Source organism: Nyctibius grandis, chromosome 26 (genome assembly GCF_013368605.1).
Source record: "Nyctibius grandis isolate bNycGra1 chromosome 26, bNycGra1.pri, whole genome shotgun sequence".
Classification (NCBI taxonomy): Eukaryota; Metazoa; Chordata; class Aves; order Nyctibiiformes; family Nyctibiidae; genus Nyctibius; species Nyctibius grandis.
Genome location: NC_090683.1, coordinates 4,760,581 through 4,831,785, shown reverse-complemented (window position 1 = coordinate 4,831,785; position 71,205 = coordinate 4,760,581). Strand labels below are relative to the sequence as shown.

The window sequence follows — 71,205 nt, the reverse complement described above, 5'->3', positions numbered from 1 at the left end:
GGCAGCCACCACCCACGGCGCTGCCGTGAGCCCCTGCCCTCCCTCACTCCCAGTGATGTCCCCAAAACTTGAACACGTGTATTTGCATCACCCCAACATGTGGGACTGGCTCCTGGCATGGGGAGATTTGCATAACGTCGAGCAGAAAACCTCTGGCAGAGCAGGAACTCAAGATAGGTCTTCCAAATTCCTTCCCCAGCCTCCTGACCACTGGCTCCTCCATCCTGGCAGAGCCGCTGGCCTGGGAACTGCAAACAAACCGCTGAGTTTTGGCTCCGAAGCGCTGGTCGGGAGGACGATGCAGCACGGATCGCAGCGGGTCTCCGGAGGAGCCTGGCCTGGATCTGCAACGCAGCTGAGGACCCGACGTCCTGAGGAGCCCTGCCAGCTATGCTGGGGCTCAGCCGTCCCCACTCGCACCCGTGGCTCTGCCAGGGCCCTCCCTGGACCGCCAGGACACAGCGGGGCCGAGCGAGGCCAGCGGGGCTGGGGGGATGCTCAGCCAGCTCCCGCGCTCCATCCTGGCTGCCCAGGAGGTTTTTGGCCAGGCTGTAACTACACGATGCTGCAGTTGTTGCAGTCCGGGAGCTGTAGGTGCATCCTTATGCCAAGGCGTGGGGCAAACCCTCATTCTCAGCCCCTGCCTGGCTCCACACAGTGGAAACAACAAAAAAAAAAAAGGGGCAAAATGCCCCATTTCTGCTGCTAAGAGCTGGCACCAGGCTCGGACCGCTCCTACCTGAGGAAGGGAAGGGATCACAGGATCCCCTTTCATCAGAGACCCGACAACCCACTGAAAGGATGACTTTGTTCCCCAGAGATGCTCAGGATGTTCCCAAGAGATGCTCCAGCAAAGCCCGGGTGCCAGGGCGAGGAGGAAGGCGAAGCTGGAGGAGCTTCGTGCAGCACATCTGGATGTGGACAAGCACATCTGCCCCCAGCCCGGCTGCAAACCATCGAGCGTGCGCTGGCGGAACCACAAATCCCCCCGTTCGTGGGACAGCGTCTGATCCAGCGCAGAATTGAAAACAAATATTTTCACAAGATTCCCAGGAAGCACAAGTTGGGGGCGGGGGGGAGGGATCCCCACGGCCACCGGCGTGTCGGAAACGTTCACTTTTCCCCTCCCTTTTATATGCCTGTTAGTCAGAGGGTTTAATACACTTCTGGCCTGCTCTGTCATATTATAAGACTTAATACTTGACGCCGCGGGAATTGTTTAGTGTATTTAGTCAGGGAGAGCCTGAACCCCGTTTGCGTGCACGGAAAAGCACCGTTGCTGTAAAAACACATGGGAGCATTTTGTTCCTTCATAGGATGACAAAAATGCATTAATGGATTATTATTATTAAGCTGGGGAATGACAAATAATCCACCTCTGAAGAATGCCCTAGTGAGAAACAGCTGCGTAACGTTTAGTTATAGCGAATATTTCCGTGAGGACCAGCAGCTGGTTTGAACCGACCGGTCTTGGGAGCCTCGGGGGGCTAAACAAGGGGAAAAAAGTGTCTTATCAGGAAAATATTCCATCCATCAGGTGACTCAGTTTGCTCTTTGGCTAAATGAAAGGCACCAAAAATAGAAGGCATTCAAAGAGTTTGTGGTGAATAAATAGAAAAAGGGAAAAATAGGGTCTAATTCTGGCTTCCAGGCTGCAGGGAGGGCGGCGAGTGCAACAGCCCCTGCAGAAATCTGGTCTGAGTTTTGTGCTCATAACAAAGCTGAAACCTCAACGAGTTTCACATGGTTTTGTGTTTCTCCCGCAGCATTTTTCAACAGCCACAAAAGCAAGGACTTGAAAAACGACCTCAAATTTTTTATCTGAATTGAGAAATCTCTCCCTGACCCCCCTGACTCATCCCATCTATGAACAGCCGGAGGACAAAGCAGGAGCGAGGTTAACACATGTGCACCGAACGTGCGTGACACGACCCCTCTCCGGATGTAAATCCTTTCCAGACAGGGCCAGAGCTTTGCCCTGATTTCCTGGTGTCCACTGACATGTGTCTCTTTCCGTAAGAAATGGCTCAAGTGACAGAAATCCCCCTCCCCAAACCCTCTCCAACTGCCCAAGCCCCTGTTCCCAAACCCCCTCCAACTGCCCAAACCCCCATCCCCAAACTCTCTCCAACCGCCCAAACCCCCATCCCCAAACCCCCTACAACTGCCCAAATCCCCATCCCCAAACCCCCATCCCCAAACCCCCTCCAACCGCCCAAACCCCCCTCCCCAAACCCCCTCCAACTGCGTGTGGGGCCACGGCAGCGCAATGCTGCTGGGAGCAGCTGTGGGATGTGGTGGGGACCGCGATCCGGACCTGCTCCTTCATTTCTAGGGGTGGTGGGGAAGCGGTGGCTTGTTCCCAGTGCTGCCTCTTCTGTTCAGCGCCGAGAGGCAATTCTGTGATTTTTGTTGCGTGCTGGTTAATTAAAACATCTCCGGCTGCTCGATGGACACGATGGCACTGTGTCCCCGCGGGGTCTCACCATCGCGTGCAAAAAAGGGGCGATGCTGGGGCTGGGAAAGTGTCGGCGCTGCCTGAGCTGCGAGATGAAGTGTCTGGAAAGAGCTGAACGCCGGCTGCCCCCGGGACCCGAGGGCATCCGTAGCTCAGGCTGTCACTGCAGCTCACCGTCCTCGAAACGGTCAGTGCCTCGAAGGAGCTGGCAGGGCACGTGCTGCCGGCAGCATCCTCCGCCCCAGCCAGGCAGCGGGATCAGTCACCCTGTTTGCGAGGAGGGGAAGCAGACGGGAACGATTTAGCCCCAGATGTGGGGCTGCTCCAGGGGACGGAGCGGCCGGGGAGCAAAGCGTGATGCTCCGGGGCTGCAGCAAAGCATCGGCCGGCGGTTTGTCCCCGACAACCCCACACCACCGCTCCAATGAGCTAACACCATGTCACCCCACGTGCTTTCCCTGCCAGGCTGGCTTTGCCCCCAGCCTTTTGCCAAGTCCTGCTTTTTCTCTGGAGCAGGGAAGAGCCTGGGAACGTCCCCCTGCTCGACACCTTCGTGGCACCCCCAAAACTCGACGCTTCCCCCCAGATCCCTTCGCTTTCCAGGCAGAGCCACTGCCTGCAGACCCCAAGGAGATGGGATGAGCCTTGGCATCCCCAACCTTCCCCAAAACAGCACCTCCAAGAGCCTTAGCAGCTTAAATGGCAAAACGCAGCCCCAGCCCCAGCAGTGGGGTCTTATCCCAAGAAAACGCAACAGTGGGACCTCATTCCAAAGACATCGCTGCACTTGCAGAGCTCATGGAAGAGCTTCCTCCCCTCTTTGCTACCAGAAGCACCACAATAACAGGACCCAAATAACCAGCACCCTCTCACTTTGCACCATACCTGCCTGCATCTCCAGGGGCATCCCCAGGTCCTGCTCTCTCTTCTCCTGCTCCCACCAACCACGAGCTCTCTTCAGGTGTTTGGGGTGGGAGGAGGCTCGCCTGAACAAGCAGCAGGTTAAACCCATTACTGCCTCAATGCCACACTTCCCTAGGACGGAGGGGAAAGGAAAACAGCTTTATTACCCCTAATTGAAGTGAACTCAAAGACCTCTCCCTCCCCCCTGGATGCAGCGAGAACTTCCCGAAGAAACCGAGAAGGTTGTTTTCCCCCCAGAAAATATTCCCTTCACCTTCCAGCCTCCCCCACACCTCCCACATTAATTTAAAACAAATTAAACACAGGCTACACCTGCCCTGGCTGGACGGAGGGCTGCAGGGAGTCCCAGGGGGATGCAGGTGAGTGGGGCTGGGGCGGGAGGGAGGATACAGATCCATTAACCATCACCTGGGCGTTGCAAGGAGGGTGCCAGATCACCCGATCCCCAGCGTGGGATCCCCAGGGATCTGTGAATGGAGGGTGGGGTTTGGCAATGCGACCCTGGCTGGGTCTGCACGCGGTGTTGGACCGTGGGAATCGGGGCTTGGGATGGTATTTTGCAGGGAGGATGAAGCTACAAGGAGCTGGAAGGGCTTTTCTGCTCAGCTGGGATTTTTACCGGAAGGAAAATAACGTCTATGAGCTTTTCTGGGGGAAAAAAAAAAAACCCAACCGATGATGAAGACAAGACTGTTCAGTTTTACTGCTCCATAAATCAGCCCTCAGGCCCCCAGACTGGGGATCACCCCGGGTAAATCATCACCTCTGCTCAAACAAAGTCCAGCACCGGTACAAGCGGGAACAAGAGGAAACATTATCCCATTTTCCATCCCTGCTCCCCCTCCAGCTTCCCCTTGGGAGGAGGTTTTAGGTTTTCAGTGAAAGTCACCGCATATACTTATAATTCCAGTTTTTAGCAGCTGACACTTCCCCTCCTTTCCGTCAGCTGCAAACTCTCCAGTTCCCAGCGAAAGGAAGAAACAAATAAATAAAACTGCTCTAAAACCAGCCACATTCTGCGAAGATTTGGGGTGAAATGGAAACCCAGCTTCCTGTTTACCAAAAAAATAATTGAGAGGGGGAATGTTTTTTGATGACCTTTAAGCCAGTCCATCCTCCAACCCTGCCTTTGCACTGATGGCCTCGGGGTTTAGCTTTCCACCTCCTCTGTGCCCCTAGAGAGGGAAAATCTGGAGCAAGGGGGGAAAAAACTGAGCTGGGGACAAATGGTGCTGCCCGCTCGGGGCTTGGGGCAGGCAATCTCATGGGGGGTTCAGGCTGGCTTTGTGGGTGCTCACCTGCACAGATGCTCTTTGGAGGAGGTTGTGGTCACTCCAACCCCTCCCTCCGCTCCTGGGGACCCCTCGCTGCAGGCTGGGGGCTGCAGGGATGGGGCAGGGCTGCCATGACCCCCTCCCCAGCTCAGCCCACCGGGAAATGGCCTCATAGACACCCGCGGGGTGGCTGCAGGTCCCGTCTCCGCTGGAGCATCACTTGGCTCTCCTGACACTGCTGGTTTCTGCATCCAATTTAGTTTAGAGGGATGATCATCCCGTTTTCGGATACGCAGCTTGCTCGCTCGCTGTGTTCCCTGCAGCAAGGAGGCTCGGTCGGTGCTGAGGCTGTGGGAGCCTCTGGAAGGGCTGAGGCAGCTCAGAAAAGGAGCCGGGAGGTTTCCCCAACCCCAGCGAGTTGTGGGAAGGGTGGTTGGGGCTGCAGCCCAGCTGGGCTGTCTGGGCAGACATGGAGGAGGGCTGGAGGGGACCCAGAGGCAAAAATCTGCTGGAAAGAGCCTGTCCCAGTCCCCTCCACCCGCCCCTTGAGGAGCCCAGCTATGAAATCACTCCCATGACCCTGCAGAAATGCCTTCTCCCCGTGACATTAGCAAGGCATGGCAGGCAGCAGCTGGGACATCTCAGCTTTTACCTCTTACCTCCTGTTGCTCCCAATTTCAGGTCTGAGATCAGCCCGGCCCCTTTCCCCAGGCTGGGGTTTATGGTCACACATGTTTCTTGCTCGGCAGCAGCAGCGCGTGCGCTGGTGCCTCACTGGATGCGAAGCCTTCACCACGCATCAGCGTTTCTGCCCAAAAGTCACCTATAAAATCTGCCCAAGGAACAAAAAAAAACACTACTCCAGGAGCTCCTCGAGGCACAGTGACACGTTGGCCCTGGTCCCAGCAAAACCTTGGAGAAACCAGCTCTGTGGGTGCATTTTCCCAAGCATTTATGCCTCGGTCTGAGGGGACAGTGCAGCATCCCGTGAGCAAAGGGGGATGCAGTCGGACTAACACAGCATCCCGAAGGACTTGCTCGCACCAGGCACCAGCTCTGGGCTGCTGCAGGATCAGAAGTTATTCTGTGGATAAATGCTGCTGCCATGTCCCACCGGACCCCGCAGAGACTCGGTGGAAGACAAGAACCCAGCTTCTCTCCCAAATTTATCCCGCCAGCACCACCCCCAGCAGCAACATGGCCATTATCTGTATTTTCAGGCTTGTGGACCCATTTCCTACCATGGACAGGGTGTAGGAACCACTTGTCTTCTCCACGTTGAGCTCTTCCCTGGGCTCATCCTCAGCTGCCACCGTCCCCTTTCCCCAGCCCAGGGCAACTGCAGCTCCCCGTCCCCTTCACAGCATTTCCCGGGGATCTATATTGGATCAATACGCATCTAGTCGGGAGGTGAAAGGTGAATACATTAAAATACACTTAGTAAACACCATCTGCAGAGCTGGTGAGAAGGTGAAGGCAAGAAATCATTGTAAAATAACCCCTGGAAGACACATAACAGGAGAGAGCCGCATCTGAGAGCCGATAAATCTCCAGCCGTGGGTCTGAGCTCTGGAGGGAGCAGCTTTGGATCGAGCGGGGCAGGGTCTGAAAGCAGCGAATGTAATGGGATTCATTTGCTTTCCAGGAGGGATATTTCCCCAGATCCTCTCCCTGACCCAGTTAATTCGGAAAAGGCTTGTGTTCCGCAGCAGCAGGGTTGTGCTTGGGAGCCCTGGGAGATTTTTTGCACCCAAAAGCATCCCTGTTTTCGAAGTGGTTTAAAATGGGACCTTGGAGATGGCAGGAAACATCCCTGGGAAGCCTCAGCACCGGTTTGCAGCCCTTCAGACCCCAGTACAGTGGTTGGGGGGGGACACCAAACTCCCCAAACCTGCCTGTGGGATGGTGCAAAAAGCAGCAAGCAAAGCTAAAAGGTCTGGTGGGGGGTAGGACACATGGAAATGCCACAAAGGTACCAAAAAATGCTTCATTGCAGTCAGAGCTGGATCTGAGCTTGACAGATGCTTTGCATAAAGGAGATTTTTGCTGCATTTTACCTTCAATTGGAGAGTCAGGATGGAGGATGGACAAAGTCCTGGTGACAGACAGCATGTCATCCCTTGTGGCTGCCCCCAGCCCCTCTCCCCAAAAGACAGACTCCTTTTGCCACCAGCCACAGCGTGCTGGGGCCGAAGAGGCTACAGCAGCACTTGTACCCTATGGGTACCCAAATCTTGATTTAATCCTACTCATTAGATCATGGGGATCCCTGCCCAGGAAAACAGGGGTCCTCACTCGAACCAGGATTAACTGGGACAAGTGGGAAGTGTTGCAGATTCAATAAAACACCCCTCCGAGCCCTGCTTAGGGCAGCAGGATTTCCAGCCACTGCTAGTGGCATCCATCGAGCTGGGAAATTTATTCCCTAGAGACTTACAGGAAATGGTTTGAATCAATTTAGAGCCAATTATCACACCAGTCACCTAAGAGCAGGGTAAAGCGAAAGCTTTCATCCCTCCACCACAGCAGGAGGTGAAACACGGTAAAAATGGGTGTATTACCCCAGGCAGGACTCGCGGGGATCTTTAAAGATGCCCCAGTATTTCCAGCAAAGAGCTTAAGTCTTCAAACCCAATAAAACAACATCCCTGGGGAGCAGCCCAGGGTTTCCATTTGGAAACTTTGGCTTTGTCAGCAGGCAGGTTATTTTCCCAAACCCACGGAAACACCTCTGTGCCTGCATGAGAAGTAGCATCAAATACAACCCGTGTAACCAAGAGCTCCTGGAGGGAGGTTCAGGTTGGACATTAGGAAGCATTTCTTCTCAGAAAGGGTCATTAGACGTTGGAAGGGGCTGCCCAGGGAGGTGGTGGAGTCACCATCTCTGGAGGGGTTTAAGAAAAGCCTGGACATGGCACTTAGTGCCCTGGTCTAGTTGGCATGGTGGTGTCAGGGCAATGGCTGGACTCGATGATCCCAGAGGGCTCTTCCAACCTCATTCATTCTGTGAGATGTTGACACGGTGTTTGGCCCCAGCAGCGACATCGGCTCCTGGGGAGCAAACCAGAGCTGATCCGCTCCATCCACCCGTGCTCTCAGAGCGGTGGCCGCGGCTTGCTAACACGAATATCACCTTTCTTCTTGGCAGGAGCCCCAAACTGGGGGGTGGCAAGTAAATACGGGGACAGGACAGATGGGACAACAACGTGGGAAAGTCTGGTGTGTAAAGCACGGTGTACGTGTGCTGTACATCCTCGGAGGAGGAGCACGGCTGTCCAGCAACACGGACATCCCACCCAGCGTCACAATATGGCAAAACACTCAGCGCCGTCATCCGCTCACCTCCAAGCTCGGCCCAGAAGCATTTGTAAAGGCTGAAGCTCTGCAGACCCGGCTTGGGGCCAGCCACGCTGTTCCTGATGGCCAAGGGAAGAGTTAACACAGATGTGAGGAGGCAAAACCAGAGTATAGGATCAGCAATAAATCTGCCTGCCCCTGGAGGGGAGCAGAGCAATGAGAAAGATTAAAGGAAGCAACCCAGACCTCTGCCTCCATCGATAAACAAGGAAACAAGAGCAAAACAGCTCCATGCTGAACCTGGCAAAACGACCGCTGCCCTCACGGCTGCCGGGGGCGGGAGGCCGCCGAGCCACGCTTGCCCACATGTTCTGGACATGCCTGTTCACTTCAGCCTTCTGGAGCAACGCGACACAGAATCACAGAATCAATCAGGTTGGAAGAGCCCTCTGGGATCATCGAGTCCAGTCATTGCCCTGACACCACCATGGCAACTAGACCAGGGCACTAAGTGCCATGTCCAGTCTTCTCTTAAACCCCTCCAGAGATGGTGACTCCACCACCTCCCTGGGCAGCCCCTTCCAATGGCTAATGACCCTTGCTGAGAAGAAATGCTTCCTAATGTCCAACCTGACCCCCCCCGGCAAAGCTTGAGGCTCTGTCCTCTTGTCCTATCGCTAGTTGCCTGGGAGAAGAGGCCGACTCCCACTGCGCTACAACCTCCCTTCAGGTAGTTGTAGGCTGCAATAAGGTCACCTCTGAGCCTCCTCTTCTCCAGGCTAAAGACAATCAGACAACCAGAAGCAACTGTGGATCCCACGCAGCGATGGCAACCCCCGGAAAAATGAGAGTCCCTTTGGGATCGTTTGCTTCCACCGACCAACTGAAGATCTCTAGAAGATGTGAGAAAGAAATCTCTGTCATTGCAATTAGCTGCGGCGGTAACGGCTGCGATGGCAGAGCGGGAGGATTATGACTTCAAAAGGAAGAATGAGCAGGAGGAACAAAGAACATCCTTCTCCTTACACGAGGGATGCCCAAACGTGCGGGTAATGTTGCTAATTAAGGAACAGAAGGCGCTGGCAGCGCTCCCGGCCACAGATGCTGCAGTCTGCCGGGGGCTCAGGTCACCCCACCGACAGCCCCAGTTTCGGGCAAGGACCGTCCAAGTGCCGGGACCTCCAGGCATCCCTCGGGATGCCCGGCCAGTCTCTGGGCACGGCTTCACGCTGGATCCAACCACCAGCAGCTCTCACAGCCCTTCCCCAGCCCTGGTATTTACTTCTCCCTCCTGGTCCCAGCCTCCCGAAGGCGTTGGGCCTCCCATCCTCCCCCAGCCCATCACAAGTCAGGACACTCGGGGGACTTCAGAGGAGACCCGGGCATTTCGCCACCAACGTGGGTTATTCTTGGCCCCATCGGTGAAGGCAGGAGGGGAATCTGCCGCCCACAGAGAGCAAAGCGCAGAGGCCAGGCTGATGGCAGGAGCAGACGCTGGGAACCAAGCAGACTGAAATTACAGAACATCTGGCTGGGAGCAGCCACAGCCACCCGGGCACGGTGGCCAAATGCCAGCCCAGCTTGCCAGAGCGCTCCTGCAACACGCGCCGCTTCAGCGGGGCCGGAACAGGACCCCCTGCTCCTTCCCCTGCTCTGAAACCAAAACCCCTCCTACCTCTCCCATCTCACTGGGTTTCCTCCCCACGTCCCCACCACCCCACAGGGCAGCTCAGCACCAGTGCCGGGGTGCAGGCACAGCACTAGCCTTTGCTCTCCCATCGCCCTCCGAACAGTCCTGGTCGCTGCCAGGCTGCCGAGACGGAGCTGGGCTCCACTAGCAGAGCCCGGGGACGAGCGCGGTCTCCATCCACCCTTGTCCTGGCAGACACTCGGCTCCCATCAGGAATCACTCAGCAAGAAGGCAGGGCTCTCCCTGGGCGCTGTTCTTGGAAAATGGTATCAAGAGGAACCTCACGTCCGTTACCTCGTGGCGTGTTCAACCCTGTAAACACCAAGCGACCCCACTTTGGAAACCCTCCTTCTGCCAAACCCCCCCACCCCCTGGGGCGGTCCATGAAGCTGCAACAGCATCACCATGGGGAGGGACCCATCCCCACGTGGTCGGCAACACCCGAGTGGGCGATGCGGGAGCACTCGCGTTGGGGGGTATTTCCAGACCTGCCTATTCCCAAACACTCTAGGGAAGGGAAGAGTGGAAAGCACCTCTCCCTCTCCCCCTCATTCCCAGAAAGGCTTTCTCAGCTGGGAAGGAAATGGCTGCATATGCTCAGCCACAGCGGGAGCCAAGCCCTGATATTTGGCTCAGCAAGAAGGTCACGAGAGGCGACTCGCTAGCCTTCCTCCAACCAAGGGGGGCTGAAAACCCCAGCTCCAGCCAGACACACACAGGGGACAAGCCACGCAAGACCCCCCATGGCCGAGCTGAGGAGCCCACCGAGCCCCACGCCATGCAGGGAGGCACACGGGGGTCTGGGGGAGCTGCCAGCGGTGGCCCCGATCCTGAGCGACAAGGAGTGACAGCCCTTGGCTGGCCCAAACACCGGCCATCTGGCTTTGCTTCCCACCGAGGAGCTCCAGGCTGAGCAAAGACAGAAAATAAAGGATAAAGCCATCGATTGAGCCGGACAGCTCGCCCCGGCCCTCGCCCCTTGGCGCAGGGGCACGGCCAGCCCTTGACTCACGTCTCCAAACACTTCAAAGGGCTCTTTGTCTCCCACCAGCTCCAGCCCGCTCGCCCGGGGAGGGGAGCAGAGGCGTCAGCCCGCCTGTGGGGACGCTGCAAGCCCGGGGGACGGCAGGGCAGGAGCCACGTGCACCCCGGGGTGCTCTGCTGTCCCCCCTGCAGCGCATCTCCAACGGGGTCATGAAACCTCCGGGCAGCTCTGCTCGCCCACACCAGCCTTAAACCCCTTTGGAGGGGGCGTGAGCCAGGGGCTCGTTGTCCTTGCATGGGAAACATGTGCCCTCCCTGGCTTTAAGCTAATATGGGAGCCTTTGCCCCCCACATTTGGGGTGCTGGCTGTGCAGCCCAGACCCCCCCGGAGCCAGCTCCCTCCAGCCGTGGCCTCGGGAGCTGAACCTGCCGCTCTCACAGTCCCAGCCTGTGATTTATTTAATCGATCTTTGGATAAAGTCCTACACACACTTCCACTTTCCCTGGGAGGTTTGGATTTTTTTTTCCTTCCCTTTTCCCCCCCCTCCCAGCTCTTTGGCATCAGCTGTGCTCTCCCTGCAGGGACAGAGAGGAGGGGGAGCCGGGGGGGGGACGCAGCGGGAATCCGATTGCAACCTTCACACGTTTTTCCAGGCTTTCGGAGCCGTGTTTTCCCACCAAGAAAGCTGGAAACCTCAATCTGTCAGGGCCACCTAAACAGAAACACATGGTCGCAGCTCAGTTTGCCAGCCAGCACCGTAAAGCGAGGAATCAAAGGGGGGAGGAATGAAAGGAGTGACCCAGGGTGGGCAGCGGGGACACGGGTGATTCAGTGAAGAAGAGGAGATGAAAGATGTTCAGAGCTGGAAAAGAGAAGAGGAATTTGAAACCTCAGGACAGGGATGCCGGACAAGCCCTGCCTGAGGGGATGGGGAAGAGCACGGCTGAGTTACACCCGCTGCAACCGGGGAAAATTCACTGAAATTTCCATCGAAACAGGAGCTCCTGCTCACATGTGGCTGAGCAGCTAAACACGCCGTTCCAGGGGAAAAAAAATATCCCACAGAAGCACTTAAAATGTTTGCATTAAATACCCAACAAGCCTATCAGGATTAATAGCGTTACAGTAAATTCCAGACAAATTAATAACCATTAGGCCATCACGTAAAAGCACTCCTGGAGCAGGCTGGCCTAAGCCTCACCGTAAATCACTTTGCTATCAGCAGCCAATCCTCCCTCCACAAACCCAGAGCTCCTTTTGCCTCGTGATACAAATAAAAACATCCCAACAGCATCGTGTGTCGGCACCCCAGGTCCCCACAGCCCGACAACGAGGTGCATCTTCACATTATCACAAATAAAAGCCACCAAGATTCCCTCCGCCCAAATTGCACATCACTTTTTTTGACTTATAGTATTTTTTGTGATCCAAAAGCACCAGGATAAAAGGTGTTCAGGAGCTCAGCTCTTACCTACTTGCTGTTACGTACAGGGCAAAGCTTTCTGAAAGGTGCCCAGGGATGCTTTGGGGTTAACGGAGCACTGGGGAGGATACATCTGATTTCCAGCTGCCATAAATTCGCTGCATGATCTTACCCGATTAATCCACCACCCCGGCTCAGTTCCCTCCCCTTTCCCACCCAGCAAAGCGATTTTGCACCCAGGGATTTGCAGCCTGGCTTGTCCCATCGGCTGCGCACAGCTGGCCCCGTGCGCCGTCTCACGCGCCCGCCCCAACCCCACCGGGCACGGAAGAGAGGGTTTGTCTGTGCTGTTGCCAGCGATGGGGCAAACCTCGTCAGCCTCAATGCCCTGAAAGTAGAAAAGATGAGAAAAAGCCTCCCAAAACCATAAAAAAATGAGCAAAAGTGGGTGCGGGGGGGCAGACAGGGAGAATTAACATCTCCACATTACATCACCATGTCTCCCTACCAGCTTTGAAAACATTGACCTCTACCACATTCAATCCCTGAGATTAATTACCAGGGTTAATCACAGCTGTAATAACGGGTTTAGCCAGCATTATGACACTCTCACATCCTGCAGGTCTGCTTCTTACCTGGAAAAACCATCCCTGCCCATTCGACAGGACCAGGGGTGGAAGAAGCTCCTGCCTTCCTGGAAAGCTTTTTTTTTTCATCCAGGATTTACCAATTTTTCTCTTACAATCGTGGTTTTGACCCTGCCCTCCTGCCACTCTTGAGTGCAAGGGGTAGCTCATCACCCGTGAAATCTGCCACTATCCTCCCCAAAGGACCTCCCGGGGTCACCATGATTTCTTTTGGCACAGCTCCTCTTTCGCCCTGTCCGCGTAGAACAAAGAAATCACCAAGCCCCGATTTCCCACCTCAGGGCTGGCCGACACGCAGGCAGATGTTTTCTATAAATAACAAAACAAGGAGCACACAAGCTGCAGAAATAGGGAAAGCAAATCTAATTATGTCGGAAAAATCCTTTGCCAGGCTTGCGAAAGGTCTGTGGTTAACCATCTCTCAGGGTGCATCTTTATTAAAATAATAGAGATTTGGAGCCCTAGTTCAGCCTCTCCTTCGGGGTAAAATCAGGCTGTGGGGGGCAGGGAAATGCATCCCCAGTCCTATCTCTTTGCTTTAGAAATAAGAATGTGAAAATCTGAGCCAAGAAAAAAAGGATTTGCCAAGGTAAGAAGGGAAAAAAGAGCTTTGGAATTTGCTGGATTTCCTATAATCATGATTGATTTTTCTCTCGGATTTTGGCGCGGGGTCTGGGGCTCCCCTGGGAACCTGCCTGCAGTGTACATTTCACTTAAATGGACAATTTGTTGCTTTAACTTGCTAAAACCTCAAAAGCCACAACAGGGCTCGGCTGTACAAGCCGTTTCTTTCCTGTCTCAGGTCAAGCGGCAGCCGGCAGCGCGGACCCTGCCAGGTTAGCCGGGGAGCCACGATGCCGGCGGCGGCTTATGCTTTCCAAGAGCCCCCCCGTGACTTCTGGTGTTTGAGGTGGGCTAGCTCAGGACCTCTCGAAAGCAGCCCCAATTCCCCAGCTCACAAGCATTTAATCTCACAGCAAAAGCCTAGCTGAGACACAGCGGTGGGATACTTAAGCGAAGCAAATTCAGCCTCCCAACGTGGTTTTTGTTCCTACATCAGAGCAAAAATGAACCAGCAACTGGTTGGAACTAAAAAAATAATAATAATAAAAAAAAAGACAGAGAAATCTTCTCATGAAGTCTTTCAGCTGAGGCTGGGAATTGTCCTAAAGGGTCAGCTCTGCCGACAAGGACGGCAAAGCCGAGCCGTGGGTTTCTGTCCTCGCTCCAAGGGCTCCTTATGCATTTTGCATTAAGCAGTAATTGGGTAAAATGCATAAACAGGCGCTGGCAGAGGAAGGAGCCCCCGCGCTCCCTCTCCCTGGGGCACAGAGGCACGGTCTGGGCCCGCAGCTCTCGGTAAGCGGTGGTCACCGGTGGGGAGCGATGCCCTGACCCCTGGCCACTCGCCTGCAGATGAAGGACAAGCGTGAAGCAGGAAGGAGGACTGGGATGTGCCCCCCCCCATCCTGGAGAAGGACCATAAGCCACCCCACAGAGGCACCAATAGTCCCCACGACCTTTATAGGGTCCAGTTTTGGGTGCTTCTCCCAAGGCTTTTGCTAATCTGCGATGTCACCCTTAAGCGAGCATCCCCCAACACCCCCTGAGGCTTATCCTTGGCTTCAGTTAGTTGGGAGGAAGAAAAAAAAAAACACAATCTTGCATTCACTGGGCGACTTTCTGATCTAATAAATCCTCCTCAGCTCCCATGAATCGCTCCCTTTGCTGCTGCTAGAGCTCGAGGCGATCGGCCAGAGCATCGATGGACCCCGAGCCTCAGCTGCCTCAAACTGGCCCTGATCCAGGAGCTGCTCTGCGCTGTCTGGGATCCGGCCGTTGGAGTAATTAGGAAAGCCGCATCGTTATCCGAAGCACGGTTTTCCAAGAGCGAATCCATCTGGGTTATTCCCGGGGGAGTCTGAGCTTGTCAACACAAGCTCACACAACGCGCCGGGCTCTGCCCCCTCCCGCGACGGCAAGCGCCGGGTTTGGCTGCGGGAAAGGGGTTTGGAGAGAGCAAACGGGGCGGTTTGGGGGTAAAATGGGCGATATCGCACGGAAAAAGCGATGCTGAGGACAGTGCTGCGGCCTCTTTGCTTGTTAAAAGCCGCTTTTCCCCCACTGAGCCTCCAGCCTCCTCAAGCGGAGCAGGAAGGCTTAAAACCCAGCGAAGTGGAAAGCGGAGCCTAAAGAAAGGCAGAAATTCCCCCTCCCCGAGGCCTTGAACAAGCAAAGCCGTGACACCGCGGCCCCGGAGGGCACGGACGTGGCTCATCCATCACAGCCCCGTCTGCCCCGCGCACCCCCCGGCAGCCAGGACCTGCTGCCCCTTGTCCCCTCCTCAGGGACAAGGCTGGGCTGGAAGTGCAGGTGTCGAGGGGGAGATTTGCAGCTTTTTTTTTGGCTGGATTTGATGCTTTTCGGCAGGGATGAAGCAGCTGGAGGGTCAGGGGGTGAGCGGAGCCCGGGGGCTGGTGGGGCACACGCGATTGCTGCTGTATTTTCACTTGGGGCTCCAGATGATGCCTTATTTTGGGGACAAAACCAAGCACAACCCTGGGCTACGTCTGAGCACATGCATATGGATTGAACATGTGCATCCAAAGCTGCTCTCAGCCTGCATCTCGCGTGAGGACAAGCCTGCAGGACCCCGCGTTTGAACCCCAAGTGCTCTGGGCTGAGCCCCCCCCCAGCACCAGGGGACCACTGAGGGCTCGGCGATGGCTACGGGACTGGGCTGGAAAAGCTCAGCTCAGCCTTTCTGTCACCGCTGAGATGGATGGGGCACAAAGAGCAGCGATACAAAGGAAAGAAGGGGCTGGGAAGCAAAGCCCCCCAGGAAAGCACAAGGTGTCAGCCACACATCACCCCATGGGGAGCCCCCGAATGCAGAGGCGAGGGCAGGACTGGGGCTGATGCTGCTTTTGTCCCACATCGCACAGAGATGTCACTTAAAAAACACACGTGCAACGCAATGCGTGTGCCCCATTTACCCCCCTCCTCCTCCACATCCCCCCAATCCAGTGGCCAAATACCCCCGCATCTGCCCCGGAATAAGCCCAAAACACCTGGCCCAGGCACCTTGCTCAGGGCAACCCGATCCCGGGGACGGATGGAAAGCAGCTCCACTCCCGAGCCCGCCGGGATGGGGGGGCTGCGCTTGGCCAGTACCGGCCGCCCCCAGCTTGGAGCCGACCCAGGCTGCTGATGGAGTGCGAGCACAGAGGCACGAGCACAGGCAGATGCAGAAGGGGGACAGGGAAGGTTTGTCTAAAGCAGAGATGAGGTCGGGAGGGGGAAAGTGAGTTTTTGGAGGTGAGAGAAATGAGAATCCTGCCCGCACGCGCTCAGGAAGAGGCATCTGAGATGTTCAACCATCTTCCTCCAAAATGTGCCTGAGAAATTAAGATTTTTCTAGCAAATCTGTGTTAATTCAAGGGGCCTGGCGGGGGCATCTCCGTCCTCTGCTGTCAGATACACACCGGTCATCTTTCCAACCGTCAGGTGGTTACAGCACATTTAAAACCCGAGGTGAGATCCCACCATAAACCCCCTGACTCCGGCAGCTCCGGCTTCCCTCTCAGCCGACACGCGAGGTGGGGGAGAGCTGCCCGTCCCACCGCGGCAGGGCTGCAGCCAAAGCAGAGCTCTGAGCCTCCGAGATTCGCTGCTAAGAGGTTTTTTCCTCTCTTTGCAGCTTGAGCAGCAAACTAGAAAGATTTCAACCGTCTCCGTCCAGATTAAAATAGCATTTTGCGCGTAGAGATCATTTTTTTCCCCCTATCCTTTCAAAGGCAAACAACTCAGTCCCAGCCAGAGGCATCGCAGCATTTTTACTGATTATTTTAATTTCATTCAGCTCTGACGAGAGCTGGGGCAAGAAACCCTGACGGCTGCAAAGCCGTGCAGCTTTTGTGCCAATAGGTTGTATCGTGTTCATATTCCCTTTCCCCAATGATAGAACCATGATGTAAATATGGGATGTGACCCGGTAAAATGTTACTGGGACGTGAACCCTTTTCATCTCCAATTTATCAGTTCCCATCTGCCCTGGAAAGCCGGTGGCATTGCTGTTTGCTGAGCCCAGCAGAAATGAGCTGTTAATCTCCTGCTCCGAAGGAAGGAGATGCTGCGAAACCATCGCCCCCAGCAGCGATTCCTCCAGCAGAACGCCCCGCACTGCCCCAACGCCCAGGATAAATGACATTTTTTTTTCCCCCTGAGGTTTGTGGTTTCAAGGCACTGGGGTTGTATCAGCTGCCTGCACATGATCTGCCGTCCTATGGATTTGCAGGTAAAATTAAAGCCTTGCTTTGACAAAAATCCTGCGCTCTACACCCAAAACGCAGGGAAGGGCTGTTCGCCTCCAAACCCCATCCCTGCACAAACACTCCTTTGGCACGGCTTTGTTTTCCCCAGGATTATTTCTTTTCCCAGAGAGACTCCAGTCGCCTCTTTGGTTATTTTTATGAAATGATATTCAGCCTCAGAGGGTGGGAAGGGAAATCTGAGCCACCCGTCCCCAGTGGGGGGGACCCACTGGGCCCCGCAGGCTGGAGCCGAGCACCCTCGGGGCAGCCAGCCCTAATTCCCCTCTCCCAGCACCCCGGACCAACGGGGACCCTATTTCTGAATCCCTCAGAGCAGAAGCAAGACATTTCTTTACTCCCCAGTTTGGCCTGAGAAAACTAAATGAGAAAACACAGAGAAACCCAAAGGAGATGGGGATGAAAAGTCCCCAGAACCCTCCGTGGCACAGTGACCCGGGGGACACTCGCCCATCCCCGGTCCCCAACTTGCCCAGGAGAAACAGGATTTTTCCTCGCAGGATGGTGTGTTAAAAGTTTCCCAGGTTATTCGATTTTCACATGTGATCTGGACCATAAATAACACCGTGATGGGGAAGGTGGTTTGGGGCAGCAGGTTTTGGGGTTCGCTGCCCTTGCAGGAGCCGGGCAGTGCCCGGAGCGGCTCCCTGCCACCCTCTGCAGTCGCACGGCAGAAGGGCTCGCTCGGCTCGCAGCCTCCTCTGCCTCCTGCAAAGGCAGGATTTACCCCCACCCTCCCCCAGCCCAGCCTCCTGCCCCCCACTGGGGTGCACCCCACATCGCATCACCCCCAGATGCACCCGTGCAGCCCCGATCGCATCCACATCGCGAGATATCGAGGTCCAGCTTCACCTAAACCCCCAGCTTTGCTCTGTTTTTAGGCAATGCCTTAGCAAACCATCTCCCCCAGCTCATTAGGAAAACCCCGTTGCCTTGAGGTGTCCGCAAGACAAAAAGGAAGCGGGGAGAAACCTTTTAATTTGTTTTCCTACTTAAAAATCCAAACAGGCTCCCGCAGCCTTAGCTAAGAGGTCTCAGCGTTTGGTGAACATGCTGCGATTAGGTGTCACCTTTTGGAAATGATTATTCTTCATTACTGGAAAAGGGAGGGGAAATATCTGTGTGCACAGCTGGGAACAGGGCAGAGAGCTGGGGCAGGGTGAGAAGCAGCTTTACAGATAATTTTCCCAGGAGCAACATTATTTTAGCATCCAACAAAGTAGCCTGATGCATTCCAGAGGCAAAACCAAACTGCTTTTTGGAGGTACCCAGTTTATCAGCCCCAGCAAGATGGATCCTACCTGGGAGGGTTCAGCTGGATCCGGAGCAGGGCTGAGCACAGCCAGAGACGGGGCCATCGGCTCCAAACCTCCCGTCTAGCAGCTGGATTCAGATGAAGGTTTTAGGAGACCTTTTCCCAGGCAGCGCTGGAGCCCAGAGCACAAACATCCCTTTCATATACATTTATGTTAAAAAAATGGAGCTGCATTATGTACATGAACAGCAGATGCATGCACACTGATAATTTGGGGGGCAAAAAATCTGCTTGATTTGCTTATGCAGCAGAGGATGCAGCCAGACGCAGCTGACTGGCACCCAGGAACCTGCCTTCTCCCCCCAGCTTTGCTCCTGGGCCCCTAAACTCAAATCAATTTGGAATAATCTACCAGCCTGGAGAAATCTTTTGCTACCTGCTAACGAAAGGCTCTGTGAGAGCAAATTAATGACTTTTCACGTATTTCTGGGTGCCAACAGCATCCACCTGCTCCCTGAGCGCTGGGAGCACATCCCTGCGCACCCGCCCAGCTGAGGCAGGCAGAGCACATCCAGCAGCTCCTGGAGAGGAGGCAGGAGCCAGAGCACTGAACCGTGGCTGAAATCTCACCGCTGTGGCCAGAAAACCTTGGTGTGTTGGGCTGCAAAATAAAAATCAGGATGGCAGCCTCTTTCCCAGAGTAACTGGAAGGGGAAAGGGCTGCACCAGGGGATACACAGCATCTTGGGCTGTATATCCCTCTTAATCAACACCTGAATTAATTATCTTCCTCCCCTTACAGCTGTCAGGCATTTGCAGGCTTGGCTTCCCCCCTTGCTGTGCTCCCTTGCTTCTTTTAAGTCTCTCCATAAGCCAGCCTCCCTGACCTCCCGATCTTTGCTGTCTCTCCCAGAGCATCTTCCCTCTCAGGGTTGGGGTTTTTTTTTTTGGCACTCACATTCCTGACAGCGCTGCTCCACATGCAGCTGCTCCAGCTTTGCAAGGGCAGCACCATGGGTTTATGGGGGCATCGGACCCACTGGGCAGCTCCTATTTTACCCCTAACACTTCAGTCAATTTTTGAACAACCTCCCCTATGAAGTGTACCCCAAATCTCGGTATTATTTCCTTAAGCAATATTTTGCTACTTCTTTTGCCTTGTTGGCGTGACAAGGGAAAGCTTCTGGCCAGCCTGAAAAAGCATCTATCATCTACTAAGAGATACCAGCACCCATTTTGCTGTGGTGATTCAGAAAAGTCTATTTGCCAGTAGTCTCCTGGACTGTCTCCTCTCTTTGTTCCCCGGATAAAGGTCTCTGCTGGAGTATGTTTGTTCCATCACCTGCAAACTGTCATGTGTTAATCCTTTCCTACCAGATCAGTAGTTAGAAAGGTTGCTGGATTCAGGATCGCCTCGCCCCCACCTCAGGTCACTGCAACTTTGCTGCTTAAAAATATATTCCTCCTCTCTGGCCTTTCTTTTTTTTGTCTTTATAATCTCCTTCCAGCCTTAATTCTGCTGAGGTTGATACCGCCTTGTAAAAAAACGCTTCCAAAAGAGAAGATGCGTTAATAGATGCTGCCTTGGCCAACGGGAGGTGCTTCCAGAGCCTCTCCCCTCCCCATCTCGCTCCCTCCCGGTGCTCAGCAGAGCTCTCGGTGGGGCTGAGCCCCCCCAGCACCCCCAGCCCGAGCTCTTTTTCCCAGCCCAGGGTCCCACTAGAGGGCAACAGAAACCCAGGAAAAGAAACGCGGAGCTGAGCTGAGCAGCGCAGGGGAGAAGGGGCCCGGCAGCACCGCCCAGGCTCCCGGTAATTCACCTTGCAGATAAATCACCCCTAAAAAAAAAAAACCCAACCAAACCTCAGCTGCTCCCCTCTAGCCTGGGTTGCTTCCCCCGGGAGGGATGTACATCGGCATCAGGCAAGAGGCTGCGTCCTCCTGCTCCCCCAAACCAGCCCCTGCTCGCTGCGAAGGCAAGAACATCCCTCCCAGAGAGCTGCATCCCCTGGACCTGGGGACAAAGAGGTTTCCCAAAGCACCGGGAACACGTGGGTGACGTTTGGTTCTGGAAACATGCACAATCTGAGGGTATATTTTTGCAGCGGCTCCCGGAGCCCCAGCCGGGGCCGTCGTGCTGCACAGACAAACGCAGCTGGAAGAGCCCCATCACCCCCCGTAACCGCACCCCAGGAGCGTGTCTCACCCACTGGGAGAAGCCCACACAGCACAACGAGGAAGGAGCAATTCTGGTCACCAGATCATCCATTATTGGCAAAACCCAGCAGAATAAACTTTCAAAACCCCCTTTGGCACCCACCAGCTGGAGCTGCAGCTTCGGAGCAGCCACCAAAACCCCGGCACCAGCTCACCCCAGTCCTCACCAGCCACTTGGCAAGAGGCTGGGTCTCCCCTTCCAGCCCTGCCACCATCCCGGCCTGGGACCCTCCTGGGTTAAAAGCAGCAGGGACAAGAGTTTTCTTTAGATGTGCAGAAAGCAGCACCCAGCCTTTCCCTCACCTCCTCCCCCACAAACCCATCCAGTTTTACAGCACCACGATTATATTCACCAGTGGTTGAAAGGAAACCTGTCCCTAAATGCTGGCCCAGGACCCCCCTGGATGGTTTTATTTCCACCACTGAGGCCCCATTTTGGCATGGGAGATGCAGGACCCCACTTTTACTGCACAGACCCCTCGGATGGGTCATGCGGGCTGGGACACATCCCCAGCTGGTCTGGGGGAGACGTCCCCACCGCCACCCCAGGAAGGTGGAAGTGCCAGCCTGGTGCTCACCACGCACGGGCTATATAAGTAGCTCCAGAGGGAGCCATCGCAGCACAAGACGAGCTAGAGCAGCTCCTAAATCAGTCCTTCTTTATGCCACTCCAGTCCCCAGCTTCCTCCAAACACCAGGAAACCCAGAAAGTCACATTAAATCATTTTTATCCTTTGTTCTTCCTCCTCATCCTGAGCCACGCTGACCTCGGCTCAGCCTCTCTGAGTAGCAAGGAGCCAAATTAGAGCCACAGAGCTGCTCCCCAAAAGCATTTCACCACCCAGAACCAGAGTGGGAATAGGTGGGATGCATCCAGCATGGCTGGGGGATGGCATGGACCCCAGCCCACATGGCACAGACGGCTCCAGGAAGGCTGTGAAGGAGACTCAGTGCTTGGAGTGATTGAAAAGCAGGTGATGGCAGAGGCATTTGGAAGTTTTATGAAGATCTTTCATCGAAATCACAGTAGTTAGAGACGTGCAGCCTATTAAAGGTATCCAGCACACTGCTGGGGCTGGACGGCATTAGTGCCGCCGTATATCCTCCAATGCTGTGTTCCTTCTGCTTTTAGGAGGCCCCAGGGTCCTTCCAGCACCGCTCTTGGATGAATATTCTGAAGCTTAATAGCCCTAGCTACCAGGAAGCTTTTTTTTGAGGGATTTGTCACTCCTTTGCTCCCTTTGGCGCAGAGCAGCTGGGGGAACCAGGCTCACGGGGCTCCTCACCCTCCGTTGGCATTAAGGAGATGTCTTGTCTTCTCATGCCCCAAAATGCCACCTCTCCATGGGAGCAAGTTGCTCAATAGCAAGTAAAAAGTGATTCGACCCTCAGATAACTCCCGTGGCACCTGTCCGAGATGGTATTTCCAACCTGCTTCAGATTTCCAACAAACCCAGGAGGCAACAGGCAGCACCGCAGGCACCTTAGAGGCAGGCAGCAGCCACAGCACAGATTTGTTGCCCACCTTCCTCCCCTCCCCAAAACTGCAAGAGAAACCTCCCTGTCCAGATCCCAGCACCGCAATCACAGGCAAAACCTGGACCAGTTTGCTGTGCAGATGGGAGAGCTAGCAGGGCATTCGGCGAGAGCATCCTGCATCTCATGACGTGCTCTTTCCCCCCCGTAGTTTGCTCAGCTTTAGCATCACTGGCTTTCCAAAGCAGCTCAGGAAAAGGGGGATACAGACAGGAAGGTGGAGGGATGTAAAGAAGAGGAATCATTGCCTAGGAGTTGAAAAAATACCGTGTTTAATTCTAGTTTTGTCCCTGACAAGTTACTTCTTGTTACTGCAACTTCTCCTGCTGAAAGATGGGAAAAGGACAACTGCTGCCTTCGGTGGGACAAAACCCACCACGAGCAAATCTGTCTGTAACAGCAAACCAGGGGCTTCTGCTCCCTTTTCAAGCACTTCCCTTCTCTTCTGGAATACTACGGAAATCAAAGTGCCTGGCTTGGGGGAACAGGATCTGCATTTCCTTGTTCCTTTTATGATTTCCCAAGCTGAAGAGGAGCAGTGCCCGGGCACGGCTACGATTCGCCACCTCCTGCCCTTGCCATGCAGAGGGAAGGGAGAACGTTATTGCCCAGACTTACACACCCACATCCATACAAACAAAATCACAAATAAATTCAAAATAAACTTCCTACCTGGCCTGCACCTCTTGCAAAGGAGGTGCCAGACCCTTTGGGGAGGGGGGAAATGCTCCGCAGCCATTTTAAGCAGGTAGAAGGGGCCACACACAGACCGCAAACCAAAAAGACCCTGGAAACATTGCAATTCTCTCTATTTTTAATGATTTTACAGTGGGGAGGGAAAGAAGACTGCACAGCCATACGATGGAGGAAGAAGCATCGTGGCAGCAGCCAGTATTAGGAGAACAAAAACTAACCCTCCCCAATAAATCCAGGCCCAAAGGGTCTCCCCTGGCCTGGCCCATCACCTCCCAAAGGGCACAGTCACTCTGCCCCATATCCTTCGCCATAGCCACAGCTGGGTCCTGTGGCCTCCTGGGGGTGGACTGGTGGGAAAAGAAGCCTTTTGCCTTCTCCTGATGCCTGGCCTGGAGGGATGGGGAAGAGCTGAGCCCAGGGGCAGGGGGTAGTGGTGGACTTGGTAGTGTTGGGTTAATGGTTGGTCTCGATCTTAAAGGTCTTTTCCAACCAAAACGATTCTGTGATTCTATAATGCCACAATCCTGCCCGTTCCCCTGGTGCGAGATAAAGCAGATTAGAGGGGCAGAGTCAGTGACCCCGGTGGGTCCCCCCAGCTGTCCCCCCATCCCAGTTCACTCACTTCGTGCCAGCTCTCCACCACCCCCCTGAGATGCTCCTCCCTGGGGAGCGATGGGGACTCCTGTCCACGACAGCTCCCCAACCCTCCAGTGCACCCACCCACCCTGCCAGAGCCCGCTGAGCCCCTCGGCAGCCCCTGGGGACCCCCCGGCGGGGTGGTTTGCCTGGGCTGCGGGCAGCAAAGGGTTACACTCGGGGGTGCCGCTCTGCCCCCAGCACCTGGCAGGGGAGGGAGCGCGGAGGGGAGGGATGGAGCGGAGTTTCCCTGAGTCGCCGATGAGGCAGCGAGGAGCGGGGAGAGGAGAAGGGAGAGGAGCAGGAGCAGGCAGGGGAGCGGAACAGGAGCAGGAGCGGAGGAGAAGCGGAGCAGAAGCGGATCAGGAGCAGCGGCAGCAGCAGGTGAAGCCGCCGCCCGGTCCGGCACCGCGGGGTGCGGAGCTGCCGGAGCCACCATGGGCCGGGGGGGGACCCAAGGAAGCGGCTTCTAAAGGGGGACCCCCCCCACCTTTCCCCTCGCTGACGTTCCTCGCTTAAAAAGAAAGGAGGAAAAGAGAAAGGGGGGGAAAATAAAAAGCCAAACCCACCCAAACCCGCGCTGAATTTGCGATCCGGCGGCGACGGCGGGCGGCACCGGCTGGAAAATGCATCTTCCTCGGAGCTGCATCGTCCTCCTCATCCAGGGGAGCATCTCTCTGCTGGTGAGCGCTGGTGCCGGGCAAGGGGGGGCTGCAGGGGATGGGGGGGTCGGGCTGCCAAGGGGACAGGGGGGGTTGACAGCCAGGAACATTTCCCAAATCTATTTATCCCCCCCCCGCCAAGTCCATCCCCCCCACACCATCCCCTGACAAAACAAGCGTCCCAAAACTTCGGTTATTTTGCAGCAGGTAGCGGGTGGGCAGCGGGCAGGGGGGGCTCGCAGGCAGGGCTGGTGATAAAGGCACCTCCTGCTCACCCCAAAACCCTGCAGCCCCCCCGGCAGAGCAGTCCTGGTAGGGCTGCTGGGGGCAGCCTGTCCCCCCCAGGCTGGGGCAGAGCTGGGGCGCACACCCGCAGGCCGCCCTCCGCCTTCCCCGCTGCCTCCTGGGCCAGGCGAGCCCTTCGCACCCCAGGGATCACGGCAGGGGTTTGCCCAGCAGCCCAGCACCGAGGGCGATGGGGCTGCAGCACCTGCCTCCCCCCTGGGCACCCTCCGAGCCCACTGGTGCCCACAGCCTGGCAGCAAGGCAGCCCCCAGCCCCCGTGTGTGCTTATTTTGGGGTCCCACGGTTGGTGGCAGGCAGAGCCCCTGTGCCAGCAGGAGCAGAACTGGCAGAGGAGCCCGTGTGTGGCTGTTAGGGGTGAAGGGCATCTCCCTTGGGCAAGACCTTGCCTCTGTGCTTCGCTGTCCCTCGTGCTGCCATGCTGCTCCCAGCTCCATCTCTGCACCAGCCCATGGCACAGTTCAGAGGTCAGAAGAGGGTTCCACGGGACAGGCTGTCAGCAGCGAGACCAGCGCGAAGGCCATGAGGTGGGCACCATCATTGCAGGTGTCCCATAGCACCCTCTCCCCAGCATCTGCAGAGATCCCCGGGGTGCAAGTGCTCTGCCCTGAGAGGTGCCACTGCCAGGCTGCACCATCAGTGAGCAACATGCGCCCATCCTGGCTCCCTTCACCCATCCCTGCTCCTTTAACCCATTCCCCAAGCAACCATGAGAGGAGAATGAGAACCAGGAAAAATTGCTTCCAGCAGGGAAATACAGCCTACGGAGAGAAGTAGAGAGGAAAGGCAAGAGAAAAGGGAAATAAGGAAAGCAAGGATGGGAAAGAGGATGGCTGGGTCACGTCTGGAGAAGTGGGGTGACTCTGGAGAGCAAGAGTGGGCAAGGGGGGCAGGCACCCATCACCCATCTCTCACTCTCCACCATCGCTATATTCAGGTGATCTGTGCCCAAGAAGGACCAGGGAAAGGTGCAGAGCAACGTGAACCCAAGACCCAGGAGAGCGCTCAAGTGCAGAAAACGAGAGGGCTGCTCTCTCCAAAGTCCCTGCTAACTCCAACCTTACTGCAGAACATGACCCTCCTGGAGCTGGTGAGCAGCTCGCGGGAGTTATGGGATATCCTGGACAACCTGTCCGAGCGGGACCACGCTCCACACCCCAGAGGACAGAGGGACTTGGGGCCAGCCTCAGGCAAGCTTAAAAAAATTTTTGGCTGGGGAGATTTCTATTCCAATATCAAGACAGTAAAGTTGAACCTCTTGATCACCGGAAAGGTGGTCGATCATGGCAACGGCACCGTCAACGTCTTCTTCCGACACAACTCTACGGGGCAAGGGAACATCTCCGTCAGCCTCGTCCCCCCCACCAAGGCAGTGGAGTTTGACCTGGAGCAACAGATCTTCATCGAGGCCAAAGAATCCAAAATCTTCAACTGCCGTGTGGAGTATGAGAAGGTGGATCGTGCCAAGAAGACCACGCTCTGCACTTACGACCCATCTAAGACCTGCTACCATGAGCACACCCAAAGTCACGTCTCCTGGGTCTGCTCAAAGCCCTTCAAAGTCATCTGCATCTACATCACCTTCTACAGCATAGACTACAGGCTGGTGCAGAAAGTGTGTCCTGACTACAACTACCACAGCGACGTACCCTACTACCCCTCGGGATGATGTGCTCTGCCCATCTCAGGATGGCCCCGGTGATGAGCGGGTGCTGGGGGGGGGGCGGGGGGGAGGGACGGGGACGGTTTTGTAAGCGGGGTCGGGAGCGCAGAGGTCCCTAGAAACCAGAAGCAAGGAAGGAAGAGGAAGATTTTCCATTTTCCCCAAAAGGTCCAATGTCAAGAGGAGGAATTTCAGGCTATGGGGTGCCGGCATCGCTAAACCTGGCCTGGATCCGTGGTCTTTAGAGACTGGTACGTGAAGGCAGGGTCTGAATCTAGGATACAGAAAATAGGACATAAAGCCACAATCAGGACTTGTGTTTCTCAGTGCAATAATGGATTTGCCTGGATCTAGGCCACATGGTCCTAAAAGGTTGGTGACCAGGCAAAGAGGGCTCCAGAAGCAGGCTCACACAGCCTGGAGCCAGGGGAAGACCTCAGCAGGGGTGAAAGGCACCCAATGCCCTCCATGGCTGTAAGACATCCGTGGGCAGCCACAGCATCTCCCCCACGTCCGAGCTCTGCAGTGGCAGGAGCTGAATTTTCCCATGTCTGGATGCAAAGGGCTGCCGGGATGGGGAGGGGGAGCTGGGAGGGGTGGGAGGGCACGGAGGGACCTTCCCAGGGTGCCACCCCACCACGGCACGGGGCAGGGGTTTCAGGGACTTGAAACTGCAGCTCCGCAGGTAGGGAAATAGCGGTGGATCTGCCAAATGTGCTGACACAATGTATGATTCATGTGTTTCCCCTGACACGCTGTGATTCATGCCTTTCCCCTTCATCTCACCCGTGCTTCGTCTCACTGCCGGCTCCCCAGCGCCCGCTCCCACCCCTGCCCAGCCACATCCAGCTCGGAGCGCTGCCGTTCCTCGGTGCAAAGGTGCGTACGTGTGTGTGAAGTGCAGCTCTGACTGTAGCACTTAATTTACTTTGAAGGATTAAAAAAAACAAACGCCAACAACGCTGTCCTTGAGAATAAAGTTTTCACGGTGGCACCGAGCCAGGTCAAGTGTGTTTACTGAGAGCAATCTCAGTCTCCTTGGGGGAGAAGGAAAATAAACTGGTGGGGTTGTGAATGAGGCACGGGGCATCGCAATGACCTGTGCCTGAATTTGGCTCAGTTCAGATGCACCTCAACTTGCCCCTTCTGGTAACTGGGTGTTGGGTCCAGCTTTGGGGTCTGCCAAGACTCAGACTTTCACCCATAGACTTGGTCGCTGCATGGGCTCATTCTGCATCACTGGTGGGTATTTCCAACCTCCTCCCCTTCCCCATCCATCCAAACTTTGGGCTCCAACTTCTGGGGACACATCCCCTCCCTACAGACAAGACCAAAAAAAGCAGCTTTGCCCCCAAGCCCTTCCTTTCCCCCCAAACTCCCCCTATCCAGAGCACCAGGGCAGCTCCAAAAATCCCCTTGGGCCAAGGCAACGCCAGCAGAGGTACGAGGCAGGGATTAGCACCAGAGCAGGTTTTATGCTTCACAAGTCAAATTCCTTCTCTACAGCTTGGAGAGAGGTTTGCTGGCTGCTGGCAAAGTTTCATTACAGGCACTTTTACATCTAGAGCGAGGCCGGTTCCAAAGCACATCGAGCAAAGAAAACCTTTTAGTGCAATAATCGATGAGAAGACTTTTTACTCCAAGAACAGAAAGTTTAAAATGCTTTGAGAGGGCGGTTTCAGAAAATAACAGGAGCAATATTTGGTATTGGGGTGGGGGGGGAACCCTACGATCTCACAAAAGTGTCTTCCCCAAGGGTTCACGCACAAAAAGACACGTTAAAGCCCTTTCTGCCAGCACAGACAAACCAAACAAACCCACCACGCACAAAAGTTGCTCATTTGGAGAAATTTCAGACAATTGCCATTTGAAGAAACAGAGCAGGCAGGGGGAGCGGAGAGCCAGGCTACAAAGGATGCACCGTTGTCAAAAGTGATGTGGCAGCCGCAGTTACTAGGAGACCAGGACGGGCCATTATTGGGGCTTGGGAGAAGAGGATTCCTGCTAGAGCCACAACCCCAGCTCAGAAAAGGAAGGATTTCGCTGAGCTGGAGGGCAAACAATACCAGAGGAAAAAAAAATCCCCACACCCCAAATCCGCCTGCCTTTACCCCCCTGCTACAATGACATGCAAGGGAGAGCCTTTGCGCCAACTCATTTGGTAAAATTCCCCTCGTTAGGGACTAAGTCAAGGTGTACTTGAACGCATTTGCTTGTAGCTTATGATTATTGGCTTTGTGGGGTGTTGCTCAAGCTGAGGTCGGCTGCGGAGCCATTTCTGCTTCTTGAGCGGAGGAGTTAAATCCCTGCGACTGCCTCTGCTGCAATATTACACAAGGAACCAAGGTTTAATTTCTTTCCCCATTAGTAGATGGACATAAAATAGATTTGGGGGGGGAGGGGGAGCTAAAATTTATCCAAATGAAGTTCCTCGAGTTGCAAACTTCATTACAAAAGCAGCCGGGTGTAATGACCGTGGAAAGCAGACTTCAAAAATCCTCCAAGACACCAGGGTTCAGCAAAGTGCCACAGAAGCGTTCGCGGCATCGTTGCAATTAGAGCCTATCTCCAGTTATAAAATGCAGCCCCTTCTCATCTGTGATAACTCAGTGGACGGCCGATCCCTTTGTCTCCAAAGCAGGAAAAGCCCTGATAGGAACTGCTTACCGCTGTCATCTACAGCTACACAGCCAACGGTCTCCATCTCCAGTAATTAGCTCTCTTTAGTTTGTTAATACTTTTTCCTCTTCCCCACAAAATCCTCCTAATTTAAATTTCATGAGTCTCCCAGCCGAGCTAACCTGTGCTTAGAAACTGGCTTCCCAGAACAGCCTGCATCACCTTCCCACCGAAGGCAACCAGCAGCCCCCAGGCATTAATTGCACTCATTATGGCTGGTGGGGACCATCCATCCGGGCTCCCCAGCACCAGGATTAGATAAATCAGGGGAAAAAAAAAATCAGGAGCCGATGGATTTGCTGCACGAATACAACCACCCCGACACATCACCCCAGTCCCAATGCCGCTCTCCATCCCAGCACGGTGGCTCCCATCGCTTCTGCCTCCTCAAGCTTTAAGGACAGAAGCGATGAGACTTCCCCTGTCTTCTTTAAAATGCTGTTTAATATTTGAGTAATTCTCAACTCTGCGCGGTCCAAGTGCTCCCTCGTTAATTTTGTTCTGTATCATAAAAAATAATCTAGACTGATCAACCTCAAATGAAGCTAAATCCATCTCTCTGGAGGTCACTGGGACCTCTTTTCCCTTTGTTATCTTCCAGTCAAGCAGACGTTGTTTTTCTACCATTCCCTATTTACCATATCCAAAAACCCCAGCCGTGGCCTCAAGATTCAAACGAGACTCTCCTGGCCAGCTAGCACCTCCAAAACGTGCTAATGCATTACTCCAGGATTTCAGAAAGGACAAATCTCCCAGGAAGGTACGATTTAATGCAAGGATGGCACAACCAGACCCTTCTCACCACTGCGACAGCTTCAAGGCATCAATTTTCCTCAACTCAGGGTCAGGCAGGGTTGGTTTTTTGTTGGGTTTTTTTTTTTTTTCAAACAAACATTTTTAGCAGGTTCCAGTCAGATGCCAAGATCTTGAACAAGAAGGAAGTTTGTTCATGAAAAGCTTAAGGACAAATTCATGAGCGACACAAGGTTACTGGCACAAGAGCCCTACTTGACCTGAGAACTTCTTCACATTGTGGAGTCGCCAACCTTTGAGGTTTTCACCAGAATTTGGCGATATTTGGACGAGCTCCCAGAGTGGCAGCTACCAAAAAAACCCAAGAAAAAGGGATTTCTAGAGGTTAGATGTCACAACACTAATACAAACCTCAACTTGTGTTCAATTTCATGATTTCCACATCAAGGTCTCAGGTTTTCTTTTTTCGGCTCAATACTGAAGTTCCTGCAGCTGGGTGAGCACATAACGAGTTACCTGGAAGGCACTGGAAGCTCAAAGCATTTCAGTTTTTGTTGCTCCTGTTTTTTGTGTCCCCCCATGTCTCCGTCACAGCTCCTGGGCTTGCTGATGACATCGCAGCTCCCATTAAATCCTTTGCTGGGATGAGCCTGGCCCTTTAGCTCCTAAACCAGACTGCCGAGGTTCAGCCTCACAGAGGGAATCCTGACCTAAGTGCTTTCACAACACAAAGCAACACATTTTATGGTTTCCTGCCCAAACTATCAAATGGCTCATAGAGCCTTCACCGAGCGTTAGCTCAGCCGGGCTACGGCCGCTGTGTGTGTGCAATGCCACATCTTTACAGAGATTATTAGACTTTAATGAGGTCCAGTGAGTCAGCCAAGCCTTTCTGCTCCTAATCCCCCGTTTCAATAGCCATAGGTAGCTCCTGGATGCATTAATGTTGCTGGTTCTCCTGCTCTTCTGGGTGCATAAAAGCAACTTTGGATCCCATTTGGCTGTTATGGCTAGTGCCACCCACCTCCCCGACTACAACGAGGAGCCAACGCACCTTCCAAGTCCTCTCGAAGCCTCTTCGCCGCTGCTCTGCGTCATCTCTTCTTTTCCAAAGGAAGAGTTTCTCTTCGCAGACCACATTTCGCGGTGCCAACGCAAGCTGTGCGGTTCGAGAATCTTTAATTCCTGGGCATAAATCCTGATTGTGCTATTGGCTTTTCTGATAAACTTAACCAAGTTATTCCAGGCCTTTGTCTAGTCTGCCTTATCTCTCTTTATAAAGATAATATTCATTTGCCTTCTGGGGATGGAGTGATCGTCAAGCACTCTGGAAATCCTCCACTGAAAGGGGAGGCAAGCAGGAATGATTATTCATGAAATCCCCAGTGTTATGACTTGTTATTACACACAGTCGACTAAAAATGCAAGTGGGCTGAATGCATCATGTATTTGATCTAAGAATTATTACAGTTTTGCCAATTAGACCCAGAACCCAAATACAACCGCTTCCCCCCTCCTCCTCCTCCCGCTCCCCTGCCAGAGCTTAGCACCAGCTGCCGTTTCATAAACACCAACATCTCCCCATCCTCCTGCGCTTTCAACAAACTCCAAAAGCAGCAGGTCTCCGATTGTTTTCCCTCCAATTAATGGCAGAGTGCACTGCAACATGTGATGTCACATCACAACAAGTGCTTGCCCATCGGTGCCTTTTTCCTGCCTGACGGAGCCGTGCTGAGCATGTGGGTGAGGAAAGCACCCCTTGGCATCCCCCCCAAAGCCCTCACCTACCCGAGAGCATCAAACACCGCTTGGGCTGGAGGGACGGGGCTCAAGGGTGAAGCAACCGGGCTGCTTTGCTGCTCAGCGCACCGGTGGCACGACGGCATCCAGCCAAGCGCCCGAGGAATAGGGCAATCTGCTCCCTCAGGGAGCTCAGCTCGTACACACTGTTCTGCAGAACAAGGCCTGAACCTCCTGGTGGGAAGGAAGGATTTACTTTTGCCTGAGAGGTTTCCAGACCTACCAGAGCACCCATCTGTTACCCAAATGTCTTGTTTTCCTAAAGGCTTGTGCCCAAAGAGGAGGGAGATGTGATGCAGTAACCCCTTCTCCTCCAGTCCCCGAAGGCCACCGCTCACGGCGGGGTTTGCTGTTCACCATGCTGGAGCGTATCTGTTACCAGCCAGATCCGTGGTGAGGGTTTTCCCTCATGTCTTGTTAGATTGCAAACAAAGAGACAAGAGCTGAGTACCAGAATAGAGATTTTTTAAAAAATAGAAATATTCCCATTTAAGTGCTATGGGGATAATTCAAACTTACTTGGGTTGCACAGAATTACCCAAGAGCGTTGGGGTGCGAGGGTGGCTGCAATCCCAGCTCTCGCTCTGTGCGTGTGCAGGAGCAGGGTTGAATTAGCATTTGCTGCCCAAAAAGCCCTTCCCTGTGCCCCCAGGGACAGGCAGAGCTGGGCTAGGTGGTGTCACGGCCCTAAGTGGAGTCGGGCATTAACCAGCACCAAAGGCTGCACGAAAAAACTGGGCAGGGCGGAGTTGAGCACATCATGGAGGAGAACAGTCTGTCTGATGCTCACACCCAGACGGTCGAATAGCTGAACAAAACGGATGGGGGGAGGAAGAGATTTTAGGGGAACGTTAGCCCAAATCCACTTGGATGTGGTTCACAGTGGAGCTGCCCGAGCCACCTCTGTCCCTGTCCCTGTCCTCCCTTGAGGACGATGGGCACGCTGCTTCAGTGCTCACACAGCTTTGCAAACCACCCTTCTAAAAACAATAAAATTAATTAAGAAAACTGGAATAAAAGCACCAAAACCCACAGAGGCCCAACGCAACGTTCCCCAGCCCCTCGCAAAAGCAGCTCCGAGGCCACCCCTCGCCTCCTGCCAAGTCTTTGAGAGCCGCGGCGGCTCCGTTTCCAGCTGAACCGGCAGCTGGGAGCTCGGAGGGTCTGAACCGCCTGTCGGTGTGTGCAGGAGGCTGCCGAGTCCCCCGGGGGACCAGGGGCTGCGTCGCCACACGCGGGTACTCGGCGTCGAACACGCTGTCAGTGCTCACTAGATCGTTACGGCAGCGTCCGCAGGCGAAGCAGCGAAATAAAGGGAGAGGGGGAAGTTCCAGGGGATGGAAAACACGAGAACAAGAATTCAGACCTAAAAAAAAAACGTAAAGGCTGTCAAGAGGAGGACAGGAACGGAAAACTTGTCCAGCTCCTTCAAATCCCACCAGACCCCAACTCCTCTGCAGAAAATTCCCAACCCAAACTGCTTCAAACCCCACACCTGCTTGCACTAAAAAATATGCTAAATAATTCAGTTTTTACTCGTGTGCTCTCAAGCTGCAGAATCTTCCCATCTCCTGTAGCTCTGCTCGGTATTTTAGGCGAAAGGTTCAAACTGTCTGGGACTGAGGGAGGGGAGGTCGGTGTGTCACCCCCCCACCACGCTCCGGGACAGCAGAACTCGGGTTCCTGGTGCTGCTGCTCTTTGCTGAGCAGCGCGGAGCCTGTGTCAGCGGGGTTGGCTGTGACACACGGGGAATAGAGATGTGCCACGTACAGGATGAAGGCAGGGAGAAGGGAGGGCTGGTGTGTTTTCCACCTGCCAGGCTTTTCTGATCTGTGGCAGATGTCTCTCCGCTTTCAAACTGCATCAAGAAGCCTCCGCTTTCATCTAGCCTCCTCATTGGGAAATTTTACCATAAGGGGAAAAAAAATTATCTGCTGTGGTCTACTCAGAGCACCGCACCATCAAGGACACCTTCGGCACGTGTCTGTAGGACTTTACCCTGGACCGGTGGCTCTCCTGTTCCCCCCGCTTCTGCCAATCCCTTCTGGAATATCGACGGCCTCACGCCTGCCCTGTTCCCCCCAGGGCACTGGGAAGACCGCAGGCTGGTCCCCGGTGGGGTGTGCTCCTCCTTAAAGCTCCCCGCTCACTCAACAGGGACACACGCTACCTCCTATGCCACCTCCCAAACCCTCCATCAAGGACAATTCCTTTACGAGCAGCAAAAAAATCCAGTTTTCTTGCTCCAAAAACGACAAACACCCAGGAGCAAGTCGCCACGGATGGGATGCAGCTGGCTTGGTCACCGTCACCCTTCACAGTCACCTACCTCCTCTCCCTGCCTCCATGTCACGTCTCAATCCAAACTACGTGTGTTGGGTACCTGCTTTCACGCATTGCTGACACGGACTCATCCCCCAACTGCAGAGAGGCACCTACATTCATGTGCACATTTTTCCTCCAGGATTTTAAAGCATCCTAATGCAGTTTCATGAGACTGAAGCTACTGGAGGAAATGTAGAAAGACAATTATAAACGAGATGAGAATTTCAGCAGGTTTCTTGGCTGTAACCATCTCCTGGGAAGGGTCCTGTTCAGAGACCAGAGCTCTGGGCACAGCAGCACACACTGGAGGGAGATCCTTAGTTTCAGGCACAGGGGCTCTTAAATTTCATGTCTTGTTCAGAAAACTACAATCCCGACAACAAAACCAGTGAAGAAACGGCATCTGAAAGGAGATTCCTCAACGGACTCCATACACACACGTGGGACCAATGGTTAAATAAAGTGAAGACAGCCCATGGTGGAGCAGCCCAGGAGCCTACTGTGTCTGCAAATCAGTTTGAGGATACACTGGTGCTTTATAAACCTTTTGAAATTGCAGCCTGAAGACACTGATTTTAACTACTGCGTTCTCTCTTCTTGCCTCCCGTATTAGACATCATCCCGCTGAGACGGCGATCGGATGCTGAGATACCCAACACAGAGCCCTTCAGTTACTGGTGCTGCCGTCTACCTCTGAGCGCTTCAAAATGTCTGCACCCAGCTCAAACTGGCATTTTTCTCAGCTATCAGAGGAAGCGTAACTGTTCTTGCCTTTATTGTCACCCCACGAGCGAGCGCCGCTTACCTTGCAGGATTTATTTTGATCTGGATGCTCTGGCACTCTGTCATGGGAAGACAGATATTTGCTTACACCATTGGTGGCCAGCTCTGTGTTTGCAGCCTCTGTTATAGCAAACATGATATCTTAATTAAGGTACTTGTTGGCTTGCTGAACTCAGACAGATGGGACCTTAATTCAATTAGTATACTTTAATTACCTATTATAGTAGGACTTTAAAAAAAATGGACGCAAGTGAAAGGTTTTCTGAGCAGCTATCAACCTTATCACATACTTATCAATGACAAGCAGTAAATGCTGTTCAGTGGGCTCCTTTCTACCACTCCTCTTCCTCATCCCTAAAACCGGCTGAATTTTCTCTAGAGTTCCAGAAATTTTGCTTAAATCTGTCCTTATGTATTGAAAATAAACAGAAGCGAACCCTGAAGTGGCAACACACACAAGTAAATCAGCTGGAAAACAGGACGCCTGTATGTTAAGCCACGTCCTCCCAACATCTCAAGCTACAGCAAGGAACCTGAAGAAGATCCACGTATTTTTCCTTCATAGATTGTAACCTGCTTTCCATATGTGCTGGAGAAGTTAATGCCAGTAAGGAGGTCTGAACCCGAGTTAAAAATAATCTTATTTTGGGACACAAGGATGTGCCAGATTATTTCTTTTGGTCCCTTTTAAAGTTCTTCTCTAAGGAAAGCCCCACAGAAATAAATCATAGTCAGGGTCCATTACAAGGAGTCTCTCCATGGCTGATGTGAGGCAACAGGGACAAACTTGTGGTTAACGGGTGCTGATGGAAGAAATCTCCCCACAGCTACTATTTTGTGAGAACTCCTCATTTTGAGGTCTGTTTCTATTACACAGGGTTGTTTGTGTCTAGGGATGGAACTGAATTTTGGAAAAACATCCCTCTTCATCTGCCTGGAAGAAGGCTATTGCATCCCCAAAGCACCAAAAGAGCATCAGCACGTCTCAGAAGACACAACTTCCCGCTTACATTTTTATGAGCGAAAGGGTGGGCTTGGCGTTCTCATGATTTTTTAATTTCTGTTTTGGGAATGAAGCTTGGAAAACAGGTGGAAGCTGAGCTTAAAATTGTTTAAAACTCTTTGACCACAAGATGGGACATTACAGCATGCTCGCAACAGCCAATAAACCTTTGAAAACAAGGTACTGGCCCAATTTTTTCTTGGCAGCTCTCTAGCCACACGTCCATTGCCAAGAACAGCATGAGCAGAGGGAGTGGCAACGCAAGCGTCCCCAAATCTCCCATGCTAAGAGATGAGGAATAAAGACCCAGTCTAGGCACGGCTTTGTGCTGAGACTGGCAACGGTGGGACCTGCGAGTGTCAAAACCAATTACATTTTGAGACCCCTGTCTATTAAACCCTCCTCCTACCTCTGTCTATTAAAGAAAAGCATTTCTGGTAAGATAGTATGAGCCAAAAGACAGCAAAGGTTTGAAGTTTTGGGCTGGTTTGTTGTTGTTGTTCTTTAAAAACAACTCAAGAGCTCTGAAAAACAAACTATTATCGCATGCATTATCTATACTTAAACACAGCCTACCTGTTTTCTGAGCCATCAAGCTCTCCTCCCACCGTTTCTAAAGCCTGTTCTCTCCTCCTTACATTGCCATTTTACCCACTGGCTTTTTGTGTAACACCCATCTATAGCCAGAGGTTTAAAATATTAGGGGGAAGGTAATAACACAGATTTTCAGTATGTAGTGAGTGCTCACCAAGAGGGAAAGTCTGCTTACATCAAACTCCTGAGAGGTTTGCTGGAGGCAAAGAGCACGGTGCTGAGCACCACGAGGTGCCAGAGCTGGGGGCAGGAGGGGAGACACGAACAGAGCCACCAGTCAGAAGAGCTGCGGCTTTTAAATCCACAGCATTTCACCTCCACGATGCTGCCCCTGAACTGACACTGCAAACACCCACCCGTCCCCATCAATCGCTCCATCATCGCAGCCGGCACAGGGGTGCCCAAGAGGAGCAGCGCTGGCTCACGGGCACCAGGGAAAAGGCATTTGTTCGATTTAATTTTGGAGAACTGCGCTGTCAAAGAAGATATAGACAAGATTGAAAAAGCAAACTATTCATCAATATAACAAAAACACCACTTACATCCGACAGCCCAGCTCCACGCCACGCTAAAGCACCCACGATAATTATAACCTCACAGAATTATGTGTTTTAGAAGTCCCAGCAGCCCTGCAATGGGATGGAGTTATTGCTGTGCTGCTTAAAGGAAGAAAAAGGCTTATTTAAACATTTACCGTCTGTGAAATGCCTCTCTTTTTCCCTTGCCTCTTGAGGCTTCAGCACCTAGAAATAAATCTAGCTCATTAAAGAATATTTCGTAGTTCAGTTTTGTTTACAGGCCCCAGTAATGCCTGCTACCTAATTCAGGTTTTACCATCTGGCACATCACAGTAGAAATCAGATCTGCAAGGTGGTTTATTTGTTATTATTTCTTTTTTTTAAAAAATTCAGGAGAATGAGTTAGGAGTGACATCACACTGGGCAGAGGAGATAAAGAAAAGGCATTTTAATTTCACGTCCTCTAGAGAGAAAAATTATCACAACTCATCAGAGTAACATTTATATCTAAGTGTTTTACAGTCGCAAGCAGTGCCTGTGAGCGATGGAGCTCCCGCCTGCCCCTCGCAGGGCCATCACAAAGGGCACGTACAGCACGGGAACCCATCTCCTGGTAGCCCACGCATGTACAAAGAAGCGTGCAATGAAATACTCTTACCCTGGCTGCAGAGAGAGAGCGGCAGTTGGACTAGATGATTGTTGTAGGTCCCTTCCAAGTGAACATATTCTATTTCTGTTCTATTTCTTTTCTATTCTTTTCTGATTTTAAAGACAGACTGACTTTGAGGCTGCTCTTGGGTGAACACGCCATCACAGAACACCGTTATTTCAATACACACACCGGGACAACGAGCCACAATAATTATCTCGACCGAGCTTGCTGTCTCCTTGTCGTACAGCGCCCAGGCCAGAAGCCAGTCTCCCCAAATCCATAAACACAAACAATATAAAGAGAAAGCTTCCAGCCTGCCAGCTCTCTCATCGCCGGCCACAAAAAGCATTGGCCAGTTGTCCTTGCAACAGGGGTGAAACCCCTGACGAGCCTCCAGCAACCGCCGGAGCTGGCTGCGAGCTGTAACCTGGCCACAGACTAAAAACTCAACGTCCTGTTTCGCTATTTTTGTCGAGTGTTTTGTAGTTTGGCAAAAAGTCAATAACAAGCAGTCATTTTGCCAACGCCACCTGCCTCGGGGAGTGAAAAAAGTTAGTGGGGAAGAAAGGAAGCGCGGACAAACTGCAATGCAGCAACAACCAGAATCAACAGTGGGGAACTCTCCTCCTAATGCAAAATAAAAAAGCAACCAAAACCTTGCAGTCCTACCCTAAGACTGAAATAAGCAGGCATGAACAGGAAAAAAAAAAACCCATCCCAGCTATGAGATGCAACGATCTCAAGAGTTAGCACTTCTCCTGCTTCATCTTCTCACGCTCAGATAAAAAAGCGGATAAAAAGCTCTCCAGCCATCGCGTTAGACACGGCAGCGAGGAGCAGGCTTGCAGACATCCACGCAAGGACGTCACTCTCCAGGATGCCACGCAATTAAATACCAAGGACCAGCACAGCCATCTCCCCCCACACAGAACCAGGTCCCTTTTTTGACCAAGTGCTTTCTCTAGGAGGTTTTAAATGACTCAAAATGCTCAGGGATAAGCTCTGTGTCTGCCAGGAGCCTTCCAGAAGTGGAACAACAGTTTGAATATGGTCTTAATTTGTTCCTTTTCACACCATTACTCCTAGATGCGCAACCTCTGGCTATTTCAAGGCTCAGAAAGCTTCATCAGCAGCTCCCTACAAACATCTGAAGAGTTGCTGTCCTCAACACTGCTCCCCAGTGGCAAGAGCCAAGGCTTCGCTCTTCAATCCCTGCTCGATTTCCCGATGGCAGAGCTCAAAGTAACGTTCCTGCATGCGGATTAAGAGAAAAATACTCCAAGCATAACACAGGACATCTCTTCTGGAGGGCTGGGGGAAGTGTTCCAGTTCCCATCCAGTTTATCATCCACCATCTCAATTAACTACTTATTTTTTTTTTGGGCCATTGATGCTTTTCAATTATTCAAAGAGGAGGCCTACATTTTATACCTCTCCTGCCTGTGATTTTTCATAATTTGATGGAATAATTGCAATCCTCTCTCCATCCCTTCCCAATTTACCCCATCAATTAACCCATTTCCTCAAGTGATTTTAATAATTCAGTCTTAGAGACAAAGTCTAATGTATCAAGTAGGAACAAGATGCAAAATCCAAACCCAAACTTAACCTAAAACTCTGCCCAACAAACTTCAACTGGGTTAAGAGGCGACCTCCTACCGAACCCCTCCTGCCTTATTTATCACATTTTCCAAAAGCCTTCCAGGTCACTACAATTTATTTCCCCAACTATTTCATGGACTGGTTTTTCTCTTAGTCCAGCTGTCTCCCAGTTTCTTTTGCCTGTTGTCTTCCTGGGCAGTTCAAGCTGGCACTCGCCTGCTGTACCCCCTCTTGCTGTGCACCCATCAGCACCCACCACCAGCAGTTTTAAAGTTAACTCTAAGTGTAACACACCCAAGAAACTGGAATTGCCAAGGCAAAATTCCCTGCAGCATGTGTCTGGAATTGCAGCCAAAGATCCAAGTGGGCAGCAGGTCAGGAAAAAAAAATACACCCTTTATAATTAAATGTCTTCATATTAGATTAACCAAAAAAAGTCATTAGAAATAAATGAGTTGAGGAATTCTGCAACGCAAGTTAAATGGCAGTCATGAGAGAAAGACAAACGGCATGGCCCAAGCTGACTGAACAAGGTAATTATTTTAGCAAAGCTTTTTGCAAAACAAACTGCACGGAAGTTGAGAAATCTTCTGAAATGAAGTTTTTTTAAAAAAATTCATCTTTGGCTCCTTCAAGGAAGTGGAGAAAAAAAAAAAAAGAAGAAAAATAAAAAGGAGAGAGACAGTATTGTGTCCTTACCAGCAGTTTGCGAACCAGAACAAAGCCAGAGAGAGTTTCAAAGCACAGCAGCTCTCCCAACTCTGCTGTTTGTTCTGCTCATAAGCAGACAAGCTGTTTCCTTTCATCTGGAAAAACTCACACAATAAGAAAAACACCTCAATAGAATCTGAGTCTGTAATAACAAAGCCCAAGGGGCAGGCAGAAAGAAATCTTTTGGCCAGTAAAAAATATTTGGTGTTGGGATCCTCAGAGAGAGCTGACTGCTTCTGGGCGTAGGGCACACGTACATCCTACCGCTGCCGGAGGAGGTCAGGGGATTCATTGAGGCATTTCTCCTTCCAGTCTCTCCTCCCCACACCCAGATGAAGGCTGCAACCCTCTCAGGTCAGCACCAAAGCGAGCGGAGGAAGCAGGAGCAAGGAGATAATGGGGAGAAGGAAGCACATGAAAGACTGCGCACATGAAATCTCTCTAACACCCTCGAGGTGGGGGAAGAGAAGGAATTAAAAGCCCGAGCGCAGGGTCCAACCTAAATTCTGAATCCAGACCTGCGGTAGCTATGTTGCAGTTCAGAAGACCCGGTAAAAATGTCTCTCTGAAATATTGTTTTGATAAATATGCCATCTCCTTGTGGAATTCAAATCTCCAACTGTTCAACTGGCATGGACATCTCCGCAGTAACGCCACATGCCACAGATTGCGAGTTAACTTGAATTACATTTCAGAGCTGGGGAGGGGAGGATGTCAGTGGGAGGTTTATGAACAGTATGCTCTAGCTCTGATGTTGTTATAACCAGATGGCTTCAGCTGTATCATTTACAATAAAAAACAAACAACAAAAAAAAGCGAAGTTGACAAATAAATCACGAATTCACCTGCAACTGGAACAATCAAGTCGCCTCCTTTGCGGATCTCATTTCAGACCTTCCATGACAGCATATTCTGCAACTGCACCTGGCTCCGCAGGGCTGCGACAGACAAGCCCCAGAGCAGATTATTTTCCTGCAGGTATCTCCCCATCCTCCGAGGAAGGCAGCTGTCAGATCTGCATCACTTTCCTGTAAATACCTCCCCGAAAAAGGCTGAGCACAGGCGATGTGAACACCCGTTTACTTTCTTCTAGGCATGTCTGCTTCCCAGGGCAAGGCTGAGCCAGGGGCACTCCTCAAACAGTTGGTCACTAATGTGACAAGGACAAAAGGTCTCGTTCAGGTTGGAGTATTTCAGTAAACAATGCACTTACTGCGGCGTAATTAGACATCTCTGTGCCACACAGACAACTTCTGCAATTACCCGGCAATGAACTTTTCACGTCTGAACGCAATTATAAGCTAGAAACGCTGGGTTTGAGCTCTGACAGGGTAATGGGGCGAATCTCGTTATGACTAAATGCTTTGCTTACCTAAAAGGCAACGCACGCTAAATCCAATATAAAAGGAATTAGCGGCGCTCAAGCAATAGATGTAATATGGGAATTTGCAAACCACGTAAGAGGAAGGCTTGGCTATACAGACGGTTGTGTGTTTACGACGAGAGCCTCAGCGGGGGAACACAAACAGGGGCAGGGACCCTCTCCTGAGTCACCATTTGATAAAAATAGACAGCAGCCAGATTAAACACGCGAGCGTACGAACGGAATTCTCCTTCACACAAGGGACAAGAGGCTGGGAGAGGAAGTATGACAGCAGAATGAAAAATCAGAGACAACAGCTATCTAATCTATTTTCTAGACAAAACGGAGTTATTCTCTGTAATCCATTACGTGCCCTACCTGACCATCTTAAGGTCAGATCAATTTGCCACCGCCCTGGCACTGCGTATTTCAATCTAAGCTCCCTGGAGATTTGGGGCTAACGATGACATAAATGGATGGTGTCTGTCCTACCCAGACATCCTGCGTCGCACCTTAATGTTATAAAACAGACGGCGGCTTATACTGTTCTCCCTTCCCACATCTAAACAGATGCAGGTAAAAGGAAGGACCGTGGTTCAGCACCACGCAGCTATTACTAAAACCAACACTCTCTAGGATTTTGGTTAATCCCTGCTATGAGAAATAACCCAGGTTTGCACTGCAGTTTTGTGTGCAACATTCCTTAATAAACCCCATCGGGGTTCCATCAGTACATGGCAGCAGACTGAAATGGAACCTTTTGGGAGCCAGTTTTAAACTGTGCAAGTCTTAAAAATGAAACAGAAAAAAAGACAACAGATACCACACAGTACAAAATAGTAATTATTTATATTTTCAAAAAGAAAAAAAAAAAGTTACCAGCTATTTTGAAACTTCTTCCCTGTAAGAAGAGTGACTAATAGAAAGGAACAGGACTGGATCCTATACAGTCGGCAAGTCAGGTACAAACATTTGTTAAGAATCATTTAGCAACTCAGAACAGGGACTTTTGACGCAGCGTTCATTAACAATAAAATTTCTTTTTTTTTTTCTTTTTTTTTTTTAAAAAAAAGGGGGAGGAGGGAAATAAAGCAGGGAAAAATGCCAAAAACATTTCCCACAATATCTAAAAACAGTAACCGTTGTTCTTGTCAGACAGCACGCTCCAGATCAAGGATTTTCTAGTCCTTTCAAAACCAATACAGACTTGCCAAGGCTGCCTTCAGTCTATTCACACCCTCCAGAACACACAGCCTTTCACTGTCCCCTTTCACTTCAACCTGTCGTTTTATAAAAGGTGGTTTTTTTCTTTTTTTTTTCTTTTTTTTTTGCAATTAACATACAAGTGCTACTAACAGAGAAACTGATCTTGTTGCTGGATGGCAATAAGGAGTTACATCAACGTCCAGTTTTTAGCTCAGCTGGAAGGACTTAAATTCTCTTTTTTTTTTTTTTTGATATAAATACTACTGGAGCTCCCATCAGGTACTTCCTTTCCAGAATTTCACCGAAAATTCTTTTTAATCCCTCAATGCTCTCCATAGCTAAAATGTCCTCTTGCTCCAGGCATCTGACGATGTGTTCTGTGCTGCCAGATGCAGACGTTGTTTTCCCCAGTACCACTACTGGGTTATTGCGACTTGGGTCGGTGCCTAAACCAAACCCTGTACTTAATTGACTCAGCCAAGTCGAAGGGAACACACAGACGATGCAGCGACAGGGATTCGTTAGGTTGAACAGCCCCAGAGCCCCAGGCCCACCCTCCCCCCTCTCCCCAAGTTACTTGGTGCTGTTTTAAAAAGTCTGGGTGTCACGAAGCAGTCTCTTCCCCCCAACAACAGAGTAAAAGCTCCACAGATTTCGCTGTCTACCTGGTGGTCAAGGTTACAGCAGCAACGGCTGATGCTGCTTCCAGAAAAACATGGGGTGGTGTGACGGAGAGGACTTTAGGATTGCTTCAGTCGCTTACGTGGGGGTCCCAGAAAGGGACACTGTGCAGAGGCCAAAGAGCGGTATGCCTCAGCCACCAAATGGGGATGAGACACTACCATAGACTTCCAGCCTGATGTCTCCATGACGTCAGAAGCGTGACTAGAAATAAGAGAGAATAAATCTGAAGTTATCAACTGAGGATAAAAAGGATTAACTAAATAGATTCTTTCCACATGCCCGAGAAACCTGACATTTTTACTGTACTGTTTTAGGATCGCTCTGGATGTACGTTAGGTCTCTTCTGCAAAGGTTGCAAGCTTTGGCTCTGCTGGCACCACTGTATGCTGGTCAGGCCTTCAACTTCAGGATGAAAAGCTTAAACATACATGATCCCAGGTGGAGGACAGCAGGAACACAGTCCTTATCTACCCTGACTGCCAGCACACAAGTATTTTAAATCAATATAGGAAGCACTGAGAAAGATTGTATTAAGTGACAAACAGGACTAAAAACGTTTCCAGCCATCAAAGGAGTTGGTAGTCACTTTACATCTACTGAAAAGTCTATTATATTACGAGTTGCAAATATTCCCTCAATAGCAGGGACTACCTGATATTCTACTACCTAAAAGTTCTTGTGATCTTAGGAAGAGATCCAGAACAGCTCACAGAGACAGTCCTGCTGTACACTCTGCACAGTCCCAGCAGGACAAGACTCATCTGCCCTTAGCGCAGTGCCACTTCTGGGATGCCAGACAAATGAAGGATCACAATGGGAGGACTTAAAAAAAAGAAAAAAAAGGAGGAGAATCTCCCTTGTACGTGACAGTTCACAAGTTGTGAATAATAAACAACACCTTCCTCTTGACTTGTTGCATCTTGGAACAAAAGTAAACTCACTAGTTAATGAAGTCCACTGCTTGAGTTTTCAGTTGATCAGCACTATGTAGGTCAGCCAGAATGAGGATCTCAGCTGCGTTTTCCACAGACAGGTTACTGCAGAGTGCGTCCTCACACATCACCTTCAGACGTTCTAGAGCATACTGCAAAATACAAGCCAAAGTACAATTACAAAGAAGAAAACACCTCATCAGGCCTGATGTGAAGCCTTACTTGTGCTCCTTCACTCTGTAGTAACAAACTATTATGCTGAACAGACCTCTCTGCTTTGCTATATGCATGTGAACTGTACTCAAAGAAGTAGTGACCAGTGAAAAAAAAGAAGAATGATGATGCGCCCACCCTGAGGAAAAGCAATGGAGAGGAAACATTGACCATAACTCTCATCCCAGCCTTCTTGTGTTACAGGCTTACTGGTGCTGTGTTCATGCTTTGAAATGAGAATCGCAGGTCACCTGTAGTACTTACTATCTCAGTTACTTCAAGGCACGGAATGCCAAAGCCAAATCTTTATTCTCACTATTACTGCATGACAGTATTACCTGGGTTCAGTGGGAAGACCTATCTAACAGTGAACGGCAAAAGCTCTGCTCTAACTTCACGTTCTCAATCTAAGAGTTTCTACCCTTCAATTGTGCATTTGCTTCAACATTTTTTAGATCCACACCACTGGACCATGTCAATGGTTTGAGAAATTCAAAGGACATGCTTAGAGGAAGAATGCTGCCTAATAAATGTCACACTCTGCTTTCTGCAGCACTGCAGTCAGTATTGAAACATGCAGACAGAGCCAAGATTTTCAAAAGCAACACAGTGGTCTCAGGCAGACTTCAGAAAGGTCAATATTCACAAAACTTTAAGCCACTCATTACCAAGAAATGAACCCCAAACCTCACAGTCTGTTAGAATATCACAGCTGGGAACTGTGAGACTGAGATACTTCTGAAAATCCTGGTACGTGTGATCTGATTACAGGGTTTGCAGCTCTTTGGATGAAACAAACAATATTTCTGAATAGTTTAGATCCCATGATTACATTTCACAGGGATTAGGAGAGTAGTCAATTCTAATGCAGTTCCTATATGAGTAATAACATTAGCACTACATAAATTGTCCTAAAGATTAAACACAATTAAGTCTCCTTCATATTATGACTTCAAATTGAGTGACACTTCTAAAAATATCTTTAAGACTGCTAATTTGCTTTTATCTGAGAGATAACTGCATTTGAGAGTATCCTTCATACTGTTTATAATGCTTTTTTGGACAACTTAGGGATGACATGGCAAGTTCTTCAATATGTGACACCACATTTGGCAAAGATACCAGATGTGTAAGGACTGCTCTGTCAACCCAAACAGAGAGCTGGTAACCAGCTCATCTGCATGATGACGGCAGCGCTTGCCAGATGATAAGCACTATTACTATAAATTGATTTTATATTCCGATTGAGATTTTCATCCCATTATGATTAAATTTAAATGAATAATTTTAGATTATAAAAACATTTTTTCACTTAAGACTCGGCGGTAATGATTACTTCAACTGAGGCATGGCACTCATAACCAGGACAGTTTTCTCCCACCAGAACATCTGAGAAGGCAAATCAAATTTATTTGCTTAATCTGTATCAATAACGAAAACAGTTTCAAATGAGGGGTAAGCCATTCGTTTATATTATTGTCTGTCAGTAGCTTAAAATGCAGCAAACGAAGCTTAAAATTATTCCTTTTGTAAATGGAATATTCTCCTCCGTGCACGTACAGTTTTTATTTCGATTTTCGCTACAAATAGCTCAGCTTCTAATTACACAGTAGGGCAAAAGTAGCCGTTCTGGTCTCTCAGGTACCAAGATTTCCCCTTCCCCCCTTTCTTAATTATGCTTTAAAAAAACACCCTACCTAATAGCATACTTACCCAAGAGGCTGAAATAGTATCTCCTGGGCTGAGAAGACGTGCTTTGTTTTGGTTTTGGTCTAATTACATATTTTCCCCAAGAGACAGGAGGAACTCAGAAGAAGCTGTTTCAGTCTCTTGAGTAAATATTAGATGTTTTATGTGCTTTCATGAAAGATTTTTTATTTCTGCTTTTAAAAGACACACAATGAGTTTAAAAGGAAAAAAACCCTACATTAAAAGCCAGGAAACTCAAAGTTAAAGCCTCCTCTGTCCTTAATGTACTGCTTCTTACTTACACTTGTCTCAGTTAAAGGTGGTATGTGAGCTCTCAATCAATACTCTTTAAATATTGAATAAAATATGTGGCAACGATTATAATCAGGCCAAGAATCTCCTTGCATTATTCCCATTTTAATTCTAGTTGCAGTGGCCTAATAATGGCATATGGAGCATTTCACCTCTAAAATCAGCATTTTTGATGAAGCCCAGGTCCGCAGTGACAGGGACTTTGATGGCCATGGGGTGGTTGCGTGGAACAAGGTTACATGCATCCACGTCTTAAAATCCACCACCCTAACTGGCACCCACAAGAGAATCCAAGGACTGAAGAAGCAGGGAGACTGAACTACAATCTCACACCCAGAGGTGGTCCCTCCAGGTCAGAGCTGAGGCACATCGGCAGGGCAGTGTGGAGAATCTTGCACTGCTGCTACCCGTGCTGAACCTGTTTGATGGATAAATTCAGGACTTTAGTCTCCAGTGCTGTCAAACTGGCATCTTTCACCAGCACTAAGTTCACTTTTAAGATAAAAAAGAAAAAGGAGATAAAATTTCTGTTATATATTACGCATTTTCTCTTGTTAATACGGCTCACTGGCCAGCAGAGCACTCTCTTCTGTCCTTGGTGCTGCAAAGGGAAGGAGGCAGCGGCTGGCTGGCTGGCAAGGCCACACTGCTGCTCCTGCTACACAGGGACTACCAGCAGCCTTCCAGTCAGACCATCCCCAACACTTTCCTGGCAAGCACCCTGCAAAACCACAGACAGGTTAGGCAACAGGGCTTTCTCCAGTGCACCCCTTCTCTCCATAAACAGCAGGGACTGCCACTGCAAAAAGAAAATAAACAACAGGACCTTCCCACTCTTGCCTATCCATCACTTTAGAGCATCTCTTGAAGCTGCTGATACCAGCCAGACCAGAAGGAGAAGCAGGCCCTGTTCGCCAAGACAGAACACTACTTTTGAGATTTGGTAATAGTCACACTAAAAAAATATCGCCAGGTCCACCTTGAAATTATCTTCTCACCCCCAGCTCTTATGCTAGACTACGGTAAATAGAGTTGTCCTCTGAAATGTTAAGAAAATGCTTAAAGAAGAGCAGTAGAGACAGAAATTCTGGACTGATACATGTTAAGATATGTATCTATAGAGCTATAGGTAACTTATACATACCTACACTACATCCAGGTTTACCAGTAAGCCACAAGCAATTCAAAGAAACTGCCCAACCACAACGATCACATGAGAAGCTTACTGCAGCAATCTCTGAGGAGCTTTGTGTGAAGCAAGGCACGTGTCATTCCTGGTTCTCTGAACACCCATAAATCCCAACTGTACCTTGTCCGCAGCTGCCAGCAAGTCATCAGCCATTTTGTCAAGATTCGGCGCCTTTCCCGTGTAAATAAAGCACATCATTTCCTTAAAAACTTCAGGCTCCACATCGTTGATTTCAACCCGATTCTGTATCAGAAAAAATGAAGCTTATTAAGATGCTGACCAGATGCTAAAGGCTTCCTTCTACCCAAGCTCTTTTAGTATTTAGAAATTTGCTACAGAGACAAACTATTTAGAATGTGTACTACTTGCAAAAAAAGAAAAAAGAAAAGAAAAAGATGTGGATGGAATAAGAAAAGTTCTAAGTTGTATTTCACATTCTCTACTTCTCCCTATCCCACCCCAGACTCTTTCCCCAAGAGTAACAAAGGTAACAATTGCCTCCTTGATCCCTTTCGTCCTCCCTTCAGGACAGCTGTAGCAGAGACCTGCGTCTAATGTGAGAAAAACAGTTAAAAGGTGACAACAGTCACAAACACTACCTAAGAAAGTTATCTGACCAGTGATACTAAGAGTTGACTAGAGAGATATTCACCTAGCTGGAGAAGTTCTCCTTCCTTCAGGAACTTACCTTTTTGCTCTCTTCCATCTCATGCTCAAACATGGCGCTGAAAACTGGGGAACGCGCTACGGCAGTGGGGAAAATAAGACATAGTTAGAGATGCTCTTTTACTCTTCAGAAGGAGCTAAGTGTAGCCTGCCAACACCTCAACAATTTTTCCTGTATTAGTCCTACAGTAGATGGGACAAATTCAGTACAGCTGCTAAAGTATAGCTTGTGACATAATGTGATGTGGCTGATGTAGCTTCAAACTGGATATGGGAGAACTCCTTATGCCCTTTCAAAACAAGGCTAAAGAGTACATGGGTGGTATGTTTCTTGACTTTACAAGAAAGTATTCCTCTGGGAACGTGGTAACTTCTTACAAATGCTTTAGGAATACATTGTAGTACACTACAGCCACCCAAGAGTCCTCCTACCATCCTCACCATAGGAGGAGATAGGCAATTAAAAATGGAGTCACTATTTCTTCTCTACTCGTAACAGTTCACAAAACAGTCTTGTACTACAGCTCTGCAGTTAAAAAGAGCTGCAGAAGTCTCCTTTAAAGATGAAGTAACTCAAAAAAACCCACTTGCCATCATGTTGTTGTTTCCTATCCCACTAAGGTCCATCCAACTCAACACCGACCTGCTAGTATGGCTTTGTGAGCCTGGAACTCCTGGCCTGCGACGCATAGACAGCAGTCCGTGAAGCGCGAGTTCTCCCAGAGTCCTCCCAGCTCATCTGCCAAGCGGCACTCTGGTACCTTCACCATGTTCATAGTGTTCTGGCCGGAGATATTGACGGAGTCCTGTACCACGCTCACCTGGAGGGGAAAAGAAAGCAAACAACCCCAAACCTCAAAACCCACACTGGAAAACTAATCTCCCTACAGGAACTTGGTATTTCCAGGGCAGGCGAAGGGAAAGGCAAAGCAAAACCCACACGTCTCAAGCAGAATCACTGTATGGTTTAAAATGTCTACATTTTAAGGCATCCTTTCTAACCTTGCCTTAGCCCTGTTCTCTGCTTCTCCCAAGTCCTAAATCACACCAGCAGATCTTCTTCTCGACCCCAAATTAACAGCACTTTCATGCAATTTAATCATAACTTTATTAGATGGTTTCCTAAGGAAGTAAAACCTTATTTTTCTGCTTTTACAGACATTAAACCTGACCTAGTTTTTTCCTTCTATCAACACCCTGAAACCCTCCCCAATCAATAACGCAATACAGACAGCAGTACAAATGAAAATGAAGTACACAGAGAGCTTCTATAACCGAGCACTGCATCCACACATGTACGCAAGGGCAGTGCCTGACCTCCCCCACAGAATCACAGAATCAACCAGGTTAGAAGAGCCCTCTGGGATCATCGAGTCCAACCGTTGCCCTGACACCACCATGTCAACTAGACCATGTCCAGTCTTTTCTTAAACCCCTCCAGAGATGGTGACTCCACCACCTCCCTGGGCAGCCCCTTCCAGTGGCTAATGACCCTTGCTGAAAAGAAATTCTTCCTAATGTCCAACCTGAACCTCCCCTGGCGAAGCCTGAGGCTGTGTCCCACATATCTTGCTGCTTCTGGTTCTAAATTTCTTAGAGAGTCCAATGCTTCCATCACATTATAAACTAAAATCAAAACCCCTCCTGAACAGTAAGTTTAAAAAAGCAGCTTTATGTCAAGTAATTAGGAAGATTTGGGGAGGGCAGATAGATTCCTTGTCCCCTGTTCTAAAGCAGACACGGTGAGGCAGGGACCATACGTGGCCATACTGGCTGATGAATAACCTACACAAAGGGAACCGTTAAGAGCCTATTCAGCTCCGAACCATTATTGTTAAACACGCAGTGTATCACACGCCTTCTACAGCAGACTCCAATTAGAAAAGATCAGAGTGACTAATACTGCCCTGCTGTAACAAAGAATAAAGGAAGAAGCCGATTGACAGGGAAGCATACGTGAGACTATTCCCTGGATTTGCTGTCAAGTCCAAGTTAAATTTCAGTTCTATTAATAACCAATAGCCAAAGAAGAACAATGGACAGCAAAGGAAGCTTCACAGTTATGTAAAAGAAGTAAATTATGAAGCGAGAGAGATGACAGAAGCATCTTCTAAGGAAAAAGACTGCTGACACCACATACCCCAACTCTCAAGAAACCTCCAGTGGGTTTCTGACAGCAGACACATATTGTATAAACTATACAGCACAAAAATCAAATAAATACCAGATGCTGCTTGCCAAAGGGCACTAATGATTAGCCAGAGCTAATGTGAGGAAGCTAATATTCTTCGTCATTCATTTGACAGCTACAAAATCTTTTTGCCCTGTGACATCTAGACCAGCACCATGGACTCAAGTATGGATGAAAACTCATCAGATTCATTAAAAAGGAATTTGAAGATGTAAATCCCTTGCTGGAGTCCAATACTGATTACAGACCAGCCAAAAAAGACCTGTGAACTGTGTCTCAAATCAACAAATCCTCTTCATATATGGAAGAAAGTCAGTTACTGCCATGAAAATCTGTTACATGGCTTTTTACATCAGTTTAAACTGGTAGATTCCAAGTGATGACCAGCCTTAGAGGTCAAAACAGATAAGGTTTTGTTTACTTTCAACATCTTAGCAAGGGAACCAATGCTACCTAGCTCAGAAGAGAGCTATTACTATAACTTTAGGAACACCATTCTTTTTGGAGACTTACCAAAATTATATTTACCTATGATGTTGGAATATAATTTAAACAGCAAAAAGTAGCAGCTGGGATATGAACATGCAACCCCACCTGCAAAACAGAGGCCGAAAAATCCCCAAACTGACAGCTGAATGAGGTCAGATTTGAAATGCTTGATGAGGAACATCATTCTCTGCCTTAAAAGCATCTACAGCAAGACATTGTCCGTGTTCAACACCGGACATGAGCAGAGAGCAAAAGGCTTTTTCCTTTTAACTTTATAAAGCGATGAGAAGGTGCAGCAGAGACACTCAGCAACCTTCTGGTCTCCAGAAAATTCCAACACATCCCCACATAACAAGCACCTCAACATCCAGTATTGCTAACTCCTTAGTTTGTACATACAAAACACGCTTGCTGTACAGATGTGAGCAGCATCACTCGGCACCTGTGGCCAGCAGGGAAGCATCAGGAGAGCATATGGCACCCGGGTTTACATGCTAAGAGACTTACAAGCTCAAGGAAGGAAAAAAAAAGGAGGGGGGAGAAAATAAAAACAACCAAACCCAAGCTGTTGAAAGTTCTTGCCAAACTGTTTCCAGACAGCAAAACCTTCCCCTCTGATATCACTAAACTTAAGATTTCTTACATGCTCAACCATATAACAAACTGAAAGAGAAAACAGAAGATATCAAGGCCAGGTGAAGCCAGCAGAAAATTTTCTCTTTATCCCGAACAAACAAAAACACTGAGCTGAAGCTTTTTAAGAGAGTAATTCAGTAAAGAGTGGACTGACTTGAATTAGTTCTGGTTGCCAAGACTACTGGTGGATCTCAGGTTTATCTACATCGCACCTTGCAAATTCCCTTCTCAGACATTAATTTTTGGGTTTCACGCCACAGTTTTAAGTCTTCTGGCTCTTTTTATCATGAAGAAAAGAGTAATTGCCAGATCTACAGAGGTGTGATCCAAGACACTGTCCTCTTCTTCCCCCATATTGCTACAAGTGTTAAAGGAAGGGCTCCCTCCACGGCAGTAATAATTTACGTTACTAATCGAATACACATCGTTTAGAAGATGTTCATTAATTTAAATATGTGCATGTTTATGATTGCCAAACAAAATTACAAAGAAAAAAAAAAAAAAAACAAACAAAAAAACCCCCAAACAGCTGTTGAACAACTTTGAAGCATTTCTTTCACTCCTGAAAGAAAACACAGCAAAAGAAAAGACTCCCATAAAAAACCCTGCAGGAGATCCAAAAAGAGAACAACTTGTTCTACCTGTCTTCTGGCAAAAATCACAGCTACAGGAGGTATTTTGCAGTTAAAAAGACAATGGAAATAAGACAGCAGAAGCTCTGAAGACACTAAATTAAACAGTTTAAATCTGCTCATTAAGGTTTCTAAACTTAAATATCTAGTTTTAGAAATAACTGTCTGCATCTTTGGAATTAGTATTAGTGAAATAGTATTTTTTTTTTTTTTTAGAAAAATACAAACACAATGAACTGAAATTGTTCATCTAAAATTGAGGTTACTAAAAATTTATTTATCTTAAATTTTTCTTTTTGTTGGCTGTATAGACACACTTAAGAAAAAAAAAGAAAACTCTTCTTTATTCAGTAGGCAAGTAATAGGTGGGCCAGTTCCCACTACAGAGCTAGTGCTGGTTATTATCCCAAGTGAGTTTCAAATTAAGGAGGACAAACAGATGGATGATAATACTAAATCAGAAGTGAAATGATAACCAAACATGCTTAATTCCTACCATCATCACAGGTGAAAGACAAATATGAAGTAACACAAAATAAATGGAAGTGAAATGCGATGAATCACACACAGAAAAAGCCACCAGCCATACAGGCACATGCACACAGACACACACAAAAATAAAATCTAAGTGCCATATAAACATCCAGTATTTTTCCTGACACCTCTGACTCCTTAAAAGCAGTGATGAAAAATAAGGTCACATCTACCTGAAGCTAATGGAACTGTTATTCTTTCAGCTGCACAGGAAGACTTACCTCACAGAAGAGAGTGAGTTTGTCATCTGGAAGAAGTCCATTGGCCTCATCCAAAAGAAAGTCTCTTCTAATAAATTTTTTGAACCCCCAGTCCTTGCCTTGTACAAATCGATACGCTCGCTGGCTCTCTGAAAGAAAGATATGGTGCTTCAAACTCGCTTGATCAAACCGCAAAAGACAAACAACTGACCCAAGGAGACAGGAGGAGTTTTTACACACCCATTGCTTTTGTTTCTTCTCCTTTCGCATTCAGGATGGAGAATTTGAACTTTGCTCGAACTTCACTTTTTGGACAGCTCACCAGCAACAGGTAGAGGGACAGATAATCTTTACTTTCTTCATCCAAGCCTTTAGGGTTCACACGTAAACACCTGTAGAAGCAGGCATCTGAATGAGATGTCAGGAACAGTTTTTGGCAGGTCATTCAGAGCTTTCAAAGAAAGGGCATTGTGGAATTTTCACAATAAAATATACAGCAAACAAGTTCTGTTTAACAGCCACTGAACCACAGGGAAATGATAGCTAAATAGAGTGGAACTGCGTGTTACAGTCAGCCTCATGCTACATCTCCAAGACAGATAATAACATACAGGCAGTAACTATAGGCAAACTAATTAAAAAAAAAAAACACAGGGGAAAAGAGGAGTGGGGTATGGTTTAAATTACTGAAAAGCACCCTGGATGTCAACTTTCACAAAACAAAGGTGAAAGAAATAGCAGAATGGAGGCAATGGATGCGAGGAAGTGCAACAAATCCAGAGAAATGGTGGGTAAAATTCCACAGGAAGCAACTGAAAGGAAAAATGGATTTTTGGAAGGCCGGTAGTCTCTCAGAAACATAATACTAGGGCAAAGAGAGAAGACTACTCCTGGGTGAAGGTAGTAAGTGCAGGAAGAGGCTAACTCTTAAGCACTTTCATGATCTGAAGCTTGACACAGAATCTAACAAGCAGCAAAAACTAGGCCAAATGACTAACAGCTCCAACACACAAGGACAAAAACATCAGAAAGATCTAGACGATAGAATGAGATCTGACTAGCAAAGGTTATAAAGGTAAGTAATTTAATAACAAAAAGCAGCCCAAGGAAAGCACAGGTCTGCCACCCAACGGAAGGGAACACAAACTGTATCACACACACACAATTATTTAGTGGCTGATTTGCCACAATCTATACTAAGAAGGTTTAAAGAAAAATGCTAAAACACTTAACACCAGCAACAAGGCATCAAATAAGGACCCAGGTGTCCATGGATCTACTAGGTCAGACACGACTCACAGCAGATACACATTCTGACCAAAGTCCACTCTGAGTTACCGGAAATTACTTGAGAACTCAGGGAAGATAAGAAAGGTTTTAAAGGAAAGGAAAAGGGCAAAAATAATGTCATCTTTAAGAAGCAGAAACTCCTGGGCAGAAGGAGTTATATAACATTATTACTTTGATCATCTCTGTGTTAAGTCTCCGAATTCACAAGAAGCTGCCATAAAGAGAAAGCTAATACAGTAGCAATAGTCTTAAATTGCAGGATTTAGAGTGTAGGCAAAAGTTATCTTTTTAACAACATGGAGTATTAGGGACTGAAACTGGGAGGCTGAAATAGAGCTGCAATACACTGGCTGTGGACTCTCATTGGCTTCTAAGGACTTGTTAAGATAAACATCAGTCAAAAAAAACACCAACTTAAGACATTAATAATCCTCCACAGCAGGTCTCTGCTTCAAGGCAGATGTAGTCTGCCTTCCAGCTACGGCTTCTATTGCTTCTGATGTTTTCCATTATCAGAGAAACACTGCAAACACCCAGATCCTCACATTTGTTTTGTGTGTCCAAACACTATGCTGAAGCAACAGTACTCCCTCCCTGTGCATATGTTGTACATCAAAGGGAGCAAGAACCCACGTGCAGTACGAGTATTTTTAAATATATTTCCTCCATTATAGAACCCCAAATTCTTTCACACAGTTGTACAAACAGGGTGAACCTCTCTGCTCTGTTTCTTACCATTTGAGTTTATCATTGGCTCCAGATGAAAAGGTTGAGCTCTTGATGACCTCACCCATTTCTTCTCGGCAGAAGCTAAAGTTGTTTATGGTCCACATGTAGGAAAACTTCACCACCTTGATCTTAAATCAGAGCATAAGAGGAGGTTTAGGGTCATACTCATTCACGCTGGCCATCTTAAAGGCAAAAACTGAAAACCTGCAAGTTCTACTGAGTCACTTGCATGGCAAATAACCCCCAAGCACAAAACAAGAGAGTCTGGAAATGGCTGTCAGCGGCAGCTGGACCACTCCAACTTCTCCAACTGCCTCCCCCAAAGTTCCGCCAAGGGCAGAGGACAACATTCTGCTATTGCCTTGGTGAACACTCATTGTTAGCAGGCATGGAATTGTCTGGAAATCCACACTCTAAACTTGTTTTGAATAAATTTCTTACCACAGGTTCTAATTGCGTTATGTCAGGAACATCTCAGCACAGCGTGGACTTACCTGAGTGTAGCACCAGCTCTCTGCTACAGGTCCACTCGACATTTCTGCCGGAGGAGGAGGACTCGGCACCCTTGACATCGCCAGTTTGAAGATTAAGCAGAATTTCACAACTCAGCAGAAGAAATTTGTAATTGATCTTCACCCTGTCAGTCCCCAAAAAAGAGGAAAAAAACCCAAAACTAAGAACAAAGAATAAAAACTTCAGGAGTGCTGTTAAATCTCACGGACACAAGTTAAAGCCATCATGTTTTCACTCTCTCCCCTAGCACCTTCAAAATACGTTACATTTAAACATTTTGAAGTGTTACCATATGTTTTCTGAAGAGAGGATATAACATTAATTCTTTCAATATGCAGCTCCTTATAGGAATAAGCCTAAGATATAATTTCCTTTAAGGAATCCAAGACTCAAATAGGAGACTCCCCACTTGACTTGGGATTTACTACTTTACCCTGAGGCCACCATTTCGACTCACTACTTACTCCCTATTTTCATTTTGAGATGCTCAGACTATCAGAGATCAGATCTGAGAAATGAAGATCTTCATCTGACAAAGCTACAGGTAGCACCATGCAACCCAAACTCAACAGCAAAACAAACCCCTAGGTTCAGAGTGACTCAGCTAACATCAACAGAATAATTTCCGATAGCTTAAACCTCCTCCTGAAGCCCGACTACTAGGGAACGTGTTGGTAATGAGTTCTCTACTTCAAACCAAATCCCTCTGGCCAGAGGGAAATTCTCATTTCTTTTATATGCTACTGCAGTTCCCAACTTCTAAGTGCCAAGTCAAACTGTCATCTGCAGAGAACATATGGGGTTAAAACCACTGCAACACACCCGACTGAATACACAGGCACAACTGATAAAACAGGCACCTAGTTACCAGAAGGGAGATTTTAAAACCGAATAATCAACCCAGCTCTGACTTCCGAGCTCTGATCCCTAAGGCAGATGCACAAAACGTCTTCAAGGGTGAGCTCGGGAACAGGATTCATAACTTTGGCAACTACAAAAGCATCACATGCTTTACAGTTCAGCCTTCTGCTAAACACTTTCTGTTTCGTAGGTGGTATTTTTCTGCACAGGACAGCCAGTGAACCACAAGAACTCCATTGCTGTGAGTTTTGTCCTCAAAAGGATAAAACAAGGGCGAGTAAAAGATGTAAAATTGTTATCTCGCGATACAAATTGCTTTAAATACAAAGGCTGATATTGAGGTTCGTTGGGGGAGAAAGGTAAAGCACAGGCTCTCGCTCTTGAGGAAGGCTGAGACGTTAGTTGTTGAAAGGAAATGGTGGAAAGCATTGAGAATATGTACCTAAAAATCCCACACCTCAAACCAACAGGAGAATATTCACAATAAGAATATAAACATATATGCACATAATTCCCCTCAAACTGCTACCAACACAATGTGGAGTCTTTAAGTGCAGTTGCAGTGCAGGTCTGGATTTGAGTGCAGGCTCCAGCTGCAGACCAGACCTCTCCTAAGCCAGGCTCACATCAGCCTCCGCTCCAGTTTACAGCTGTGTACTCGGGTTTTGAGTTCTATGCACCTTCAGAAAGTACTTGGAAATACTGGTACATAGGCATTATCTAACAGTAAAACAAGAGGGGAATATTCAGGTTTAATTTCCTCTAAAAAAGCACAAGTGAGCCCATGTAAACACTGAAAGAGAGACACTGGTTATCAGGAGCTAAGAAATTAAGTATTTAACCCTGCGGAGATGCACGCTTAACTCGATGAAAATCTATTTCCTGGAGCAAAGCTCAGGGGCAAACAACTAAGTAAGATCTGAACTGCAGACAACTAGCACTAAAATAAAACCGAGCGATCAGACTGCTTTACAAACTTGCATTTGCAGTTTGTGCTGTGCATGTGGAATGGGGAAAAAAAAATGTTTTAAAATGTTGATTTTAAAAAGAAAGGGACATCAATATGCACTTGAGGTGCTTGCTGCAGGTTTTATTACATTAAACTTAAAATTACCACAATTCCTCCAAAGAAATTCAATTAAACCACTCTGTGTCATTCAAATGAAGCCAGAATCAGCAGACACTAGTTTTGAATGCTTAGCTAACTGCCCTTCCATGGGCAACATTGTCTTGCCTCTGAGGACATCATCGCTTCACCCGCTCCAGTTACAGTCTTTGGGGGACAGATAATACCTGAAATTCCAGCACCAGCAACAAGAAACACCTCCTCCTCTCCACAGCTGGGGGAACGGTGCCTTTTTGCTGGTTTTAGTCTATGGGCAGGAGAGACCCTGGGTTCCCTGGCTCTTCCCTCATGCCCTTCTTGTAAACTGGAGTAACACTGGCTAGCTTCCAGTCAGCAGGGACCTCCCCAGGCTCCTAAGACCCTTGGTAGATGATCAAGAGGAGTCCTGCTATAACATCCACCAGCTCCTTCAGTACTCTGGGATGAATCCCATCAGGCCCCATGCACTTGTGAACGTAACTGTGAAAAATGCTGTTCTCCTTGCCTGGCTTTGGCATCATTACAAGGAACAGATCCAGAACAGCTTGGATAAGGAACAGCTTCCATAGAAGGTATTTATCAACAACAAGTTTTCTGTAAGACGACTTCTACTTCCAGGTAAACTGAAGCAATTAAGTATCTCTACACACACATTAGAGAAGTGGTTTAACAGGAAAGGTAATTACACAGTTAAAAGACTCCAGTGGGTCCTTCTTGAAGACAAATTGGTAAATTTAGTGGCAATACCTCCCTCTACGGCATGAAAATGAGGGATTAATGAGGAGGGAAAGAGGAGACAGCAACAACTTTTTATGTTACAATGGCACAGTCATCAAGCCTGTTGGAACACACTGAGAAGCTGAAGGGTCTCCTGGTTGGAGGGCAGAAGTTAATCCTAAATTTCTGTACCTTTCGCTGGTCTCCAAGGAGCAAACTGCAGAAGACTGTAGCCATCAATCACATAATTGGGGAAGGAAACAGATAATCATATGATGCAAAAATTGAAACTTTTCAACAGCTACTTTCTGTATTTCAACAGGATTTTAAGATGTACCTAAATATCACCTCCATTTTACATGAGCAAAGAAGTTTTCTAAAACTTCTGTGGTCTAAAGGCAAGACAAATGTATGAGCTTGAGATACACAGGCCTATTTAATTTTCTCTGAGTAACTGTCACTTTTATATCTTATATTCTTTCCTCCCAGATGGCTTGGATAGGCAGGTGGTAATAAAAGTTATGACAATGTGCTAATAGAATTGCTGCATGCCAGTGCGTCATTTGTTATGCTTTTAAAACAGCCCAAAGGGGACAAAGGCTCTAGATTTTAAAGATTTTCTATTATTTAGAAAATACTTCCCGTCTGGCATGTCAAAGCTTTCTACAGATGCTTTGCGAGGCAGTTAACTACAGTTAAAAAGAGATGTTAAAATCCAGCAAAGCTCTAGCTCAATACAGCAATCAATCATCAAATATTTGTCATCAAATGACATCACTGGTACTTTCACTGCTGTAGCAAGTCATAATGCAAATAAACAGGTAATATCCATTGCTGCCTTTTGCAAAAATTACCAGTAAGGAAAAACTTGCAGCTTGTCCTGCTTGGCAAGCACATAAAAGGTCACTGAAATACATCCTTAGGAGTGTGCCTTAGAAACTGCCCTGTGCTGTTCCACCTTCAAATGCTGAATCGCTCTTCTGGCATGGACCAATATTAAATGCATTTTAAAAGGAACCACAGCTGATTTAAGGTAAAGTTAAGTTCCTGGAATCAGCAGGGCACCCCCAGTGTTTATTTGCTCATGAACACTTAATACTTCACCAGTTCACACTTCTTCACTAACAGTGCTGGCACCTCTGAACTAGGAGTGAATTAAAAAAGCGCTGCAGGCAGAGGTTCTAGGAAAATGTTTTGTAAATAGTCTGGATATCAAAATTCTTCCTGGGCAGGAGAAGCAGGGACAGACTTGAAGGTACACGCAGATGTCAAGTCACAGGAAACAAAATACAAACTATTATCTTATGGACCCCTGCGACCCCATGTACAGTCTGCGAGTCTCTTACTTCCTTGGATATAAATAACAAGCAGCACTTGTCTCTGGACACAGTTAAGACTACAGCTAAGAAAAAGAATAATTCTCACCTCATTCAGAACCACTTCCAGATGAAGACATTTTATTTAAGAACCAGAGCCAGACCAGACCTTTTTGAAGCACAGGAAATGTTCCCTTGCCACTTCGTCCTCATAATTACCTCCTGACTTAGCAGCTGTACCGAGACATCTCAGCTCAGAACTTCATCTACTGTAGGAATCAACAGTCAAAACTATTCTGTGAGCAGCAGAGACTTGACCTGAGAGAGGTGGGGAATCTCAACTCAACGAGTAATTCCAGAAGAGGCCTCAAAATTGCTAGACTTTTGCTAAATAGCCTGTCAATTTCTACTTTGTCTCAAGATAAACGAACTACCTTTCAAGAAACCAGTAGTTTATACGAGAAATTTCCAAGTATATTCATTTTCAGTAAGCTTTATTCACCGGAAGATAACTTATAGAAGTCTGTGAAAGAAGTATATTTTTAATTAAGCATTTAAAAAACCGGGGTGATGGCTTCTTGGACCAGCCAGGTATCAAAGACTATCCAAGAACAGCACAAAGCACAGAGAAAAGAAGCAGGACAAAGATAATTGGAGCAATAAAACAAGGGGATGAGATATGGAAGCACAGGAAAAGACCATTATCTTCCTGCATTCTTCAAAGCCTTGGAAAGGACAATGCAAGGTCTGAATTTGCTGCTGGAAAGAAAGAAAAAAGAAAAAAACAAGGGCAAGTTAACTGAAAGAGCAAAGTGGGATGCAATGGTATCTAACTAGTGGATGAATAAAATGAGTAAGTTTTCAGATTTTAATGCATACATTAAACAGGGCGTCATACCACTGTGCCTACTTGGCATTCCACAGAAGAAAGCAATGATGGGCAAAGCATTCAGAGCGCTAACAACTGCCAAGCGATACTGATTGCAACGCCTCCTGCGTGGCAGGAAATCTTGCCTAGCTGCAAATGCAGGTTGGAAGTCAGGCACAGTGAACTCCAGAGGTTACTCAAAGTTGCCTAATTATTAACACGGTGGTGTAGAAGAGGCTGCACCAAGGTAGCAAACAACTTGTACCAATAAAAAAATACTAAGATTAGAAAACAACACTTAGGAAAGATGAAAGTGTCCCATACTAAAAAGCTGCCTCTTGAAAGAAAGCCTGGTTTACACAAGCCAGAGGCTTATCTTTCTGGAACAAAGAAATGTGAACAGTTCTACAAGAAGCCAGTCACCACCTGGAAAAAAAAAAGCTATAAAGGAGTAACATGAATGGGATATATACAGACTTAACTGGACTAGAGGGAAAATAATCTATGCCAAAAAAGTGGTTGGTGAATTAAGCTTGAACACTTTCTAAAAACCAGGAGCGTGTGCATTACACCTTCCTCTACCTTCTGTGCTCTTAAATCCAAGAAAAATCTTAACTTAACCTGTACCCTGTTGAGTGCCACGAAAACTGCTGAGCTCAAAATGACACACAGAGTTTCATTTACAATCTTCAGTCATAAGAGAACAGACTGGAAAATCAACACAATCATAGCAGAGAGATAAAAGGAATGAACTGGCATCCATGCCAGGCTGAAGGACCTACAACTTCTCATTTGGGAGACAGAAACACTAGAGAGAACCTGGTTTCCTTAAAATACAGTGCAAATGATCCCTCTCAACAGTTGAGAGTGCCCACGCTTTTCTCTTCATTCCAAGGCACTATATACCAGTCCTAATTCAGTTTGTAAGTTGTCCCCATTATACCATCAGTAGCATTCAGGAACTTGGAGAAGAACCTTCTTTTTATTATCCCCCAAAGTTGCCAAGTACTTTAGAGAAGGCCAAATTCCTGAGGTCACAGCAGGGCCCTCTGGACACTGCATAAAAAGAATATTTTAATTAAGGCAGAATCATATACCTTAATTCAGTTTATTTCATAAAGCTCATTATCAAGTTGGAACATCCAGAATGTCTTTTTTTTTTTTGAGATGACAGATCATGGAAAAGTAGAGGAGTTACCTAGAAAAATAATTTTCAACACAGTTAACAGAGAGAGAGAGAGAGTTATCTCAAAACGCACTGAACGTTGGCAGCCCACTAGAACTCAGAAACCAAAATTCCACTTCAAGAAATATTCCAAAACTAAATGTTCCTTTTCCATTCTTGGAACGGTTTTATTTTTTTTCCCTTAAACCAATTCTCCAGTTATAAAACAGGGAAGAAAAAAAAGAAAAGGCTTGGTCACTTACAAAAATCTTAATTTGTATGAAACTTTAAGGGATGGGACAACTGTCAGTGAAACGTCAGTGTTGTAAGGAGAATTACAAGTTTTACATATATTTTGTAAGAAAAGAACCACCACCATTCTTTAGCTGTAGACCATCTACCATCCCTTCCCCCTCCTCCCCAAATATGACCAGATAAAATAGCAAACAGCTAAACCTAAACCAAGGAAAGAGAGAGGAAGTTGGTGGTAAGAAGCAGCCGAGAGTTCTCTAAATAACCTTCTGCTGTTATAAACAAATCCTCCACTGAAAATTTCTGCTCTTCAGTCATTGTCAAGTCAAGTCGTATTTTTTGACGTTCTTCTAAGACTGCTTCACACCGGTGTTTGAACAGATGCAGAAAACTGTATCCCCTTTAATCACATCCAACCCTACCTATAAATTACCCAAAGTATATTAGAATTACATGCACACCAGTAAATATAAAAAGTAATCAAATTCTTAAAAGCAAACAAAATTTTATTTTAGAGTTACTGTTGTGTTGAAGTCACCACTCCTAGTTTGACCAGACGTTTGCCTCTTCTGTAACTCTTTCTGCTTCCATCTTTAATCCTCTTGAGGTACGTCCTGAGATGCTTAAAGCTTAAATCTTCAGAACTGTTTTTCCTCAGGAGTTAATCTTCCTCATTATTTTTTAATTCAGACCGTAAGTATGTTAAAAATAAATAAATCTCTTACTTCTTTTTCACCAAATTCCCCTTTTCCCCTCTCTCCCCTTCTGCCAATCCATTCCTGCTCATATCCCTCCTCTTCTAAGGAAAAATGTTACTCGAACACACCAGCTTAGGTCTTACAGAAACAGCCTAAGCAGACTTCTGTCTTCAATAAGAAACTTGATCTTATTTTTGAAAAGACGGATTTTGTTATTGCCCGTGAACTCTCTTATTTTAGACTCTCCCTCACAGGCAAATCGTAAAAAGTATTTTACAGCTTCAGTTTCTACTTGTTTGTTACGTGTCACTTGTCAAGTAACTCAGTTGCCATGTTTGAGGGTTTGGTGTTTTTTTTTTTTTTAAAGTAAAACATTTGTACTTTCATAGCATTTAAGTCATCTTCCAAATTAAAAGATAAAGCCATGAAAACTACTGTTTCCCAGAGAACTTCCTAACAGCCTGGGGCAGCCTCTCACTCCAAAAGCAGGCTGGCAGCAGCAGGGGTTTTCTCCCCTCTGTAGCTCTTTCTTGTCTTGTAATAGCGACACACTGCTAGAAATACCTCACACCTCTAAAATCCCAGCAGATTCCTGGGGAGTTGAAAATAACTGGAAGAAAATGCCTAAGCGGTACGATGGCTAATCAGAGAACAAGCAAAAACTGAAAATTAAGCAGGATTGAATTTTTCTATCTACTGTGCTGAGACCTGATACCAAACACCGCTAAAGCACTCCAATGGGATTGCAGATCTGACCCCTCGCAAACCACCAAGACTATAATCCCCTCTGGAGCCTTTTATTTATATCAACTTTCCAGTAATACAAACATCTAGTAGTCCTCACGTAACATTCTCCAGTTGCCATCTTGCGTTAATATTTCTAAGAGCTTATCAAATCCAACCTGAGCTGAAATACAGTTTCTCCCTTTATTATTCTGGAAATTAAGCTTTTAAATAATCAATGTAGAAATTACATCGCGTGGCCAAAACTAGACATCAAACTACTGGATTCTTTCACCTACTTGCAATTGCAGCATGACTTCAAAGTGGTTATGTCAACTATTTTAACCTGCTAAATGTAAAGATCATACAATTGCCAAACAAAAGCACTCTCAGAATCAGCATGCAAACTCAAATTTTTGGGAAAGAGTGAAAAGAAATCACCCACTTGCTTCATTCCAACAGAAAGCTCACTCTGGGACTTACTTCTAACAGATAATAAACAGCAATTACAAGCACTCCAAAAGACTCCTGTTCGCATCCGGTCCTACCAGCTAATGTTTCTCTGATGTTTCTGTTTTTATAGGCAGGATGAGTCCTTAATTTTCAAAGTTACTTTGTTTAGTTTTTTCTCTGACCTTATCAGACATGAACACCAGAAGGAATAAAGAGAGGAAGGAGATTGGAATCAAATTCCAACCAACTTCCACCTCCAACCCTATATATATTTTCCTCAAAAATCAGCAGCTGTGTTTTCCATAAAACATATCACACCAACTTCAATAAGGCATGATGGTTTTGCTAGCATAATTTTAATAATCTTACTCACATTAACATCGAAAAAAATCACATCTTGCCATAAATCACACTATGACAATAACAACTATGGCATTCACCTGCACCCATATCTGAATATCCTAACCATTCAAGACCAAGATTATCGAATTAATAAGACAAAGAGCAAAGAAAAGTTTTGGTAGCTTAGATATTCTGTATTTAATATGGTTTTAGTCAATAGGAAAAAGGACTGGGCCAGAGGCATTATTATATGTCTGTTTATATTAGTGACACTTTGCACCTTGCTGCCCTGCTGCCATTCTTTTCATTGCTTTTGGTATTAAAGTTGTAACTTGTGTTATAAGTGAAAAAAATCTCTAAGTATCTTGGACATAGGGAACTGGTTTGCTGACTTTTAATTTTAATTATACATTCTAAGCTGTTGTTGGCGTAAGACATTTATTGAATCTTTAAAAAACAAAGGGAAATGTGAAAGTACATGAAAATAAATTCCCAGAAGGTATCAACATTTATTTCCCTTTTTACACCAACAAACCATCTCCATAAACTGTGTCCAGCCTCAAAGAAGAAACCAGTTCTTGTTGCTTTTGATTTCTTCCTGTTACCCCCTTCTGTTCTTATAAAAACACTTAAAAAGTCTTCCTACTATTTTCCCCATCAATAGTAAAACTCAATAAGCTACTGGGCAATATTATCTAAAGAGAAATATCAATTATCTGCTAGCCAAGACCCAACTCTAAATCATACAAGTTATAAACCTTCAGTATCGAGTAACACTAAGACTTTTATCACACGTGCAGTTAGGTAAGGTTGGCACCAACCTAAAGCAAGGATGTTGCAAAACACTTCCACGATACAGCTGAATATAATCTACTGTAATGCTTGTGCTTGTGCTCCCTGATTAAAATTATTATATAAAATTTAAACGACGATCATTTCACTGTAATCTTACTTGCTAGAAAGCAGAGGTCTGTAAGGCAGAACACGACACGCAATGGCAACTTCCAAAACTTCTGCACTCAAACACCTACACTGACACACTGTTCCCTGGGAATAAGAACGAACAAAATCACAGCCTAACACAAATTCTTAAGAAAATCATCTGTCTCTCAAACGCAGCAGTGAAATACTGTTCTCTGAATTTCATTTACTGCCCGCAAGCGCTTCGAAGAAATTAATCAAACTGATACATGTAGTTTTTAAGCACAACTTGTTGAGGTTGCACACTTCTACAAAAAATCAGCTGAGGAAATGAAGGCACCAATATAGTGGTGTCATTTAATATGATTTTGCAATTACAAAGGCAGATCTATAAGGTCAGGATACCTACAACAGGCTGCCTTCTATGCATCCGAGGAAGGTACTGTATGATGGGTTCACCGTAAGAAAATAGATTCCTGGGGGAGGGATGTGACAACATTCTTTAACAGCCAACACAGTTAGTCTGTAGGCATGATTCTAGCCATGTTGACTGAAAACTTTTCCATGGATGCAGTCGGCGTCTGTTCTAGCCTCTTTATGCAGCAGCACTTGGGAGGCAGCCAGGCAGCCTCCCTGCATTGCTCTACAGCAGCTCCAGACACTCGGTGTACTTGTCTCCACCTGCTCTCCAGCCTCACTGCTATAAGCCTGTCTCTAAAACCCCGGCTGTCATCTGAGCTTTTCTTTCAGACACAAAGGCAAATCCACTATTTTAAATCAAAAATAAAAATTAAAAAGGATTTCTTTTTAAGAGAAGATAAGTGAGGCCTCACTATATTTAAAATCCAAGCTGAAGAAATAGAGCTTAATAATCTTGGGCAGTCTCCCTCTAGTAAACCATCACTATTAGAGAAAAGTTGCTATATATACATACAATTATGATCTGACTTATGATTTGTTGAACAAATTTCTGCAGCAAAGAGCAAAGAATGTGGGCAGAACAGTAACTAAAGCCACACTTTAAAAAATTACATATATTCTTAAATTAAATTATGTCTTCATCTGATCAAGTCCTGTAAGCAAACTTCTGCTTCTCGTTTGGCTCTAAGATAGTGAGTTTTTCTAGACCATCTCCTCTGTCCAGGCAATTTTGCTTAAGTATCAGCTCTTGTCACAGCCCTACCAGAGACATCCACATAATATATTCATTTTGGAGACAGCTGTTTATTGGTAAATATGAGGATGTAGCCTTCATGGAAAGGAGGAAAAAAAACCTGAACAACTACACATAGCTGTTTAAGTCACACAAATAATTTTGTGAACCTCTACGAGCACCATTCCTGCATATTCATAGTTTTAAAAGTGTAATTCTTTAAGTTCTGTTTGACATCAGAAGATAGAGTTTCCATTCTTAGAACATCACACCAGTCTTTTCAGATTGATGCTGCATGGATGTCACTGGCATGTCTGATGTCACACGTATGGAAGCGTTCCAAGTGTACCTCTATTAACTCAAAGGGTGGCAGGTTAACTCGAGAAAAAGTAGTGATTCAGAGTAACTTAAACTATCAGTCAGCAATTTAAGTATCCTAGTGTCCAGCTATACCCTATATAAGTTTACGTATCATGAAACATTTCTGAGTATGTAATAAATTTAAGTGTTTATAGAGTTCTAAACCTTCCAGTATATTTTCAGAAACAATATTACTGAGATTATGAGATTCCCAAACATTGAAAATGCTTACAAATTAGCATATTTCCAAATGAATATTCTGACTTTTTCTGTATGCGAGTCCCTTAAAGGTGTGCACAAGGATATCCATTTTTGCTGGAAAATTATTTCTGTTAACTGAAGTTGGATCAATTTTTTAAAAGCATTAACATCACTGTATGTGATTCACAGCCCAAGCATTACATCAGACCCAATTTAAAATGCACACCATACAAACTAGATTTCTAACGACAGCCATTTTTAAAGTCCAGCCGTACAATATAACCTACTGAATAAGGCCTACAACCCAGGCTAAGGAAAGCTCAACTGAGATCTCAGCATGAAAATTTTAATACTATTTTCTGTAATCAGCGCATCTAAAGTCACCAGGATCCTACCGGCTTCTACTATATGAATGGCCAAAACAGATTCTTCCAGTTATGAATTTAGTGTTGGAGTGCTTAAACCCTCCCGTGTTCCTGACTTCATAAACTCTACGTACGTCTAAAAATCCATGGAGTTGTAAGATCAGCTACACCTCACAGAACGCAATGGTGCAACTCCTGCCTGTAGCCAAAGAACTTACTCACAGTATAAAAATGAACTCCCAAGTCTTTTCTGGGCATTTGCTACACAGTCAGTGGTTCTGCATCTTTTCTCTCCTAAAAATGTGGAGGAAAAAAAAAAAACAACAAAAAAAACAAACCACAAATTAAATTTCATGCGTGCTACGTATTTTCTTGAATTCTCAGCTATGCACATCAGCCAAGAGGAAGAGACTTCCAGAATCACTCAGCTCCTTCCTTCCAAAACACTGCTACAGAGTTCAGTAAAGAGCCACTTAACAACGTGAAACCAAGAAAAGTAGTTCTAATATATTTATAGATATAGTGTCTGGAAAAAAAAACCCAGCTTCTTTGCCTCCTCAAGGGTACAAACACTTTACTCTCATGCTAGTTTCCTGTACCGTCACGTGTTTCTAGAACTTGGGACACATGCTTTATTGAAGAGGTCTCTCAAGTACAAAGTACGAGCCAGAATGCAGCAGCAGCTTATCATCTGAGAATCAAGAAGCAACTCTCAAAAAAGGTTTTTGGTTTTGTTTTTAAAAATACATTTTTGTTGTATTTCCTCTCTGTGTCGACTAGGAAACACCAGCCGTTGGAGGAACACAGCAAGATCTTACATAATACTCCAATCGTGCAGAACATTGAGCCAAAGCTGGGAGGAGAGAAGGAATTTTACAAAATTACAGTGGATATTTCCAAACGTGGAACTATGAATGCAATTGATAGCTATTTCTTCCTGTGTTATCTTTCCCAGCTTTATGCCCAATTTTGCAGAAATAATGTCCAGGAAGAAATGAAGCAGATTTTAAGTTTACAGGGCCACAGCGAGCTAGGCAGTGGAATGGCAAACCCCACAAGTAAAACGCTGAACAGAAGGGTGTGCCAAGAATAAAGCTGTAAGTCCCTCTTATTGTAAACTGGATTGGTAACCAGAAAAATCACACAGGGCAACAAACTCAATGCACACTACATACCTAACCTAGGTCGGTCTAGAGGCTCAGCTGAAGTTCAGAGATTAACCCTAACCCTCCCCCCAACACTGGTCAAGCTGGCTCAGTGGAAACTAACTGAGAGAAAACTGATGAATAGAATTGTCTTTAACATTTATCAGGTCTAATCAGCCTAATACCAGAGCCAGCTCCGGTACCTTCTCCATGTTAAAACATCAGCAAATTGTAAGATCAATTACACAAGAAACTGCTTTTTTTTAAGCACTCCACTGTGACCTGTGCAATCAATGATGGTACTGCTCATCGAGACCATGTGTCAAACCAAAACCCTTCCATTTTAACTCCCTCCCTGGTCTGTATCTATGTGCAAATCCTGGAGGTTTTGGGGAGGAAACACAATTAGTTCTATAATAGCAATAACTATACTCAGATAAATCAGGATATCAGATTTGATAATAGTTTCTACGATCTTATGGTAGGTACAGTTTTGTATTACTGTCCTCTACTGATACAGTGACAGGATGACAGCTTATGATGTACTTTTGCTATCACGTTGTCTTGATCTCTATACACATCCATGACAGAGTACCATTAAGAAAAAAAAAAACCAACTGTTTTTTCTTCACGTCACAATGAGACAAGTGACATAATGAATCATTCTGGGCATCTGGTTAGAAAATGTCACTGAAAAAGAAGGAAGCGAGTTATATGCTTTACTTAGCTAACTTAGGGTTGTTTTATAACCAAAGAGTTCTATTTTATAAAGCATAAATAACAGCAAAATTCTTCAGACTTTTATAGGGCTTCACACCAAGCCACCCCAGACATAACCACCTAGAACTCTAAAAGAAAAGGAAAAAAAAGGAAATCACAAAACACTATTCCTTTTCATTACGTCACAATGATGCTCTACAATCACAAATGTAAACACATCTAATAACGCTGAGTTACAGAAAAAATGACAACAAATAACATTACATTCCATATTTCCCTCCCCTCAAAAAACTCCTGTCACAAAAAGACAATTCCATCCCACAGGCAGCTTTGCAGATACTACAGGAATAATATTTTATATTTATAATATCATCTATCACTAATCAAGATGGTGCTTGCTACAAGCATTAGCACTCTGCTATCAAACCGTACCAGTGACACATTTAACTGGGAAAGGGAATTCTTCTGCCTTTCCACACCGCATGATGATGCACCATTTCCTTTAAACACCACGACAGGCCCTAGACACAGCTAAGAAATCCCAGTACTGATCCCAGACACCCTGGGGTCCAATCCATAGGAACACCAAGTTCCCTCCTGATTTAGAAACGTGCCTCACAGCCCTCAGAGGCGAAGCTACGGCCTGTCATCCCTTACTTGGTTACGCTGTTAGTCACCCTCGTTTTTCCACTCCAGCCCTCGTTTCCTTCCCCCCACTCGTGTTTCCTCACAGAGTTCCTGGCACCCCACTGAACCTCTACCCCTGCCTGGGGATCTCTAGGAATCCCTCACCCAGGCCTCCCCCCAACTTTTCCCAGCCGCACCTCTCCCCCCGCTCAGGCCCTGCTCCCTCCCTCGCACCCCTCTCCCCAGCCCAGCTACCGACCCCCCCACAACTCCTGCCCCCTTCCCCACAGCTCTTACCTCCCGGCCCTACGAGTGACACCGACCGCCGGAGGAAGCCCCGCTCCGAGGCAGGCTGGGACGCCCGAGAAGCCCTGGCCCAAGCAGGTGCGGCGGGTGGGGATGGCGCCCCCGGGACTCTGCCCCCCCCAGCTCCGCCGCCAGCCCCTCTAGGAGACCACCAGCCGCCGGAGCTCACTATCTGGCAGCATGTCTTCCTCCGCCGATCCCCCCAAGAAGATGCAGAGGCTCACTATTCCGCAAGGCCCTGCAGCACCCCTCTGCGCAGGCGCCGAGCGGCGCAACAGACAGGATATGGCCGTTCCCGGCGCTCCCCGCCCGCCCGCGCATGCGCAACGCTCGAATGACGCCGCCGGCCCAGCCCCGACCCCCGCTCAGAACCACTGCGCACGCGCATAGAACACACCTGCCCACCGCCAACGCTCTCCTGCGCATGCGCCCTCTACAGCCAGGCCAGCTTCTGCGCATGCGCAGGCGCCTCCGACACTCCCTCTCCAATGCGCATGCGCGCTCGGCCCCACCGCCCCCACCGCCCCCCTCCTCGCCTCCCCGCGGCTCACATTCTGGCAGCGCGGTGGAGCATGCGCTGTGTGCCTGGGGGACCCCTCGGGTGTGATAGCTCACTATTTGGCAAGCAGCTACTCCTGTCGCAGTGCCATTTAACCAGCCGGCGGAGGAGGCGGGCAGGCCCCCGCGGGTCTCTCACTCACTTCCCAGCCGTGCGGCAGGGCCGCCGCGGGAGCAGAGGAGAGGTGCCCCACACACACCTCACAAAGGCAAGCGGTGGAAGGACGACGACACGACCTTCCCCCCGTCCCTGTGGAGGTTTCCAGTCCTCGCCCGATTCCTTTTGCTTCTTTCCCCCGCACGGTCCCCCTCCCACCTCACCTGAGAAGGACACCGCTGCCCGCTGTCCCCGTGCGGTCTCCTCATACCGCCCTACACTGACACATCCGGGCACCCCGCAACACCCGCCTCCGTGACGTAGGGGCGGGGCGCCGCGCATGCGCGGGGCGGGGCGCGAGGGAGGCGGGGGAAAAGGCGGGAAGGGCGTCGAGTGAGGGGGCGCGCGCCGCCACCCCCTTTCCCTCACACCTCTGTGAGGAACCGGCTGCCTGAGGTAATGGCGTGTGCTCTGCCCCCTTCTGCTTTGGAGACCTCTCCTCCCGGTGTGGTGTGAGGGCTCAGGGCTCTGCTTGGAGCTGGTGGAGCATTTTATAATAAATCACAGAATCACAGAATGTCAGGGATTGGAAGGGACCTCGAAAGATCATCTAGTCCAATCCCCCTGCTGCAGCAGGATTGCCTAGACCATATCACACAGGAACGTGTCCAGGCGGGTTTTGAATGTCTCCAGAGAAGGAGAGTCCACAACCTCTCTGGGCAGCCTGTGCCAGTGTTCGGTCACCCTCACCGTAAAGAAGTTTTTCCTCATATTTATGTGGAACCTCCTGTGTTCCAGCTTGCACCCATTGCCCCTTGTCCTGTCAAGGGATGTCACTGAGAAGAGCCTGGCTCCATCCTCACGACACTTGCCCTTTACATATTTATAAACATTAATGAGGTCACCCCTCAGTCTCCGCTTCTCTAAGCTAAAGAGACTCAGCTCCCTCAGCCTCTTCACCCAAGGAGGAGGTGTTAGGTGAGAAGGGACAGCGTACGTTTCTCTTGCAGTTGTGGTGTGGCCTGGTTTCCCCCTTTCCTCCCCGTTCCTTTGAGGGTTGGTGAAAATACAAACAGCGCTTCCCCCTTCTCTCACTTCAGGCTGGGTCGTGGGTCACTTCAGTACATGGGTCACCATTGCTTGTGAAGAATGACTACCCATGCTGTTCACAATGAGATTTTCTTGCCAAATTTTAGGATGATTGGTGAGTTTTTCTCAAAGCACAGCATTTATTGTAACCTTTTGAGAAAAGGATTACAAAGCAAACATGCTTTGTGTTTGTCATTCAGAGGTCTAGATAAAAAGCTTAAGGGAGACTTTACAGACCTTTCAGTACCTAGAAGGGGATTATCAAGCAAGCGGGGCC

The 71,205-nt window shown here is 48.1% G+C and overlaps 2 protein-coding genes across 3 annotated transcripts; one reads left to right on the top strand and one right to left on the bottom strand.

Moving 5' to 3' along the window:
- Positions 1-23,975: 23,975 nt before the first annotated feature.
- Positions 23,976-26,003, top strand: NXPH3 (neurexophilin 3). Its single transcript, XM_068418825.1, has 2 exons — positions 23,976-24,052; positions 25,272-26,003. The coding sequence occupies exons 1-2, from the start codon at positions 23,996-23,998 to the stop codon at positions 26,001-26,003; spliced, it is 789 nt and encodes a 262-aa protein (XP_068274926.1). The 5' UTR covers positions 23,976-23,995.
- Positions 26,004-41,611: 15,608 nt separating this feature from the next.
- Positions 41,612-70,149, bottom strand: SPOP (speckle type BTB/POZ protein). 2 transcript variants are annotated; one of them, XM_068418647.1, is made up of 10 exons: positions 70,064-70,149; positions 54,868-55,010; positions 54,380-54,501; positions 52,595-52,746; positions 52,376-52,503; positions 48,316-48,493; positions 47,695-47,750; positions 47,127-47,249; positions 43,613-43,755; positions 41,612-42,872 (listed from the first exon to the last, which is right to left on the bottom strand). In XM_068418647.1, the coding sequence occupies exons 2-10, from the start codon at positions 54,943-54,945 to the stop codon at positions 42,728-42,730; spliced, it is 1,125 nt and encodes a 374-aa protein (XP_068274748.1). In that variant the 5' UTR covers positions 54,946-55,010; positions 70,064-70,149; the 3' UTR covers positions 41,612-42,727. The 2 variants fall into 2 exon arrangements, with proteins under 2 accessions (XP_068274748.1, XP_068274747.1); XM_068418646.1 differs by lacking the exon at positions 70,064-70,149 and adding an exon at positions 69,176-69,454.
- Between the last annotated feature and the right edge of the window lie 1,056 nt (positions 70,150-71,205).

Excerpts from the sequence above, each read along its gene's own strand:
- NXPH3 (XM_068418825.1), top strand. The coding sequence starts at position 23,996 with ATGCATCTTCCTCGGAGCTGCATCGTCCTCCTCATCCAGGGGAGCATC. Across the intron at positions 24,053-25,271 it reads AGGGGAGCATCTCTCTGCTG|GTGATCTGTGCCCAAGAAGG; the intron begins GTGAGCGCTGGT and ends CGCTATATTCAG.
- SPOP (XM_068418647.1), bottom strand. The coding sequence starts at position 54,945 with ATGTCAAGGGTGCCGAGTCCTCCTCCTCCGGCAGAAATGTCGAGTGGA. Across the intron at positions 54,502-54,867 it reads AGAGCTGGTGCTACACTCAG|ATCAAGGTGGTGAAGTTTTC; the intron begins GTAAGTCCACGC and ends CTCTGATTTAAG. Across the intron at positions 42,873-43,612 it reads GCAGTGGACTTCATTAACTA|TCACGCTTCTGACGTCATGG; the intron begins GTGAGTTTACTT and ends TCTTATTTCTAG.